The 72089-nt window shown below is 43.6% G+C and overlaps 1 protein-coding gene across 1 annotated transcript; it reads right to left on the minus strand.

Annotated features, from left to right (window-relative positions):
- Nucleotides 1–3941: 3941 nt before the first annotated feature.
- On the minus strand, nt 3942–59341 carry ca8 (carbonic anhydrase VIII). The gene is made up of 10 exons (XM_078217083.1): nt 59304–59341; nt 58320–58535; nt 57616–57807; nt 47385–47509; nt 40846–40941; nt 17760–17822; nt 11677–11725; nt 11449–11561; nt 7265–7431; nt 3942–4076 (listed from the first exon to the last, which is right to left on the minus strand). Exons 2-9 carry the CDS (start codon nt 58393–58395, stop codon nt 7297–7299), a joined length of 849 nt encoding a protein of 282 aa, XP_078073209.1. The 5' UTR covers nt 58396–58535; nt 59304–59341; the 3' UTR covers nt 3942–4076; nt 7265–7296.
- Between the last annotated feature and the right edge of the window lie 12748 nt (nt 59342–72089).

Consider the following 72089-nt stretch of genomic DNA (forward strand, 5'->3'; position numbering starts at 1 on the left):
GACAAAATATAAATACTGGAGTGTCACCGGAATCAGTGCTGGGGCCTCAACTAGTTATAATCTATGTTAATGACTTGGATGAAGGGACTGAGTATATTGTAGCCAAATTTACTTTCAACACAAAAAGCAAGTTGAGCGTCTGCAAAAGGATATAGGTAGATTAAGTGAGTAAGCAAAAATTTAACAGATTGAGTATAATGTGTGAAACTGCGACATTGTCTGCTTCAGCAGGAAGAACAGAAAAACAGCGTATTATTTAAATGGAAAGAGATTTTAGAAGGCTATGTTAGAGGGGGATCTAGGTACCCTCATACATTAATCACAAAAAGTTAGCATGCGCCATGTCCCAAATCGGAGAATTTCACCCACAGACAAGTTGGGTGAAGGGACAAGAACAAAGCAGATGGAATGCAATAGTGGTGAAATGTGAAGCTATCCACTTCGGTAGGAAAAATATAAAAGCAACATTTTTTTTTTGGAATGGCGAATGATTGGGAAATATTAATATTCCGAGGGATATGGGTGCCCTTGTACATGAATCAAAGCTAAATGCAAGTATAGCTCGCAATTAGAAAGGCAAATAGTGTGTCAGCTTTTGTTAATAAGGGATTAGAAAACAAGAGTAAAGAAATCTCACTGCAATTTAGACAGGGTATTGGTGAATCTACACCTGAGTATATGCAATTTTGCTCTCCTTACCCAAGGCTGGACATACTTGCCCCATATGGAATGTATTGAAGATTTACTCAACTGGTTATGAAGAACAGAGAATTAAGTAGATGTTCCCTGCGGTTTAGAAAATCGCGATCTAATTGAAACATATAGAATTCTAAAGGGGCTTCAGAGGAGAGATGCTGATAAAATGTTTCCTCTGGCTGAGACATAGAATAAGGGATCGGCATTAGGATGGAGAGGAGAAATTTCTTCACTATAACGGTTGTGAATCTTTGGAATTTTCTACCCAGAAAGCTGTGGATGTTCAATCATTGAATATATTTAAGACAGAGGTTGATAAAAGTTTTGATTACTAAAGGAATTGAGGGATATGGAGATGTGGGAAGGTGGAGTTGAGGCAGAAGATCAGCCATGATCTTATAGAAAGGCAGAACAAGCTCAAACGGTTAATTGGCCAACTTCAGCTGCCATCTCTTATCTTCTTGTGTGGTGTGAAGGAGAAGAAAGTAAAACATTATAACTTTCAAATATCCATTCCTGGATCAAAAGTTAGCTTTTAGCAACCCTAACCAAGGGTCAAGTTCAGGGAAGGAATCATAGAATCACAGAATTGTTACAGTATCAGGTCATCACAAGAGCAACTCATCTAATCCCACTCCCCTGTTTTTACCTCATAGCCCTGCAAATTTCTTTTCTTCGGTTAATTGTCTAATTCTCTTTCAAAAGCTATGATTGAATCCACCTCCAGTAACCACTCACTGTATAAATCCTTACATCAATTTCAATCCTTTTACCTACAGTTTCTCCCTTTCTACTCTGTCCAGATCCTTCATGATTTTTAAAAACGCTTTCAAATTTCCTCTTAATCTTCTCTTTTCCAAGGAGAACAGCCCCAACTTCTCCAGTCTATCCACGTAATTGAAGTTCCTCATGGGATTGAGCAAACCAGGGCAACATTTAGCCCAATGGCTACTCAAAGTCCAGATAGAAGGATGAGCCACCTGGTGAAGATCAGAATCCTCACACACCTGGGTGCTAAAATTAAATTATTATAAGAGGTGTTTATACTTGCCTTTCAGTTGTCTCAGCACTAGATGGAGCAGCTGTACCTCTAAGCTCTGGCTTGTAGATTCATTTATGTAGGTGACAACTTGTATTTATATCGTACCTTTAACTCAATAAAATGTCACAAGGTGCTTCACAAGAGCACTTGATGCAGAGGAGGAGATGTTAGGGCAGATGACCAAAAAAATGGTCAAATAAATAAATTTCAAGGATTGTCTTAAAAGAAGAAAGCAAAATAGAGCCAGAGAGATGGAAGGAGGGAACTCCAGAGTTCAGGACCAAAGTAATTGAAGGCACAGCCACCAATGGTGCTGTGGTTAAAGTCAGGGATACTCAAGGTGCCAGAAAGAGATGAGTGCAGGTAGCTCAAGGGTTGTAGGCTGGAGGTGATTGTAGAGGCAAGGAGGGGTTAAGCCATTGAGAAGTTTGACTACAAGGAATGGCACTGTACCTTTAACTAAAAACATGCAGATCAAAGGTAGTTACTGTCCCTTTAACTACTTACCCATTCCCACAGATAAGGATAGAACTAGGATTATTGTAGTTTGTCTAAAAGTAGGCCAGCATTAGCATTCCTAAATTATTCATATACATCAGTTCCTTTACAAGTTCGCAAGCTTCAAATGCTACCCACTTTGTTTCAAAAGAACATGGAAATTTTGTTTTTAATTCAAATATTTAGATTAACTCGTACATCGCTCAATTTGTTTGTTAACCAAGTGCACATTCATACGCGCACAAACAAAAGAACATAAATATGAACCAAGACTTCAACCACTAACTTTGTATCATAGAAATTATAGCGAAGTATGTTGGTGCCAGAGCCAATGCTTCAACTGGAGTTACTTTTTTTTCATGTTTCTATATAATTTTACATGCTTCCTTGTTGAATACTTATCCAATTTCCCTTCAAATGACACTAAAGTCTATACCTTAATGTATAGTTGTCATAAAGCATTATATTCACTGATAACCATCTTGGTGACTTTTAAAAAAAATATACTATGCTCCGATCATGTTTCCAATGATAATCCGGAATCTTTGACTCCTGGTTATGAATGAAAACATTTCACATCTATTTAAAAGCTTTCAGAATTTTGAAAACTTCAATATCCTGTTAATCTTCCCATTCCAATGAAAAACTAGCTTCCTAGTGGGTCACTAGGAATCACACCTGGAGTGAAACACCTTATCCGCACACAAATGCCAAAATCTAGTCTAGCTTCATAATATACCTTGGAGTTCCTGATCTGGTCCCTAACAATACTAATTCCTGCTTTCCAAAATTGGGTAACATTCCCCCTGGACTGAATTACCTATTTAGTAGGTGCTGGCAAAGGAACAAAAACAAAATGCAATTTACCCGCTCCATATAAAATCTTCATGCAGAATTTTCATAGCAATGGGCATAAATTTAGCATGAACAACTTAGCATAAAAGGGCATCAAAGTTACAAAGTCATACTGCTGCTCGAGTGTTCAATAAGGATGATTAATTTCAATTTATTTATACTATAAAAATATGAATTATACACAACAACTTGGATTTATATTGTGCCTTTAATTCAATAAAACATCCCAAGCTCTTTCACAGGACTATCTTAAAGCAAAATTGACCACCAAACTACATAGGTGTTATTTGGGCAGATGGCCAAAGGACTTTGAGGATCAAGAGAGAGAAAGGAGGAAGTTTGGAAGGGGAATTCCAGAGCTGACCCTTTCATAGTCAGAGGGTCCAATTCTGAAAAAGAACTAAGTGCGGCTACCGGCAGGAAGGCCAGTGTGGTATTCAACCAGCTTTAGGGGTTCATTCAAAATGGGAAGCATGCCAGCCAGCCTGACTTCACAAAGATTGGGGCATCATTTGTAAGGGGTGCCCCGATCTCACAGTCAGGGTACAGGTTTCCTATCCCCTTCCTCCCATGGAAACGTTGATCTCCCCCACTGACAAGGGGAACGCCTCAAACTCCTTACCACCCCCACCCCCCTACTGAGAAGGGCTACACTCTCAACTCCTTACCACCAAGGGGAGACCTCCCCCTAACCCCTGAATAAAAGGGTCACATGCACCCCCTCCACACACCACACAGACATGAGGGTGACCTGACAGTCAGAGGCCTGATCCCCCCCCCCCCCCCCCCCCCCGCCCGGCCCTGCCCCCCCCTAACAGTAGACACACACTGATGTGAGGTCATCAAAAGTTCCACCCCCTCCTCAGGCCATCTTCAGGCCCTGCCCCTTGGCAGTACCACCCTGCCAAGAAGCCAGCCTCTCCTATGGCTGAGGGCAACCTTCGGTGCAGGCATGCTATTCCAACATGAAGTTGAAGACGACCCCCTGGAATAATGGAAACATTATCATAGAATCATAGAAATCATAGAAACCCTACAGTGCAGAAAGAGGCCATTTGGCCCATCGAGTCTGCACCGACCACAATCCCACCCAGGCCCTACCCCCATATCCCTACATATTTACCCACTAATCCCTCTAACCTACACATCTCAGGATACTAAGGGGCAATTTTAGCATGGCCAATCAACCTAACCCACACATCTTTGGACTGTGGGAGGAAACCGGAGCACTTGGAGGAAACCCACGCAGACACGAGGAGAATGTGCAAACTCCACACAGACAGTGACCCAAGCTGGGAATCGAACCCAGGTCCCTGGAGCTGTGAAGCAGCAGTGCTAACCACTGTGCTACCATGCCACCATTATCACTGAACAAGTAAATAGAGCTACTTGCTCATATACATTACACCCACCATCAAAACATCCCTTAACTATAGTGACATCAGATTGTATCACCCATAGTTCATGGAGTTCATCCACTTAACAGTTTATTCAAAAAAGTGAGAGCTCTAAGCCCATTTTAAAAACTGCAGTTAAACTAACCACTGCTGACACCAGCAGGCACTTGAGGTCAAAGTGAGAGAGCCATGTGTGAAAAAAAATCTACCATTAGAAAGAGGAAGTGATTCAGGTTCACTCAACTGTGAAGGGAAAGAAAAACAAACAAAGCTGCTGTGAAACAGCCTGTATCTGTCAATCAGGAAGTTCTTAAGAGGTATTGAAACATGAAACAATGTAAACAAAGCATTTCAAAACCTTTCAGCTTTCTAGGAAGGCTCAGTGACTAGGAAAAAAACCTCCAGTGTTAAAAGAATAGGGCTGAGTGGACAGCTGTGCTGAAAAGAGGGGTCTGCTTACACCTGGGGCTTCTGAGAGGAAACAAGGGGATTCACCCTAGGTGAAAGTGACATTTCTTGTCAGTGAGAAGACTTCAAAAGGAGTCTGTTCTCACCTGGGACTTCTGAGAGGGAGCAACTCTGATCTGTAGAACAGAGCGCTGCTCTGATTTTGAAGATTTCCAGTTGTTCAGGCGGTATGGACATTAAGTAACCGGGAAACTTCAAAGTCTTCACAGTAGGTTCTTTATGCAGAGAGTGGTTGGGTGTGGAATGGACTGCCTGCAGTGATAGTGGAGTCAGACACTTTAGGAACATTTAAGCGGTTATTGGATAGGCACATGGAGCACACCAGGATGATAGGGAGTGGGATAGCTTGATCTTGGTTTCAGATAAAGCTCGGCACAACATCGTGGGCCGAAGGGCCTGTTCTGTGCTGTACTGTTCTATGTTCTATGTAGTACACAAAAGAGTGAAGATTTTTAAACAGAAAGCTACTCGAGATCACTTTTCCCAACACAAGAAGGGTGTGCAGCCATAAGACTCCAACCCAAGGGAGTCTCCCAAGGTCAATCCCTTTCCCCCACCCTGCCAGAGTCCATCCAACCCCCAGGTCCCTTGGAAGACCCTCCCTCTGCAGCCTGGCAGTGGCAGAGGGGCACACTACTCACCTCCTTGCCCACCCTCCCCCCTCTGGAGCCCAGGGCACCAGGTCCACACTTGTCAGGATCTGTACTATTTGGCACCCGCTAGACTCCCCACTGGTGCTTGGGGGACTGGGCAGGCAGCATCCCTGGAGCTGGAGAATCTAGCCCGTTAAACACATTCAAATTAGTAAAGATGCACAAGTAAGGTGTGTCTACCCACTCTGTGTGGGAACCTGATCAGGGCCAGCAGGATGGAATCACAACAGGTTTGACACCCAGCAAGAATCCAGTTTTGGTCCTCACGCCCCATTCAACGGGCCAGCAGCTATCCCGCCTGCAGCTGGCAGGAGTGGAGAATCACCCCCAAGATGTCATTTCTGACTTTGGTAAAAGCAATTTCAGTGCTGAGGCAGGGATGCAAACCTAACTGGTAGAATTCAAACATGGGCACAGATTGAGGGATAATTGGAGGACTTTGAAAAGAAAAGTTGATATGGGGGCAGTTTGCCAGGACAATGGGCTCAAGGATTGTTTTTTTGGAGGAGGTGAGTGATCTTGGCAGATAAAGGAACAGTGTCTGATAACAAAGTCGTCCAACACAGACCAGGTGGAGACGATGTGTGGTTAGCAGTTTAATGGGAACAGAGTAAGGGGAGCAGGCGGTGAGTCTCATGGACAAGATGAGCTCAATGACTGCGTGACGGGAGATTGAGAAATATGAAAGTTCCCTAGGGTCAGAGGGATTTGTAGAGGCAGTATAGCCAGGAATTCTAAAGGAAAGGAGGGAAGCAGCAAAGGTAGCTAATCACTACAATGCAGAAGGAGGCCATTTGGCCCATTGGGCCTGCACTGACAACCATCCCAACCAGGCCCTATCCCTGTAAACCCACGTGTTCATCCTGCTAATCCCCCTGACACAAAGGGGCAATTTAGCATGGCCAATCAACCTAACCTGCATATTTTTGGACTGTGGGAGGAAACCAGAGCACCTGGAGGAAACCCATGCAGACACAGGACGAACGTGCAAACTCCACAAAGTCACCCAAGGCCGAATTGAACCCAAGTCCCTAGTGCTGTGAGGCAGCAGTGCTAACCACATGACCACCTGGTCTTGGAGTTCTTTGTCACTCACCTCAAGAGCTCTTTGCATTTATTGTCAGAGGTAAGGGTGGAGGAGATTCAGGGGTAGGGTTAAGAAATCAATTGGCAGAAGAGAAAAGTAGCTGGAGGAATGATTTATCCATGGCACTATTCAAAGAAGAACAGAGGAGTTATCCGTGTCTCTATTTCTCTAGCCAATTAGTTAACTCTCATTCAACATCACAAAATATAGATTATCTCATCATTATCTGATTGTTGAAGCAAATTAGCAGCTGCACAATGTAGAAATTAACGCCCTATGTTACAACAGTAACTACACAGGATTGGCTGTGAAGCATTTAAGACACCTGGAGGTTGTGAAAAGTGGTGTATAAATGCAAGTCCACCATTTCTTTTTAGCCCGGGGGATCTTGGAATAAAGGTATTGTTGCTTAACTTAAAGGCAATCATAGCGTATCAAAGTGCAAATCTTTCAAAAATTTCAAATGAAGCTATAGCACAGCAGCTTTCCGCTTGACAGGTACATATCTTTAATGATCCACAATCAGTCTGTTTGTAAAGCAGAAATAAATATTTTGTTTTATGATTACCTTAAATTGATTTTGTTCACTGTTACTGTTTCCTATTGGAATGCAGCTCTGACAATTCGATCACTGAGAGGTTGAGTCGGCCTAAAATTGTCTCCTAAAATCCCATCGCATCCTTCAGGTAGTTCAGCTCCTTTTATGTGGGACCGTACCCTTCTGAACTCTTCGATCTAGGATGCAAAATGAAATTAGATATGAAGACACAACTTTTATAAATGAGTGGGTTGTTTTAGGTATTTTATTTGCTCATGGGATACGAGCTGGCAAGACCAGCATTCATTGTTCATCATCTATCTCTGCCCATAGTGGGCCAACTTCTTGAACTGCTGCAGTCCATGTGGCATAGATGCATGCACAGTGCTGTAGGGAGGGTATTCCTGGATTTTGACTTAATGACAATGAAGGAGTGACAGTACAGTTCCTAGGCACAATGTGTAAAGTGGAGGGGGACTTGCTTTTGATGGTGTTCCCATGTATCTGCCATCTTTGTCCTTCCACGGGGAGAAGTCAGGGACGTGGAAAGTGCTGTTGAAGGGGGCTTGGCAAAGTTGCTACAGTGCATCTTGTACATAGTACACACTGCTGCAACTGTGTAATGGTGGAGGAATCAATGTTTAACGGACAGGGTGTCGATCAATTGTGTTGAGCTTTGAGTGTTGTTGGATCTGCACCCATCCTTATACTTCATCTGTCAAAATTTTGCCTAGTCACTTAACCTATCTGTAGATTCTTTTATAGACCATTTGTTTCCTCCTCATAACTTGCTTCCTACCTTTGTATTGTGAGAAAACTTGGCTACAATTTACTCAGTCCCTTTATCCCTTCGTATCATAGAATTGTTACAGGGCAGAAGGAGGCCATTTGGCCCATCACATCTGCACCAGCTCTTCAAATGAATGTGCCATTCTTCTGCCTTTTTCACCCATACCCCTGCACATTATTTCTAGTAATCTAATGCCTTTTTGAACACCTCAATTGCCAGGCAGTGCATTTCAGACCCAAACCACCCGATGTGTGAAAATGTCACATTTGCTTCTTTCGCAAATCACTAAATCTGTGCCCTCTCGTCTTCAAACCTTTTATGAGCAGGAACAGTTTCTCCCCATCTACTCCGTCCAATCCCCTCTCTATTTGGAAATTTAGCATGAACATCCCAAGTCATTAATATAGATTGCAAAACATCAAGGCTCCAGCACTGATACCTGTGGCATTCCAGTAGTTACAGTTTGCAAACCTTTTATCCAGACTCTAGCCGGAATTTTACTGCCCCGCCTGCCATAGGAATCAGAATGGGCAAAAGGTGGACCATGGGAAGGTCTATTGACCTCAGGCAGGATTTTACAGTTTCAGGACAAGCGAGGCCATAAAATCCCACCCTCTTGTTTCCTGTTAGTTAGACAGTCCACCATCTGTGCTAACATGTTATCCATGAACTCTTTACCACATGGAGTCATCTTTTATGTGGAAACTTATCAAAAGACTTTTCAAATTCCAAGTATGTTACGGACACAATCCCCCCCCAGAAATTTCTGTGTGGTCTCTGGTTGGAAAAGCAGTGGGGCCAGGTGGTTCAGCATAATTCAAATCGCAATCCATCCATACTTCAGACAATTTTCTGGGGATTGGGGTGATTCACGTCATGAAGGGAATTTGTGGGACCAAAAGATACCAGCAAAACCAGCTTCTCAGGAGATCAGTGTGCCTTTTTTAAAGGGCGCCCCGATTTCAATGTAAAGTTGAAGGAGGCTGATAGTGATTCCTGCCGGCTTCACGTGCACCAGTGGGTGGGAGATTTGAAGGGGACTGGAGAATTATTCTGAACATGTTAATCATGGTATAAATATGCTAATCTGGTTCACAACCTCACTGGGTGTAAATCAAATGTAGGGCGAGATTCTCCGATCTCGTCCATGGCCACCCTGCTGCAAGTGATAATGGAGAATTTGACATTCCAGCCAAAATTCCATTCACTTTCAGTGACATTGGAGAATCCCAGCTGCGAACAAGGATGGTGATTTTTGGCATTTCAATAAGTGCCACTGCAGCAACACTCCAGGACAGAGCAGTTGGTAGCTCCACTACTAGACCTGATGTCCAATTTCTCCAACATCACTGTGGTTTCAGGACAACTACTCACCATCACCCAAAACTGGAAAACCATTTTTTCTAAAATGTACTCTGGCTTGGAACAAATGTTAGTCAGAAGACAAAACATCTACAGTTGCAACCAAAACCAAATCTCATCTCACAATTAAGATAACAGGCTTATGCTTCCTTAGGTGCTCTCGGATGGAAACACCAGAAGGCAATGATGGCCACACTGGAACCTTTCATGGCAAGGCTTTCGGGAACATGCATTCCCTAAACAGCAGACAGCAAGGCAAGAAAGGCCTAAAAAAGTTAAATGCCATCCCTTAAAAAGGGGAAAATAGCCCTCCTCCCCACGATAGGCTGCTGACAAGCATTTTGAAAAGTTTTCAGAATACCAGCAGTAAAGGGAAGACCTGTTGCTGACAAACAATATGCTGATGACCTGAATTTTTCCAAGCAAACTGAGGTCATGTCCGGATTCATTCTGAAAGAGATCAGGCACAGTATTGTACCAATAAAAACAAGTTTTTAATAATTGGAAATCCATATCTCCCTCAACTTAATCTCTTAATTTTCTCTTGGTCATGCCACCGAGTTCCATTCTACTGCTGCTATACCAATGTTGCTGGAAAAGAAAACTTTGTTGTTTACTCCTTAACCAACTTCATTAAAACATATAGGCCCGGACTTTCCCAGCAGTGTACAGGATGTACCCATCAATTGTGATTTGAACTGCCTATTTGCCTATTTATACTGGAGCCACTGAGAAACTTCTAGTCCTTGCTCCAGTTTGAATCCAGCAACAAGTAGAGTCAAGAGACTGAACAGCTAAAGCAGAGTCAAGACCCCTTTCTCATCACGAATATGCCTCTTATGGTCCGTCTTCAGTTCATTGACTTGCACTTCTTTAAAATTATCCTGTCACCACACTGCACAGCCTCCCCTACAACACTGCTCACCCCACTTAATTTATTCAAGACAATGCTCACCTCGCCCTCAGCCCCAACAACAGCCATCTCCCCACCCACCTGACACTGGTCCCAAACCCTTCCCCCAAGGCAATGCTCACCCCCTTTCTTGCCCACATGACAATGCACACCCCTTGACAATGCTTACCCCTCTCTCACCCCCAACAATGCTTTTCCCTTCCTTCACACCACTCCCGTCAAAACAATGCTTGCTCACATCCCAGTTCAACATCTGCTCCTTACTCCGAACGGGTTAAACCGCACCCCCCCCCCCCCCCCCATTGGAAGAACTGGAACCAGGGATTCCACAAGATGAATCAGGAGAGGGGATACTGAGTACGGAGCAATCCTGGGGCATGGTGCTGAGCAGTTTTGGAGGAGGTGTTGGGCTGTACATGCACAGGAGTTTCTCAGGGTGTCGAGGCACATCAATGTCTGAAGTGGATTCATTTGCCACTCCCTATAATCGGAATATTTAGGTCAATAACCACTTGTTATCTCAATGCTGTTTGTGTAACTTCACCATGTGCAGAATTGGTTGTTATGCTTCCAATATCACAAATTGACAACCAAGTATTTCCTTGGGGGCAAAGCATTTGGGATATCCTGCAGTTGGTACGGGCACTATCTGAATGATAGCCCTTTCTTTCAGCTGTTACATTTATCCAGATTTGAATGCTGTGCAGTTGCATAATGTTACATAGTTAAGCAAACTGTACTGAATTAGTTATCAAATTAACCTGGACAAAATCATAATAAATAGTCACATGGCTATTTTTCACTCCTATTGCTAATTATGTGTTTAAAATGTTTAGGTTAAACAGTTTTTCCTTTTAACCAAACAACAGTGCCGTTCAACTTCAAACAGTGGCATTTAACAACTAGATCAAAGTGGAAAATGCATGTAACTATTTATTCTCATATTGATTCACACCTCTGGTTACCTGACTCCTGTTAATCTGTTTCAAAAAAAAAGTGATAAAAGCCAACTATCATTTCATCTTTGACCTTTCCTTAAGATTCTTTTGCCAGTATGGATTCAAAGGCTGTCACCTTTACTTAAAAGGCATTAAAAAACTTTCAAATTTCTCATGTACAGAGGCAAGCTTTATGAAGTTCATCACGTACCTGCAACTGAGAGATTGTTAAAGGGTATCGGAATAATATCCAGGTCACATTTTCACAGCATGGAGGAATGGTCAGAGAGCCTTCATATACCCAGTAATCTCGAAGAAGTGGATCTAAAACAGTGAAAACGCGATGAAATTAAAAACATGCAAGGAGATATAGATATTCTATTGAACTACTTCATGCCTTGAATGACACCTACAATATGCAGGAGGAGGAAATACTTACCAGGAAGGAGGGTATTAGGATTGAAACATGGCATGGTCTTCAATTTTCCCTAAACAAAACAAAAATACCATTGTAAAAAGAAAATCTTTAGATCAGTGAAGAAAAATTACACAGTAATTATATCATGTCACAATTTTGACCTATTCTTCTCAAGCCAACTAAACTGGCATTCTAACATTGGTATTCAAAGTTTCAGATTCGCGATTAACATTTGGAACTTATTCCTTTTCCCTCTGAATCTCACAATGAGCGGAATGGCTTTCCATTCCCGATGGCACATCCAGAAGTGCATGCCACTTCCACTCTTGTGTTGACATCTTGTACAGACATATAAAAGGATTGACAGCAGGCATTTGAAACACATGCAATTGTGTGGCACAGCCAGTTTTCCATTGGAGGATCCCACCATCAGGAGAGTTCAGCAGATGCAGGTGGGCTATAAAATAGCCACTTGGACAAGCAGGAAAACTCTGCAATAAGGCCCCAACATTCCTGTCTGTCTCCTTGAGGAGAACAGTGACCATGACACCACACAACCCTGCCACAGCAACCTCTGCAAGACGTGCCGGATCAGACACGGATGCCATCATCTCACGTGAGAACACCATCTACCAGGTACACGGTACATACTCTTGCAACTCGGCCAATATTGTCTACTGGATACGCTGCAGGAAAGGATGTCCCGAGGCATGGTACATTGGGGAGACCATGCAGACGCTACGACAACGGATGAATGAACACCGCTCGACAATCACCAGGCAAGAGTGTTCCCTTCCTGTTGGGGAACACTTCAGCGGTCATGGGCATTTGGCCTCTGATCTTCGGGTAAGCGTTCTCCAAGGCAGCCTTCACGACACACGACAACGCAGAGTCACTGATCAGAAACTGATAGCCAAGTTCCGCACACGAGGACGGCCTCAACCGGGATCTTGGGTTCATGTCACACTACATGACTTGCCTGGGCTTGCAAAATCTCACTAACTGTCCCAGCTGGAGACAATACACATCTCTTTAACCTGTACTTAACCCTCTCTCCACTCACATTGTCTGTACCTTTAAGACTTGATTACCTGTAAAGACTCACATTCCAATCATTATTTTGTAAATTGAGTTTGTGTCTTTATATGCCCGATTTGTGAACAGAACTTCCACTTACCTGATGAAGGAGCAGCGCCCCGAAAGCTAGTGGCTTTTGCTACCAAATAAACCTGTTGGACTTTAACCTGGTGTTGTGAGACTTCTTACTGTGTTTACCCCAGTCCAACGCCGACGTCTCCACATCATGTCTCCTTCTTGTCAGAGGTCCGAGCCATTTTTTCCAGTGTACCACTTTATTCCTCTCAGAACATCTCAAACTTCTCCCGACCCATCATTAATCTTTATTGTCCTGGGATTAATTCATCACAAGGAATCCCTTGCGTATCATTTTTGGAGATGTCAGAGCAAAGACATAGACTCAACATTACTCAGCAATGACTTCTTGCAGATTTCCCTTTGGGCCATCAGGAAATGGTTGTTGGTTCTCTTCGAGAAATGTCAACAGGTGGCCCTCCCACCTGACTAAGGTGGCCTGGAAGGAAATTGCAGAGGAGGTTGGCAACCATGGGGATCCAAAGATCACAGGTGCAGTGCAGTGCCAGGAGTGACCTCCTTGGATCTAGAATGTCATGGGATTCTCTCTCATGTGGGCATCAGGTTCAGTGCTTGTGTGAATGTGCAGCTAGGTTAGGTGAACGAATGCATGACCAGCCTCTGGACCAAATGGCACTCAAGGCCAAGCATATGACTGCTTAATCCAATTGGATACCAGCTAACACATCAATAGGTCAATGTGGGATAGGGATGTGCAGAGAAAGGGTCAGGTGGAATTTGCCAAGTCCCTAAATCTCCACTTTCTCCTGCAGATCCATAACCAGAAGGAAAGGATGAAGACATGCAGAGAAGTTCCCAGTCTCAAGGGTCCTCACCCCTGCAGAGCAGGAACCCATCTAGGTTGTGGGAGAAAGGAGCAGCTGATCCATAGCTGCTGGTGAGGCATCCATCCTCTCCCATCATCTTACGACCCAACTATTCATGCCAGTACATCAGCTGATTGTAGGGTTGCCAGGTCGAAGACTGTTCCCACTAACCCTGCCCTCAAACCTAGTACAAAAGGAGCCAAGAAACATTTTTTACTATACTGCTCAGACACATGGAACTGCCTTTGAATGAGTTCTGCACCAGGGCATGTTTTACTTCAGTGATGAATGATTGCTAAGAGGTGTTTGAAATTTATGGCAAAAGTCAGGGGGTCAATTTTTACACAAGAGCGACTATTACTTGAGTATACATGATATATTGTTTACACTTTATTCATGTGTACATTATCATTTTTCTAATGATGCTGGCATGCCCCATAGTTGACACTCAATGGTGGTTACAGGAGAACGTTAGACATCTCTTGTGTAAGAGACTATGGAGTGGTGTTAGCTATCATTCTTCATTTAATGTCCATTCATGTGCCAATTTAGATGGTCGCCAGTCTACGAGATAGAGGAACAGGCAGGCTCTGCAAATACTCATTATACGCAGTGTGGGCTGTGCAGATACACCATGTGTAGTGTCAAGGAGATTGGCTGAGATGATGTTCCACATTATGTGAAGTCAAGGGGTTGTAACATTGGAATGTATTGAGATCTCGGTCACGATAGGCTTTTTGACTGGCCAGTTACTTGCTATTCAATGTAATAGAGGATGCAAGGGTAGAGGTAGCACTGGGAGATGTAGTGGAAGCTGGCAGGGGTTGGTAGACATTCCAAGCAGATCAACCTGTCTTTGCAATGGAGCAATGGGTCCAGCAAGTAAACTATGTGAAGGTCATACATTTCATCCATATAGCTGCTGATTTTCTACTCCTTCAACTGTCCACACCCAAAAGTCCATCCATCCTTCACAGGCCTCATCCCATTTCAATCTGCAATTCTGGCAACTACAAGTAAATCTTTGGACATGCCACAGTTGCGCTTTGAATGACCCTCAATTTGCAACCCGTCACCATACAGCCTTCCCCATCACCTTTGACCCTCCCAAAATCACTGTGCACATACCTACTGTAACCCTTTAAGCTCCGCCCATCACCCTGGACCCCCATCATCGTGAACTTGTGCATGTCATCGCACCCCTGAGTATATCACACTCCCCATCGAGTTTCCATTAGATCAAGCATATTTAACTCACTCTGCCTGTCAAGTCTTCCATTCAGTCTTCATTAAATTCTGCCCATTGAAATACATTATTTTCACCATTTTATTTCACTCCTACATTTTTGTACTGTTGCCGGATTCTGATAGCCAGTGTATTTTTTCTAGTCAGTTTTCACCTCTTCCTTCCTGGATGATGTCAATTCAATGCTGGAGTGCACACGCTGGCACCCAATTGGAATCACTACATTCTGCAATCTCTCCTTTCCTTCTCTACGTATGGTATGCTTTGTCTGTATAACGCGCAAGAAACAATACTTCTCAGTGTATGCTAATACACGTGACAATAATAAATCAAATCCAAAATATGATTGTCTAATTTGGAATGTTACTGGTTATAATTTACGGTCATTCACATTTACTTTATTTTCTTTCCCCCTCACAGTAAGATCACAGGGCTAGAGAAAGAGGATGGATAATTAAGTTAATTGCTACCCAATGGCACTGCTGGCAAGTGTACATTTGTGGAGATCAAGGTAAAAGCTTTGTTGTGACATTTGCTCTGATCAAATGTTCAATCAACCCAGTGTTTTAACCAGAAGGATTATTCTCTTCACTGCAGTTCAAGTGAGCAAAGGATGTAAAATTAAATTCTGCCAGTTTCCCACTGGGCATAAATAGTGTACTTTTTCCAATTGGCCTTTTATCACTGCATATCTTCTTCTTTCATATAAAATCAATATTAAATTCTCTAGCTTTTGAAGGCTTATTTCTGGAGGACATTTCCCTAATTGGCCCGATATTTTTCCATTTACTTGCTTCTCCCAGGAGATTACATAGCTTTGAATGAGAAGTGTATATCTGATGCATGGTAGTTGTGTGGGACAGGCTGGATGGATCAGAGAGTCCTGTCTGTTATTGTCATGTCATGTATTCGTATGCAAATAACATCTTAAAGCTGAACTGCTGGAATTGAGATTGCTGCAATCAAAATTTTACATTCAGAGCTCTGATAAGAATGTTTTGGAGGAGAAAGAAGAGGATAAACAAAAGAGTTACATCATGGACAAACTGTTCCCTGACCTTAGTCACTAAATTATTTAAAATCCCAGGCACAGCTATCAGGGATGGTCAGAAAAAAAAATAGTTTCTCAGCCCAAGGCTCTTCAGAAAGAAAGTGACAAAACAAGCTAACCAGCAGATAATCTCAATCAAAATATAGCTTTGCCAGGAGAGTCCCCAACTTCTACACCACCATCTAAATTACTGCAGGGAATATCTATTTCAGACATGTATACCAATTCATCCAATGATGTTTTGTCCAGCTGGTAAACACCTTAAACAATTTTTACCCTGAAGCACAAAAGTGTGATGATGGGCATTGTAATCTTCTGTTTTGTAGGAATCCCTGCAGTGATTATATGTGGTCAATATACAATAACAAAATAATTCCAGAGTTTCCACATGTCCAGTTGGTTGTTAATCAGGAGCACAATCAGATTAATACTTGCCTCCCATACAACAAGCACAATACTTTAGTTTTCTGGCAACTTTCTACACCCAGTTTATTTAAAGACATGTTTGGAGGATGCTTCCCAGAAGACCATTGCTCCTTCTACAGCTCGTTAATAACAAGGTCCCATGACTCTCAATGAAGAGCAGGGAAATTTTCCTCAGTGTCCTGGTAAACGTTTTTCCCTGCAAGCAATTGTAAAATAGAGGAAAGGATTGTCTGGTGGTTATCATGTTGCTGTTTGCTAGATATTGCTTTGTGCAAATTGGCTGCTACATTTCCTGTAATACGATAGTAACGGCACCTCAAAAGTACTTAAGTAGAAACAAATTATTGTGGATGCTGGAATCTGAAACAATAACAGAAAATACTGGAAAATCTCAGCAGGTCTGACAGCATCTGTGAAGAGAGAATAGAGCCAGCATTTAGTACCTGGACAACTTTGAAGAATCATCCAGATTCAAAACGTTGCAAAATCTTACGGTTATGAGAGGAGCTTTATAAAATGTAAAAGAAAGACCTATAATCACTTTTCGCAATCACCAGATATCCCAAGGCACTAATGAAGTACTTCTGAAGTGTATCTACTGTTGTAATATCAGAAACACAGCAGCTAATTTACACATAGCAAGCTCCACAACAGCAATGTGATAATAACCAGATAACCTGAGTTTATTTAGCTGTTGACTGAGGGATACATATTCGCCAGGATAACGGAGATTATTCCCCTGATCTTATTCAAAATAGCCATGGGATCTTGAACATCCACCTGACAAGAGCAGATGGGGCCTCAGCTTAACTTCTTATCGGAAAGATGGCACCTCCAACAATGCTACACTCTCTCAGTATTGTGCTGGTGAGTCAGCCTTGATTTTTATACTCAAGTCCTGAAGTAGGACTTAAACTCAACACCTGCGACTCAAGGAGGTGAAGTGCCAGCAGCTGAGCTAATGCTAACATTGAAATTATGAATTGAGCTTATAACAGATTTGGCTACATCATATCTGCTGATCTATGGGGGAGCAGATGGCTCAAAAGAGAGCTTATTATGTACATTAGCATCCTAGACATTCATTTAAGCAATGTGAACAATTAAGATAAGATATTTCCTCTGTTATGGCTGGGGGTGGGGTGGAGCCACTATACTACACAGATGTGGCAAGCCTTCTAATGTGAATCAAATGAAGCTGGATTTGCTTGAAAAAAAGAATGTGGTCAATCTCTTTTTTGTTATTTTTACACCACCAAATTCTGCTATCCTCTTCTCAGCCTATGAATACAAAAACATGGAAAGCCAGTTTGTGTTACCTTCTTTTGACATATTCACATCATACAGATGTTGAGTGGCTTTCAGTGAGGCAACTATTTTTTTTTTATAGAGAAAAGCTTACCTTGTACTGGATTTCCTGAAGGATTTCAGTGACAGCCTTTAGACCCAAGTGCTCCTTTCCGATCTGTGAAACGCAAAAATAAGTGTTTATTTACCACTGCCATTTTGTCTTCCAGGGCTATTAAAATCAGAAATCAGTCACACAGCAACAAAGGAGTAACCTTATAATTAAACATTGATTTGGTGAATAACATTTGAACATGTTACAAAACGGATTTGAATCTTTTCTATAGTAAGGCAGCAGAACAGGAGGTCACTGAACAAATCTGAAATAAGTTTTCTAAAGTTGACACACAGCTCCTTTTTAAAACATTATATTTTAAGATCGATAGTACTGGGGGGGCAGATTCAGATTCTTAACATGAATCACACACGTTTTAAACTTCTTTCATACGAAAGATAAATTTAGATGTTTGGTAGAATTGCTGATAAAAAGACGTGCTGTTGAAGCTTTTCATCTTAAAACAGATACAAGAATACCAAATTTCAAAGGGGACAGCAATTTATATTGCATGAGAAAAGGGTGCTGATTAGTTGGCATGTGGACTCTGGTCAAGGCATTGCCGTGAAGAATACACCATGGAATATTCAACCCCAAGCTTTTGTTTAAATTCAAAAGAGGAAAATCAACTCTGATTGGTCAAGGTTTTGCCATGGGGTATGCACCAGGGAATGACTGTCCATGTTTTCCTTTAGTTGAAAAAGGCAAAATATCTGGACATATTTTTGTTTGCATTGGACAGGGCCCTGCCTATAAATACATGTAGCTTCTAAAAAGCCCAAGTGTCACATTGGGAACTCAACTGATAATCTCAAATTGGCTGTTAGTGTAATTGTACTATATTCAGGATTGTGCATGGAGAATAGCAGTTCTCTAGAGCAGTGGGTTCCAATTGCTGTGCCGCAGACATGAGAAGGGTATAAGTTTGCCACCGCTGGCACTCCTATGCACATACTCTTGCACTGAGCTACTCAACAAGCTCCAACCATTTCTCTCAGCAACCACTCTGCTCCTGCTGTGGATGCCACTCAAATGCTGCAAAAATCAGTTTTCTTCCCAACAACCGCTACCCCGCCCCACATAATAGTTCCTGGCTCCACTAATTTTTTTTATTTCCAATTCTTCAACTGATTTTCCAGTGACAAATATTTAATTCTCATCAGCCTATGGTTCCTACTTTTGGCTGCCCGCTGATCAATGTAATTGGTTGAGCTGTGAATATGTTATGCACTTTTCTGAACAATTTTGCAGGCAAATGAGGTAATAACTATGATTTTTTTCAAAGTGTTATTTTACGTTTCTACCAAATAGGTTGATCATAGCATTAATTTGCTTTCATAAAAAAATCTGGCAGAGAAGTTGACGGCTCAATTGAATCAATAATCAATGTGGGGCAAAAAACCTTACTGTACCAGCCCTAAGTAGGAATGTGCAAAAGTGGAATCAATTCCATTTCAGTGATAATTGCAGAACATAGAACAGTGTGAGGTGTATGATGTCAACCTATTCCATGTCTGTTACAAGCCAAGTGTATTTTAATAAATGAAGGGTGTTGTGGATGTTGCACGAAGTGGAGTACAGATTGTTTTTTACTATGATGATGATGATATGGAAGAGAGAGAGTTAGTTCCTCATTTCACTTCCTTTTGATACAGGAACTGCATGTAGGCCATTAGTGACTTTGAGGTGAACTTAGCCTGTGTGTTGCAGTCATACACACACGTACATGTGTGTGCACTCACCTGTGCATGTGCAGATATTGAGAATGCTTTTGCATTTTTACACACACATATATAAAAATGTGTTGGTTTATGTGGGTGTTTTATATATTTGAGGTGTATGTGTGGGGATATTGTGAATGCACTTGTGTGCATGTATATCTGTACATACACATGCAAAGAGAGAAATGTTGTATTATAAACAAAAGAACTATTTTGCATTTCCATAGCAGCTTTCACCACCGTAAGATATTTGAAAGCATCTCAGACAACTAGTACTTCTGCAGTTGGCACTGCAGCATAAGAGTCACGAGCATAGGCTACTATATTACTCATAACCAATGTAAAGGGCTGCCTTGCTTTCGTGCATGTTTGGTGAAATCATTATATTACCTTCTGTTCCTCAGTCTTGTTTTGGAGAAAGTGCTGCTCAAATTCATAAATGTGCCACCTCTTGTCATACCTATTCATCAAACTAAAGGTATATGTTTATTCTCCTGAATCATGCGGCTAGATGTAACCCATGATGATTGACTAGTCAACCTATCAGCATCCATTGCTCCAAGGCCTTGCTCCAAAATCAGTTCAGCTGAAAAAAAGTGTACTGTGGAATTATTTGTCTCATTGAAGTGTGCCGTATTACTGAAAAGGTTGGGAACCACTGCCCAACAGCGTATTCCCCATGGCAGGGGTTCCCAAACTGGGGTCTGCAGACCCCCAGGGATTCGTGAAGGGTCTCCAAGGTGTCTGTAATTCTAGTAACTGTCATGTGACTAGCAAACGCCAGTTCCAACGTTCAAAATTTTAAAGTAATTAAACAAAACAAATAGGCTAATTGGAGCAAGGCCTTGGAGCAATGGATGCTGATGATTGACTAGTCAATCATCATGGGTTAGATATAGCCGCATGATTCAGGAGAATAAACATATACCTTTAGTTTGATGAATAGGTATGACAAGAGGTGGCACATTTATGAATTTGAGCAGCACTTTCTCCAAAACAAGACTGAGGAACAGAAAGTAATATAATAATTTCACCAAACATGCACAAAAGCAAGGCAGCCCTTTATATTCCTCATCCTTCATGCCCAGCCCTGTGAGGCTCCATTCTTTACCTCTTGCACATTCACTATTTCCCCTCTCCACTTCCAATGACTTGCTAGTCATAGGTCAGAGATGATGTGGAGATGCCGGCATTGGACTTGGGTGGGTACAGTAAAGAGTCTCACAACACCAGGTTCAAGTCCAACAGGTTTATTTGGTATCACGAGCTTTCGGAGCGCTATTCCTTCATCAGGTGAGTGGCCACTCACCTGATGAAGGAACCGCGCTCCGAAAATTCATGATACCAAATAAACCTGTTGGACTTGAACCTGGTGTTGTGAGACTTAATAGGTCAGAGAAAAATTCATTCCACCTCCTTTCTGCCTACGCTCAACTTCAACAACTGCTACTATCCTCAACAATTTTCTCCCTTGGCCACATTTGGTGATCATGCACACCAAAATCCATTCTTGTCAGCATGTACACATAGGGGGCAATCGTGAGCCCACACTCATTATCCATGCACATGCCAGAGGGGGCTCAAGATCCAGAAGTCGCAGATCTCGCCAGCAAGATCCTGATCCCCCCCCCCCCCCAGCTCCCCTTTGCTGGAGACATCATCAAGTTCACGCCCATTATGGGCCTTTACATGTATTTCAATAAATTTTAATATCATTAGCACGTCCCTTGCCAGATATCGACCCCTGCCATATATTGACACCGCACTGACGTGACATCAGCGAGGTTTACAACAGGTTCACCTAGACATGAACCTGTCCTTCGGGTCTCCCCAGGAGCTTAAAGGAAAGTATAGTACGAGGGAGAGAGGGACATAGCCAGGCAGAGAAGTGCTGACTCAGATCAGGGCGGGGGTGGTGGGGGGGGCAGTGGGGTTGTAGGAAGGGGAGCCCGAGACCTCCATGGCGAGCTGGGGTGGTGTGGGTTTATTCCTGTTCTGATCAGGACGCCCTTTAAAGATGGCATCCCGATCTCAGTGCAGCCAGGCTGTGTTTAAGCCCCGCTCCCCTGCATGACGGCATGAAACATGCCCCCTTTGGGTAGAGTGTCCCAAGACCTGGAGAGAAAACCGATGTTTCTCTGGAGAGAAACACTCCGGTTTTCTCGTCGGAAACAACACACTACCATTTTTTGGTAAGATTCCTCTCATAGACTCATGAAGATTTGAAGTCCAAAAATCCAACTCCTAACCCTTAGCTCACTGTCTTTCTCATTTAAAAGGCAGAAAACTTAGACATTGGCACTAAACAGGCCAATGACAAAAACCTCGACAGCAATACACCTTTACTCATCCTTACTCTGCCTAGCACAATGGTCACATGCTCACATGCTCCATGGTTAATACAGGGCATCAACATCATGCATGAGAACTCCACATCCATTGCAAACTTTACCATGCCAGCTAACACATTTTGGAACTTATCTCAATTAATTAGTGCTGCACAGAAGTCTCTTTTTAAATGAAGATCATTTCTCTGCCCTGTTTAGCACTAGACTATCACGGCGGTAAGCACTGCTGCCTCACAGCTCCAGGGACCTGGGTTCAATTCCAGCCTTGGGTGACTGTGTGAAGTTTGTATGTTCTCCCCATGTCTGCTTCGATTTGCTCCGAGTGCTCCGGTTTCTTCACACTCTCCAAAAGATTTGAAGGTTAGGTGAACTGGTCATGCTAAATTCCCCCCCTTTGTCAGGGGGATTAGCAGGGTATATACATGGGGTTACGGGGATAGGCCATGGGTGAGATTGTTGTTGGTGCAGGCTCGGTGGGCTGAATGGCCTCTTTCTGCACTGTAGGGGTTCCATGATGAACAGCTGACCACAAAAATTAGCATTGCAAGTGAAACAAGGGATTCCACTGGAGGATTCACCAAGGTGAGCAGAATCAGGTGACAAGGAAGACCAAAAGCAGAGTTAACTGAAGAGCCAGCTCTCAACTTGCAGTCCAGGTGGAGGAGTTCTCAAAGAGGTATTACTACCAACACCAGGACATACTAATTAGTATGTTATATGCTTTCGTAGGCAGTTTCCATTACAAGTGTAAACATAGGAATTTGTAAATGGAAAAAACTAGCCAAAAGTGAGAACAAAAATGAATGGAAAATGTTTTGTATGCAGGAATAGCGTACAGATGCAAGCTCTTTAACCGACTACAAAGATAGACATGGGCAAGATTTTCTGGTCCCACCCACCCAGAGATTGGAAATTCTTGCTCAAGATCAACCGACCTTTCAATGGTCTGTCAAATTTTCCAGCCCGCCTGCAACTGTTTCTGAGGGGGCGGGACTGGAAAATTTACCCCATAGCCTACTTTTAATTGCTCTATGTTCACTTAGTTGCATGCCAATGAGTAGAACAGTTTCAACACCTTTCAACCACCATCAGCATTCATTACAGCATAAATTCCCCTCCCATTGTGTCCCACTTGTAAAAACTTCCAACTTCATACTGCACATTTCCATTTCCTCATTACCCCTTTCAGAATGCCAAATAGAGAATAGAGACTATTTCACTTAGAACCTTTGATATCAGCAAAGAGGAAACTTCGATTCCAAAAACATGTGCTGGGAACACAATAAAGATACAGTGGTAAATTATATATGATAGAGAAACTATTTTCTTTAGGGTTTTCCGCATTTGCCCATGTCTTTTGATCACTAGCAGCTGTAATGTATCCTTCACTTCTTGTCCATTCCTTATAAGGAAGCCTACTTACTGAGCCAACATTATTTGACACTCCAATAATCTAGCGCAAATCCACTCAGTTAAAAAAAAAAATCACAATTGCTCTTTTATGCAAGTATTTCTTTAATAAATTGGATTGAAACACCATTTTCATGACCACTGGACAGCTCAAAAGCAATTTACAGCCAATGAGGCCCTTTGATGAGCAGTCACTGTTGTAATTTAGGAAACAAGGCAGCTAATTTGCAGTCAAAAACAGCACGTGATAATCTGTTTTGTCAGGAGATAAATATTGGCTGGGCTAACGCCCCCACTCTTCTTCCAAATAATGCCATGGGAATCTTTCATATCTACCCAAGAAAGAAGGTGGGGCCTTGGTTTAACATTTCATCCAAAAGACAGCACCTCCAACAGTGCAATGCTCCCTCAGTACTGCACTGGAGTATCAATCTTGATTTTCACGCTCAAACTCTGGAGTGGAACTTGAACACCCTTAATTCAGAAGCAAGTGCACTGCCAAAAGAGCTACAGTTGATACGCAATAGCTTACTCAGACCACTGCGCTCTCAGTTACTCCTCCTTCACTACCAAAAATAATTTGTGTCCGTTATTTTCAATAGCGCCTGGAATGGCCAATTCCTTGATTCATATACCCACCAGTGAAAAACACAACAATTCGAAAGAATAAGCCATTCGGCATCTCCATCTTGCTCTGCCATTCAATAAGATCACGACTGATCAGAATGCAGCCTCACCCACCCGACGACCTCCCAAACTCTCAACTCCTTTGTCAATCAAAAATCTAACTCAGCCTTGAACAGGAGAAGACCCTTCAGCCCCTATTCTCCTATTCAAAATGATCAGATTGTGGCTTCAATTCTACTTTCCTTCCTATCCCTATACCTTTAGACTCCCTTGACAAACAAGAAACTAAATTAGGCTTAAAAAACTTTCAATCACCCTACCTCCACCACACTTTGTGGAAGTTTTCCACAGAGTCACGATCCGCAGGGAAAAACGCCTCCTCACCGCAGTCTTGAAAGGGAAACATATTTTTAGATTCTGTCCCCGGGTTCTAGTTTTTCCCCACAAGGGGAACATCCGTCCTGTCAAGCCCCTGCATGTGCGTGTGTAAGCGGCAGAGTCAGCCAGCCTAGCACCCACCCACAGGCTGGTAGGTTAGGTTGCCAAGCCAGATGGTCCACGCTTCACTCATTACATACAAACATAAAAACATAGAAGAGGCAGCCGTTTAGCCCTTCAAGCCTGCTCCACTGTTCATTACGATCATGGCTGATCATCCAACTCAATAGCCTAATCCTGCTTTTCCACATAACCTTTGATCCCATTCGCCCCAAATGCACAAACGAGCAATGTCATATCTCGTGGCAAGGGCAGTCTGCAGTTCATCTGTCGTACCATTGCGTTGTAGTTCCGGGCACCATATTTAAACAGCACATTCACTTTCTGCAGCCCAGGATGTGATGGACCCAAAAGGAGACAATCGCTGTGCTGAAGTTTAGCAACAAATGCCTGGCAGCACTGCCTTGCAGTCAAGCTAAGAAGTCTCACTACACCAGGTTAAAGTCCAACAGGTTAATTTGGCAGCACAAGCTTTCGGAGCACTGCCCCTTTATCAGATGAGTAGGAGTTGTGTTGACAAACAGGGCATCTATAGACACAAACTCAATTTACAAGATAATGGTTGGAATGCGAGTCTTTACAGGTGATCAAGTCTTAAATGTACAGACAATGAGAGTGGAGAGAGGGTTAAGCACAAATTAAAGAGGCGTGTATTGTCTCCAGCCAGGACAGTTAGTGAGATTTTGCAAGCCCAGGCAAGTCATGAGGGGTTACAGATAGTGTGACATGAACCCAAGATCCTGGTTGAGGCTGTACATGTGTGCGGAACTTGGCTATCAGTTTCTGCTCAGCGATTCTGCGTTGTCGTGTGTCGTGAAGGCCACCTTGGAGAACGCTTACCCAAAAATCAGAGGCCGAATGCCCGTTACTTCTGAGGTTTTCCCCAACTGGAAGGGAACACTCTTGCCTGGTGATTGTCGAGCGGTGTTCATTCATCCATTGTCGTAGCGTCTGCATGGTCTCCCCAATGTACCATGCCCCAGGACATCCTTTCCTGCAGCGTATCAGGTAGACAACATTGGCCGAGTTGCAAGAGTAGGTACCGTGTACCTGGTAGATGGTGTTCTCGTGCGAGATGATGGCATCCGCGTCGATGATCTGACATGTCTTGCAGAGGTTGCTGTGGCAGGGTTGTGGGGTGTCGTGGTCACTGTTCTCCTGAAGACTGGGCAGTTTGCTGCGGACAATGGTTTGAGGTTGTGCAGTTGTTTGAAGGCAAGAAGTGGGGGTGTGGGGATGGCTTGGGCGAGACGTTCATCTTCATCAATGACATGTTGAAGGCTCCGGAGAAGATGTCGTATCTTCTCCGCTCTGGGGAAGTACTGGACAACGAAGGGTACTCTGTCCGCCGTGTTGCGTGTTTGTCTTTTGAGGAGTTCGTTGCGGTTTTTCGCTGTGGCACGTCGGAACTGTCAATCGATGAGTCGAGCGCCATATCCTGTTCTTATGAGGGTGTCTTTCAGCGTCTGTTGCGATTCTCCTCATCTGAGCAGATCCTGTGGTGTACGGAGGGCTTGTCCATCGGGGATGGCTTCTTTAACGTGTTTAGGGTGGAAGCTGGAGAAGTGGAGCATCGTGAGGTTATCCATGGGCTTGCGGTACAGTGAAATGCTGAGGTGACCGTCCTTGATAAAGATGCGTGTGCCCAAGAACGCAACCGATTCCGGAGGGTAGTCCATGGTGAGTCTGATGCTGGGATGGAACTTGTTGATGTCATCATATAGTTGTTTCAGTGATTGTTCGCCATGAGTCCAAAGGAAGAAAATGTCATCGATGTGTCTAGTTGTATAGCGTCGGTTGAAGGTCCTGTGCAGTGAAGAGGTCTTGTTCAAACCTGTGCATAAAGATGTTGGCATATTGAGGTGCGAATTTGGTCCACATGGTTGTTCCGTGCGTCAGGATGAAGAACTGGTTGTGGAAGGTGAAGACATTGTGGTCCAGGATTAAGCAGATGAGTTGTAGAATTGCATCTGGAGATTGGCAGTTGTCCGCGTTGAGTACTGAGGCAGTTGCAGCAATGCCATCGTCATTGGGGATGCTGATATAGAGTGCCGAGACATCCATTGTGACGAGGAGTGCTCCTGGTTCAACTGCTCCATGTGTGCTGAGTTTCTGTAGGAAGTCCGTAGTGTCGCGACAGAAGCTGGGGATTCTTTGTACAATGGGTTTCAGGATGCCCTCGACGGAGCAAGAGAAGTTCTCACACAGGGTCCCATTGCCTGATACGATGGGACGGCCGGGTATGTTGGCCTTGTATATCTTCGGGAGGCCGTGGAGATCTCCAACGCAGGGAGTACGTGGGAAGAGAGCATGGAGGGTGCTCTGAAGGTCCGGGTCAAAGGTTTTGACCAGTCTGTTGAGTTGATGGGTGTGTTCTTTGGTCGGATCTGCAGGTAACTGTCTGTAGTGTTCCTCATTGTTCAATTGTCGGTACACTTCTTTGCAGTCATCCTTTCTGTTCAGTATGACAGTGGCCCTTCCTTTGTCTGCTGGTTTGATTACAATGTTACGGTTGGTCTTGAGAGCGCGGATGGCGTTGCGTTGTGCTTGGGTGACTTGGCCCTCCAAGCCTGCACCAACCATGCTGCCTGACTTAACCAAAACCCCCTACCCTTCCGGGGACTATATCCCTCTCTTCCCATCCTATTCATGTATTTGTCAAGGACCAGGGGAGGTCCTTTGCCCTCGCATTGGGAGCCAGAGATCCCATTGTTTGGGAGGAAGCCACCAATGTGGTCAGTGCTTGCAGACCTCAGAAGAAGACCACGCTCTAAGGCAGGATGATTAATTATCTCATCCACTCCACCAGGGTATGTTAATCTTCTCCTCACTCTCAACGCCATCAGGTATTCACAGGGGTACAGTTTACAAGGATATTTCACACCACAGTACAAGGGACATCACTGATTCTCTCAAATATTTTTACATCTTCATTTCTTGTCACATCCTGCACAAGTCACGTCTTAAGCTGTTATAGATTCAATCAGCCCACACAAAGCTCCCCCACCACAATCGCATTAGGACCTTCTGTTACATTTCCTAGGTCATCAATTGACACTCAGCTTACCTTTGTTCTGCCACTTACACATTCTAATCTATTAATGAAATGCTATTAGTACGCTTCTCAGCCTTTATCACCACCCTTTGTTTTTTTGTCTATGAAATCTTTATCAAACCACCCCCCTCCCATACTGCCTTCACCCTTACAGTATAAATCTCGTCCCATTTTCTTTGTCTTCAGTTCTAACAATGGGTCACCCAGACTCAAAATGTTAACTCTATTTTCTCCCCAGAGATGCTGGCAGGCCTGCTGAAATTTTCCAGCATTTTGTGTTTGCGTTTCAGATTCCAGCTTGCTTTTGCACACAAAAGGCATGCACGCTTATCACCTCCTTTGACAGCCGTTCTGTTCGCAATCTATCATCTATCTTTATGCAGGACAAGATCGCCCACAACACCAAGTAGAGATCCCAGGCAAGAGGGAGGATACTGAAAAGCTCAGGCCATTCACCTGAGGAATCACCTGCTATACCCCTGGTATAGCAGGTGGCAAAGCTAGCTGGCAAAGACCACTCCTGTGCTGAAGGCAAGATCAGCATCTCCCAACAAGCCATTCGTTTTCGCGCACCCTTCAAAAAAATGGAAGCTCTTCAAATATAAGTGATTATCCAGCCAATCAGTAATTATCTCTTCTCTCCACCAGCAAGAAACCAGCCAGCCTATCAGCCCCAGACCACATCAGATGAGGATCCTGAGGACCCACTAGACGTCAGCCATCACCGAATTCATCTGCGCCCTCCACCAGCTCAGAAACACATCTCAGTGGAGCCTAGTTTTACAACAAGCTTAGGGTCACCATCTGGTGAGTACAGCACAGTAGGCAGAAGCAGGAACAGCCAAGGTCACTGGCACTCGAGGACTGCTGGAGGCCAGGTTCCTGCTGAGTCTGACAAGCCTACGCAATCAGCACACACAAAGCTCCCCCACCACAACCGCATTAGGGCCATCTGTTACATTTACATTCCCAGGCAGGGGTATAGCAGGCAGGGTTGTCAGAGGCCATTACCAGATTAGAATTGATGGAGGAGTCTGATGTTGTGACACAAACATGCTGTCAGATAGGAGGTCACTGATTGACCTTGGTAGGAATAACAGCAAAATGGACCATTATTTAAATAGTAAAAAAATCACAGTATGGTGCTGTGCAGAGGGACCTGGGTGGCCTTGTGCAGGAATCTCAAGGAGTTAGTTTGCAGGTGCAGCAGGTCATTAAGAAGGCAAATGGAATTTTGTTCTTTATTGCTAGAGGGATGGAGTTTAAAAACAACGTGGTTATGTTGCAGCTGTGTAAGGTGCTGGTGAGGCCACACCTGGAGTACTGTGTACAGTTTTGGTCTCCTTACTTGAGAAAGGATATACTGGCACTGGAGGGGGTGCAGAGGAGATTCACTAGGTTGATTCCGGAGTTGACAGGGTTGGCTTATGAGGAGAGACTGAGTAGACTGGGACTATACTCATTGGAATTCAGAAGAATGAGGGGAGATCTTATAGAAACATATAAGATTATGAAGGGAGTAGATAAGATAAAAGCAGGGAAGTTGTTTCCACTGGCGGGTGAAACTAGAACTAGGGGCATAGCCTCAAAATAAAGAGGAAGCAAGTTTAGGACCGAGTTGAGAAGGAACTTCTTCACACAAAGGGTTGTGAATCTGTGGAATTCCCTGTTCAGTGGAGCAGTTGAGGCTACCTCATTGAATGTTTTTAAGGCAAGGATAGATAAATTTTTGAACAGTAAAGGAATTAAGGGTTATGGTGAGCGGGTGGGCAATGGAGTTGAGTCCACAAAAAGATCAGCCATGATCTTATTGAATGGCGGAGCAGGCTCAAGGGCCCAGATGGCCTACTCCTGCTCCTAGTTCTTATGTTGGGAGCCATCTACCATGGAGACCCTGACCCAGCAGAATAGAAACATCGAATAGGAAGCAGGAGTAGGCCATTCGACCCTGTTCCGTCATTCATTTTGATCATGGCTGATCATCGAATTCAATATCCTGATCCCCCCCCTTCCCCCACCCATACCTCTTGACCCTTTTTGCCCCTGGACTGATGTCTAATTTCTTCTTGAAATCAGACATCATTTTAGCCTCAACTACATTCTGTGGTAGTCAATTCCACACATTTACCACCCTCTGAAGAAATTTCTCCTCACCTCAGTTCTAAAACATTTTCCCTTTTTCCTCAAGCTATGGCTCCCAGTTTTGGACTCCCCCACCATTGGGAATATTCTTTCTGAATCTACCCTATTCAGTTCCTGCCAGACAAGTGCTCTGACCTGCACACATTGCTATAAACATGAGTGGGATCTATCAGTGGCCATGTGAGGGGAGAACGTGACACCTCAATCTCCTTCCAGGAGCCCCTTCTCCTCAAGGACTCAGAAGAGGATCATTAACCGATAGGCTCAGGAAATCCATCCAGGACTTCCTAGCCGCCCCAAGTCCTCTTTACCTGTAGCCCCAGCACCTCAAGCCGAGGAGTGTGCACCTGCCCCACAGCAGGTGACCCAAAGTAGTCCAAGGTCTTCGCATCTTAGCCCTCCAGAAGATGCCCGCCAAGGTCATCGCAGACAACGGGGCATAACAGCAATCAGGCTACCTCCACCTCTGCTGGGGACGTTGGGGATGCATTCAGACGTAGCAGTTGTGTAAGAAAAATAAATAAATACTGGAGAACACAATGGTAGCATAGGTGTTCAGTCACTTGCACATCTGTAAATAGTTAGCTTTTCGAAAACTCTCATCCAGTGAATGCTTCTTCTTTGATGCAATACTCCCAAGGTCATACAAACATAACAGATGTCACCCGCTCCTCATTTATCTCCCATCATGTTGTTCAGGCCTATAGTGTTTAGCAGTGAGCTGCCTTTATGTCCACTGCAGCAACATGAACAAACCCAATTGCTCCATCAACATTGCTCTACTTAACATGCGTAAGAGGATCATATCTTATGATTTCAGGAGTATAGATTGCGCAGTTTTGTTTATTTTCCCGATGCTTTTGACACCAAGGATTGGTCTATATGGATCTTAAGGTTATAATGGTGACCTGGATTGGAGTCAATCTAACTTGGTGCACTATTCAGTGACCTCCATGTAATGTCTGTCAGACTTGGTGTGGGCTACATTTCAAGTAATAGTCGGGGTCCTAAGCCCTTCTTGGTGGCTTGTAGCATGACATAGTAACCACATGTGCAACTAGACATCACCTCTATAACAGTTCGCACTCCACCCTCATTATGCAGAACGATGGGCCTAACTAGCACCTGGTGACTCTCAAAATGTCTATCAGATGACCATGACTTTGCAAGATTAGAGGGGGGGGTGTGTGTGTGTGTGTGTGTGTGTATCTAGCCTCATGATACTGGCCTATTAAATGGGACGATGCTGACTTACACCAGAAGATCTGGCTAGCAATGGTTTGTTAGAATCCCTGAGTCAGCTCTCCAAAAAGGGCATTGATGTGGTTCTGATTATGACAGTTCTAACGTCCCAGGCTTCATGTACATCTTAAAATGCTGGAATGAAATGAGGCCTCAAATGGGAATCAAGTGAAGGTCCAGCACATATGGTGTGAATTTTATCAATGAAGTTACTAAGTAATGTTTAAATGCTGCGTTAAGATTGATGTGGTCACCTCACTCACAGATGCCAAGGCAATGCTGGACACGTACTTGGGAAGTTCCAGATGAAGGCTGAGTCATGAGTGTTTGGTCAATAATCAGATGATGTTGCTGCTAAAGCTTCAGACCTGCCTCACAGGTTTGCATCCAGGACTGAGGATACATCCGAAAGAACAATCTCATGCTGGGGGCTATGAGGCCAAAACATTATTCTTGCATGACGGATGGCCTGTGGACAGATGCCACAGCTGGATTCAGATTATCCTCCCAAGGTGCCGTGCAACACTCCAAGCATACTCTGAGTGCACTGAGGTGCGTAGCACTGCTCCTGCCTCTTGAAGGAGGCCATAGCCAGGAAATGTTGGCACAATGCTTGAAAAGACTTGGTGACTTATTTTACAGAAAACACTGGTGAATTCCAGAATCACCACATGCTCCTTTAGCCTCATTCTTGGAAGGCTAGGCAGTCTTTGTCATGCAAAATTGTGACTAATCATTAGAAGATTGATGTTCTAGCAAACAAAAGGTGGATAGCAAAAGGTGTTATTGTTGAACCTGCATGGAGGGCACAGAAGAAAGAGATTCATAGAAGATCATCTTCACTGCTCCCAAAAGTCCTCAGACATGTCTGCTACATCTGGCCCAGGCTATGGCCTCTTCCTGTGGGGCGTCAACATCCTCATCAAGCTCAACCCTTTTGACATCCTCCTCAGATGTGCAGCTTCTTCATCTGGCAACTTATTTCCTCTTGGAGCACCAGGTTGTGTGGAGCACAGCAAACCAGAGTGATGCAAGACACCCTCTGGGAAGGCTACTGGAGAGCACCACCTGACCAGTTCAGAGATCAGAAACACATCTTCAATGTGCCGATGGTCTGCTCAAATCAAGTAGTATGTTGCAGAATAAGCTGCATTGTACCTCTCCTCTGAAGCACTTTGGTTGCCAAACAGGCATTTTTTGGGGGTGGCCTTAATCACCCATGAACCAGCCCAGAACCCTCTGCAAGTGATTCAAAAGATGCAAGTCATACGAGCTGCCAGGGTATCTTGCACAGACCTGCATAATCTGCTTTTGGTGATCACAGGGCAGCTGCATATTGAGAGCGAGTGGAAGCCTTTTCTATTGATGGATTGTCATGGCATACTTATGCAGCTGGAGATTGTTGCAAATCTCACTGTTCTGACAGTCTGGCTCGCTTATGTCCAGTTCACCCTGCAGGAATTGTGTGCCTTGCTGAATAGTGCAGTGACCTATCAGATGCATTTATGAACAATGGATTGTGATATTCAGCAGAGGTCCCCAGTGAATGGTCACCTTTAGAGCCACTGGCAGATGGCCTACCAGGTTGTGCAGCGACAGATACTGCAAAAATTTGGCAGATGTGAGCCGCAACATCTCAACGAGCAAAGGAGTCTATAACGCTGTCTCTCGCTCACCTTCAAGTATGAGAGGAGCTTTCAGTACACTAAGTCACGTAGAATACTTCCATGGAATGGGTCTTTCCTCCTCAGCTTCTGGATTTTCATGGGACCATGTTCTTTGGAGCAATGCTCTTCCCCTTTGCTCTTCCTGGCAGCGATGGGTCCTTCTCCTCCTCAGTTACATGGGAGTCATGACAAAAGTCAACCATTCTGCACTCTCTCATCAGTGGAAAAACTGATCAGATACACGAATGAACAATATCCTGCAATAATCACCTTCCATTACCAAACTGGGGAGTCAGTGCGAAGCTCTTGCAACTTAAGCACAACCTGAAGGATCACTGGAAGCATAGTGGACCCCCCACTCCCACAGCCATTTCCCCAGCACTTTAAAAATTAATGGAATGTGGGTGTCTTGGCTAAACCAGTATTTATTGTCCATTTCTAGTTGCCCTTAAGATGAGCTACCTTCTCAAACTGCTGCATTCCAGGGCATAGGTAGAACCACAGTGCTGTTAGGGAGGGTGTTCCAGGATTTCGATCCAGCAACATAGTTCCAAGTCAGGGTGGTGAGTGACTTGCAGGAGGAATCTCCAGGCTGTGGTGTTCCCAGGCATCTGCTGTTCTTGTGCTTCTAGATGGTAGTGGTTATGGGTTTGAAAGGTGCTGCCTAAGGAACCTTAGTGAGTTCTTGCAGTGCATCTTGTAGATGGTACACGGCTGACACTACATCAGTGGTGGAGGATTGAATGTTTGTGGAAAGGGTAGCAATCAAGCGGGTTGTTTGTCCTGGATAGTGTCAAACTTTTTGAAGCTGGACTCATCCAGATAAGTGTAGAGTATTCCATTACACCCCTGACTTGTAACTTGTAGACAGGCTTTAGGGAGTCAGGAGGAGATTTACTGGCTGCAGAATTCCTGGCCTTAGCATTTATATAGCTAGTCCAGTTCAATTTCTGGTCAATGGTAAACCTAGGATGTTGAAATTGGGGGATTCAGCAATTCTAATGCCATTGAATTTCAAGAGGTGGTGGATCCTTTCTTGTTGGTGATGGTCATTGCCTGGCACTTGTATGGTACAAATGTTACTTGTCACTTCATCAGCTCAAGCCTGAATATTGTCTAAGTCTTGCTGCATTTGGACATGGACTGCTTCAGTATATGAGGAGTCACGAAACAAACATCCCCACTTCTGACTTTATGATGAAAGGAAGGTCATTCATAAAGAAGCTGAAGATGGTTGGACTTAGGACATTACCCTGAAGAACTCCTGCAGTGATGTCCTGGAGCTGAGATGATTGACCTCCAATCACCACAATCATCTTTGTGCCAGCTGTGATTCAAACCATAAGGTTTGAGAGGTTTGTAGGGGAAATCTTAACAGAGGACGTTGGTGATTTACATCACTCATGTAAACCAATACTGAAATCATAAAGCTGGAATTACATGTGTTTATAGATTTTGAACAGTGAATCCAATGGCATTCAGCCTCAAGCCTACTCTACTATTCAATAGGATCATAGCTGATCTGACACTCCTCACATTCACTTCCCTGCCCTTTCCCCATGACCCTTGATTCCCTTATTGATCAAAAATCTATCTCAACATTAAATATCCACAAGGACTCAGCACCCCCCACAGCTCTCCATGGCAAGGAGTTCCAAAGCCTCTCAACCCTCAGAAGAAATTCCTCCTTATCTCATCATAAATTGGTGCCCCTTTATTCTGAGACAATGCCCTCTGGTCCTATACAGTCCCATGAGAGGAAATATCCTCGCAACACTTACCCCGTCAAACCCCTGAAGAATCCTATGTGTTTCAATAAATTCACCTCTCATTCCCATTGACTCCAGTTTTGCTAGGGCTTCTTGATGTGATAATCAAATACTACCTTGCCTTGATATCAAGGGCAGTCACTCACCTCAGGCGTTGAGCTCTTTTGTCCATGTGTGCACCAAGGCTGTAATGAGCTCAGGAACTGAGTGACCCTGGTAGAACACAAATTGTGTCAGTAAGCAAGTTATTGCTAAGTAAGTGCAACTTCCTAACACTATTGATGACCCCTTCCATCACTTTACTGATGATCGGGAGTAGTGATAGATGTGGCAGTAATTGGCCGGATTAGATTTGCCCTATTTCTTGTGTACAGGACGTACCTGGACAACTTTCCACATTGCCAGGTGGATACCAGTATTGCAGCTGTACTGGAGCAGCTTGTCGAGGGGCGCAACAAGTTCTGGAGCGCAAGTCTTCAATATTGTTGCTAGAATATTGTCAGGGCCCATAGCCTTTGCAGTTACCAATGCCTTCAGCCATTTCTTGCCATCATGTGGAGTGACCCGAAATGACTGAAGACTGACATCTGTGATGCTGGGGACCTCCAGAGGAGGCCAAGATAGATCATTCACTCAGCCCTTCTGACTGAAGATTGCGGAAGTTTCAGTCTTATCTTTTGCACTGTGTGCTGGGCTCCTCCATTATTAAGGATATTTGTGGAATCTCCTCCGCCAGCGAGTTAATTGTCCACCACCATTCACGACTGGATGTGTCAGCACTGCAGAGCTTAGGTCTGATCCATTGATTGTGGATTGCTTAGTTCTATTACTATGCATGCCAAACAGCAAAAGCAGCAAGTAGTCCTGTGTTTTGTAGCTTCTTCAGGTTGACACCTCATTTTCAGGTATGCCTGGTGTTGTTCCTGGCATGCCCTCCTGCACTCTTCATTAAAGCAAGGTTGTTCCCCTGGATTGGTGGTAATGTAGAGTGGGGAATATGCCAGGTTATGCGGTTAGATTGTGGTTATATATACAATGCTGCAGCAGCTGATGGCCCACAGCCTCATGGATGCCCAGTTTTGAGCTGCTAAATCTGTTTAAAGTCTATCCCATTTAGCATGCTAGTAATGCCAAACAACATGGAGGGTATCCTCAACGTGGACATGGGACTTAATCTCCACAGAGACTGTGCGGTGGTCATTCTTACCAATACTATCGTGGATAGATGCATTCGCGACAGGTTGGTTATTGAGTGAGCTTTTCCCTCTTGTTGCAGTCCTAGTCTAGCTTAGGATCTGGCCAGCTCAGTCTGTGGTGGTACGAGCCATTCTTGGTGACGGACATAGTTCCTATGCACTTGCAATCCTCTGTGCTTCCTCCAAGTGGTGTTCAACATGGAGGAGTATGGATTCATGATACTTGGTAATCAGCAGGAGATTTCCTTGCCCATGTTTAACCTGGTGCCATGAGACTTTACTGTGTCCAGAGTTACTGTTCAGGATTCCTCAGGCAACTCCGTCCCAACTGTATACCAGTATGCCGCTACTTCTGCTGGGTCTGTCCTGGCAGTGACACAGGACATCACCATCACCATTCCTGGGTGTGTCTGGGACATTATCTGTATGATTCCATAAACATGACTATGTCAGGTTATTGCTTGATCGTCTGAAATAGCTCTTCCAATTTTGGCACAAACTGAGATGTTAGGAGAACTTTGCAGGGTCAACACAGCCGAGTTTGCTAGTGTCTGGATCAATGCCAGGTAATCAGTCTGGTTTCATTCCTTTCTGTTCCATTTGTACCAGTAGGAGAGTGGCTTGTTAGGCTATTTAAGAGTCTGGAGTCATATGTAGGCCTCATTACTCTTAGACATTAGGACATTTAGTTCCGAAACCATAAAATCCCGCCCACATTGTCCGCCCCTCGCCTGCTCCGATTCCCACGCCAGGTGGGGTAAAGTTCCGGCCTTAATTTCGAACCCAGATCCCCAGATCATTACTCTGAGTCTCTGAATAACTAGTCAAGTGATAATACCACCATTATGTCACTACCTCTCCTTGACAGCACATTCACAAAGGGGAAAAAGATTTGCTGCAATCTCCAGCCTCCCACAGGTGCAGGGTGCCATCAACTGCGTAGTGTGGCATTAAAAGCTCCCTGGTAACAGTCACAATGATGACTACATCCTGGAACTACCAGCCTCAGTCAGGGCATTATCAGGCTGCTTTCTTTGGAGCAGACTCTAACTCAGCCTTGCATTAATGTAACGATTATAATTGTTGAGCTATGATGTGCAAGGCCTTGGAGCATTTTGCATATGTACTTCAGCCATGGCCTCTTTACAGTTGGATCCTTCCGACCTTCAAATGTTTGAGGTAGCAATGGTCATTCAAAGCTAATGAACACGCGCCCCAAGGCCTAATGGTCTCGCAAATTATGGAACCTAAATTCTTCAAGTGGCATTTGAATCTTTCAAACATGTCTCAGCTGTCCCCTCCCAGCATCTGCCCCAGCAACTGGCCCTTCCACCCCCAAGATTATTTTTCAACTGTACCATTCCATTGGCTGTACCAAGCCACCAACTCCCAAGACCCACAAGGGAGAGAGATTGACCACACTCTGCAAACTCTGCTGTACAACTGACACAGCACAGACAGGCCCCTCCCCAAACTAGGACCAAGACGTTCACATCAGGATTAGTCATGGAGCATTGTGTGCATTGTCCCAGATCACCTTTCTACACAGTCTCTATCCACCTGTTCCCCACCACACTCCAATACCCAGTCAAGTGTGTGTATCCCAGCCCCTTCCCTCTGTCTAGTCTCACTCCCCGTCACAGTCAAGTGTGTGCCTTCTACCACCCCCACTTCCCACTGGTCTTAGCAGAGTCGGAGGAACCGCAACAGCAATACAGCGAGAGGTAGACACATGTTGCATGCACAAACCTCAAGTCGCAAATGAGGTGTGGCTTGCCAGGTGCATGTCAGTTATATCCAGCCTGGATTCACACTGGTGTTATCAGCTGCAGACGTGGGAGCGCAATTCTATCGAGCTGAGGTTTTAAATGAACATTCATGAGATGCAGAGGCAGGAAAATGCAGTTCAGGCAACCCAACCCATGAAAGTCAGAAGAAAATTGCAATCTGCTTTTACATTGGCACAAAACAGATTTTTGGCCACACCCCTAATTTCTCAATCCCACTCTCCACGATGCCCAACAGCCGGCCCAAGCCATGTAGGAAGAGCTGAAAGAGTGCTCAGGTAATAAGGTTGTGTTTCAATGCTCAGTAAGTTGGGTGTTTGGTTGAAGTTAGTGGTCTCCAATCAATGAAGTGACCATCACTGAAAAACACGGTTTAGAGAGATTTTTGAGGTTCAATCATCAAAATAATAGTCATTGTGTAACATGGGTGCCAAATCATGTAAATTGGGGTGCTCTCTCGATTTCCAATGCAATTTAGGGGATGTGAACTGAAGGGGGCTAGGAGCCATACTGATAATTCTACTCACTGAAAGGGTTTAAGAATTCAGTTTTGCTGAAAATCATACAAGCTGCGAGCAAGAACCCGAGGACACAAACTGTAAGCTGTTAGTCCTCAGGTAGTATCACTGCAGGTGCTAAGTCTCAAAGATCATACAAACAACGTGAGCTTGCTCTAACAACCAAAGGGTCTACAGGTAACGTAGGGAGGCAATGCTATGTACAGCTTTAACACATGAGTTTGTCTATTGAACCTCGGGAGAATTCATTAAGCACCAGAACCTGTGGACAGGAAGGATAATTGATATCCACATGTTAACAAATTGTAGCTGGCCGTAAATCAGATGAGATAGCATGTACAAGCCTTTACCCTGATTGGATATTACAATGAGGTAAACGTGCACATGTTATAATTGGTTCGTTGAACTCCTCATTCATGAAGTAAACCTCATCGATAGTTGTGAGTGGATATAGATAACTTCTAAACAAATGTAAATCTGATTGGTATATGCTTGTTACTTGTAATTGAACCTGAGAGTATATCTTTTTTTCAAAAGTTAAAAGTTTTATTTATTAGTGTCACAAGTAGGCTTACATTAACACTGCAATGAAATCCCCTAGTCGCCATACTCCACCGCCTGTTCGGATATGCTGAGGGAGAATTTAGCATGGCCAATGCATCTAACCAGCACATCTTTCGGACTGTGGAAGGAAACTAGAGCACCCAGAGGAAACCCACGCAAACACGGGGAGAACGTGCAAACTACACACAGTGACCCAAGCTGGGAATCGAACCTGGGAGTATATCTGTGAGATGCTGTATTCAAGGCTCTGTTGTGTCACCAGCTGGCATACTGGACCCCTTGCTATAGCTTGTAATAAAGATCGATTTAGAAACTGCAAAATTCTTCATCTAGTTACTTGAAGGGGACAAAGTCCAAAACCAGCTGCACAGCTAATTTTGTCCCACAATATGGATTTTTTTTCTACACTTTTGTATCCAAAAGTGGAGGGCAGAGCACACTCCTTCTCCTCAGCGTTTTGGGGAAATTTGAAAGAAAGGTTTGAGTAGGATCCCAAAATTTATGCACATAAAGTCACTGAGTACAGGTTTGTGGCCTGGTCAAATAAATTGCAACTCAGTGTGGTGGCAGAGGCAGCTTAACAGTTCAGGAGGCCCTGTGTTCATGTTAATTGTTTGCCCCCATCCCACACCCCAAAGCCTCTTTTATCCTCCCTCCAAGTCTGCAACCCCCCCCCCCCCCTCCCAACCACTCCCCTCCCCCCCACTCCTCGCTCTCCCATTCGCTTCAGGTTTTAAGGCAGTCTTCTGCTTCACTGGTTATCTCCTCATGGCAAAGACTTGATCAGGGTGTCTCAACTCGCTGTTGCTGACCTGCACTGGTCACGTCGCAAACCTGCTCACCTCGCCTACTCTGCTTGGTGGTTTTCGGCACCTTGCTGTTACTGACCTGCCCTGGGTCGAATCGCAAACCTACTGACCTTTTCACAAAAATGGCAAAACCTCAGCAGCTTCTGCCTCTCCCTCCTCACCTAGTTACCTCTTTGTTCCTTGCACACAATTGTCTCAAGTTAACTGTTTGTACAGTTTGGCCCAGTGTTTTCCTGCTCTTTCAGACTCACTAATCAGAGTCTGATTTCACCCCTGCAATGCCTGCTCAGGCTCAGATTGGATACCCAGTGCACTGGTTGGTACGTGTGCCTAGGCACACAGTGTGTTTCAGTGTAGAGCCACCTCTTGTGGGTGGGATCACCGAATGAGGATTTGTTATTTGGTCTCTGGGTTGTTGGGTGGCAATTTATAGTTCATGGAAGTGGTTATGGTCCATATTTCAGTGCGAGTGGGGTTGAGGGAGAAAAGGAGGAGGAGTGCATGTTCCTGAAAATTATGCTAAGTTTGATGTACAAGAAACAGTCTCAGCTGGTTACGTTGTATTTTCCACTATGCTTAAAATTTTATTTCTTATTCCCTTAGAAAATGCTCAGGATTTATTTTGGGGTTTGCTGGTACATTCTTCTCCAATTTTTGTTTATCCACTGTTGCATTCTTACCACCTGGTGTATACTGACAGATGTATTTTTGTTTAGTGTTAGCTCATGGTATTTTATTGTAAAACTCAGTCTTTTAACTTTATTAAATTTTACTTTTAATTATGCATCCAATTCCTCTTTTCAATTATTGATGATCACTTCTGAAATTAGTCCAATTTCACTTTTTTCCTCCAAATATTTATACTTCTTTTTCGCCAACTACAGAATCTAATCCCCACAGCTTCAAGTCCGAATACCATGTAAATCACATGAACCTCTGATATGAGATTTGGCCTAAATAAAATTCATTTTGGTGATTGGAACCAGGGATGCCCAAATTTTAACAATTGTGTAGCAGAAAAAACAACTTTAAATTGGTTTTGTAAGGTATCCAAATCTTGTATTGCCATTATCACATTCATTCTGTACAGAAATGGAGTTAAATGTGGTCCCTCCTATGGTGCAGTCCATTCTGTTGACGGTACCCAACAAACTTGAATTAACACCAGTAAGGATGGACATCTGCTGCAGTACAAAACGTAGCTGGTGCAAAAACAGAGCCTTTGAAAAAAAAACATCCTGGCAGTCCACTGTGCAGCCAACTACATGTTAATTGTTTAACATTTGAAAATTCTCATCCTTGTTTTCAAACATCCCTACATCTGTAGCCTCCTTCGAAATACCTGTGATCCTCTAATTCTGGCCTCTGGAGCAACATGCCCTCTAATTTTTTTTTTGGATGCACAAGGGCAACTTGTTTAAGAACGCAGTCCCTTTAAACCTTTTTGTACGGCTGCACACCCATGCTAATTTAAAGGACCAATTTGTACACTACCTGCACTGGAGTACTTGCCAACAGACTGATGAAATTATGGTACTTTGCCATTTCACCCCAAATATTTTTTTTAAAAATTGTTTCCCACCTTTTGAAGCGTTTTCCAACTGAAGCTGTTGTTATCAGGTGAACTGCCACTAAATTTCTGTAATAAGTAACCATGAGCAGCCAAGTAATCTGTTTTCTAATACTATCTGGGCAAGGGTAAATAATATGCTTGTCTATAATTGAATAGTTACCTGGACAAACAAGGCAATGATTGCTATCCCATTTTTCTTCCCCAAAGCTTCATCAATACTTTTGAACAAAGTAGAATTCCAATGGATAAGATGGAGCTGAAAATATAAGTATTGCAGAAATAAGAATTTTTTTTTAAAAAGACCACTTCAATGTCGCTTTGCTGTTTGAACCTAGAATGCTTAAAACAAAGCATTTGCACAAGTATTGTCTAATGAATCTTACAATAAAGCATAATTTTAAATCTTGCATTTGAATTAAAAATCTGTAGAGAACAAAATCACCTAATTGTATCACAATTACAGCAGTCAGATTCACCCTCCCAAGCACACCAGTGTTGACCCCACTATATTTGTGACAGACAGTGACAAGCTTCAGCCCCTCAAAAGATTAGCCATTAACAAATAATTTAGTTGCAAGTAATACTTAAGTTCTTTTGGGATGGGGCCAGGAAAAAGTGGGAGAGAGGTCCGCTGCAGGGCATAGGTCCACCTGATTTCAGAGGCAACAGTGGAAATAATGTAGACCTTCGCAAAGCAATTAAAGCAAGCCTTATTTGAGACTAAGCAATGAAATCCATAGTGCAAGATATGTCCAGGGCAATCAGTGCCAACCCCATTTTCAGAAATTTAGTGTCAGAAGACATTTAATGACACTTCGATATCAGGAAATACAAGAAACATGAGCCATAACTTCCAAATGCACTACACTGAAGATATTAACTAACTTAGTCACAGGACGGGATTTTCTGGTCGTGCTTGCCTCAAAACCGGAAAATCCCACCCGAGGTCAACAGACCTGTGTCACTGTCCCCACTCGCTATGATTCCCATGGCGGGCGGGACGGGAAAATTCCCCCATTGCATTCAATGTTCCAAGAGCTAATCATTAGTGTCTACAAGGTGGCATAGGTCATGTGCATCATGTGCACATAGCCTTGTACACATAGTTCACATAACATCGTTTGAAAGCATCTGATAGTAACCAGAGGACATTTTCACACTTTGCCTACGGCTGATTGTATAATAATCATCGAATCCCTACAGTGCAGAAAGAGGCCATTTGGCCCATCAAGCCTGCATTGACAACAATCCCACCCAGCACATACCCAAGTAACCCCACGCATTTACCATGCTAATCTCCCTGACATTAAGGATCAATTTCGCATGGACAATCAACCTAACCCACACATCTTTGGACTGTGGAAGGAAAGGGAGCACCCAGAGGAAACCCATGCAGACACGGGGAGAAAGTGCAAACTCCACACAGACAGTCACCCAAGGCTGGAATTGAACCCAGGTCCCTGGTGCTGCGAGGTGGCAGTGCTAACCACTGTGCTGCCTCTCCAACATGGTTGATTCCTAAATGCTTTCTGGAATATTTTAGGCACAGTAGTATGGCCCTTAAATTATCTCCTAAATTAATTCCATCTTTTTCAGAATTTCATGTCACAAACCTCTGAACAAAGTTTCCACCTTTGCCACAGCATCAAAACATCTCTCTCACAAACTCTGTGACTATGAAAAAGGTAAACTTCCCCTCCTTGTCCTGCTCAGCTAATCTACAGCCTTTGACATAGTTGACCATGTTATCTTCCTCCAACACCTCTCCACTGACGTCCAGCTGGGTGGAACTGCTCTCACCCAGTTTCATTCTTTTCTAATCGCAGCCATAGAATCACCTGCATTGGCTTCTCTTCCTCATTGCAATTTAGCCCCTCCAGCGGCTGCCATTTAATAGGATCATGGCTGATCGCATCTCGGCCTCAACTCCACTTTCCTGCTTGTTCACCATAGTCCTTCAAAGCCTTACTAATTAATATGTCGACCTCGCTCTTAAATTTACTCGAAGTCCCGGCATCCACCACACTCTGGGGTAGTGAATTCCACAGATTCAGATCCTTTGAGAGAAATAATTTCTCCCCGTCTGTTTTACATCTGCTACCCTTTATCCTAAAGCAATGATCTCTTGTTCTAGATTTTCCTACAATCCACGTCTACTTTGTCAACCACCCTTGAAAACCTCAATTAGATCTCCTCTCATTCTTTTAAACTCAGAGTATAGGCTTAAACTGCCCAATCTCTCTTCGTAACAAAAATCCCTCATCTCTGGAAATCAACCTAGTGAACCGCCTCCAATGCAACTACATCCCTCCTCCATTATCTCTGGAGTCCCCCAAGTAGCTATTGTTGACCCCCTCCTATTCCGCATCTACATCTGAAGGCACAGCATTAGTTTTCACATGTATTCTGATGACAGAACTCCACCTAACCATCACTCAACTCCTCCACTGTTGCTAAATTCAGACCACTTATCAAACAAATCATGTTGAATGAAAACAAATTTTTTCCATTTAACATTGGTAGACTGAAGCTATTGTTTTCAGGCTGCAATCCAAATTCCATTCGCGAGCTACCAACTGCATCCCTCTCCTTGGTAATAGTGTGACATCAAGCCAATTTGTTTGCAACTTTGGTGTTATAGTTGAGCCAGAGATGAACTTCCAACCACAGACCAACAGCATCACCACAATCAACAATTTCCAACTTCCTAGCATTACCAAATTTTGCCCTAGTCTCAGCTCATCTGCTGCTAAAACCCTCATTTGTGCCTTAGTTACCTCTAAATTTGAATAATCCAACACACTCTTGGCTGATCTCCTAAACTCTAGTCTCCCCGAGCTTCAGGTCATCCAAAACTCAGCCGATGTCTTAACTCACAGCAAATCTCATCATATATAGAAGGGCATCACATCATATATAGAAAAGGCGGGAGGCCATTCAGCCCATCGAGTCTGCACCAACTCTGACAGAGCATCGTACCCAGGCCCTATCGAAGGCAGCATGGTGGCACAGTGGTTAGCATTGCTGCATCAGTGCCAGGGACCTGGGTTCAATTCCAGTCTTGGGTGATTGTCTGCATGTTCTCCCCATGTCAGAGTGGGTTTCCTCCCACACTCCAACGATGTGCAGGTTAGGTGGATTGGCCATGCTAAATTGCCCCTCAAGTGTCCCAAGATTTGTAGGTTAGATGGATTAGCCATGGGAAATGTATGGGTTACAGAGATCAGGACTAGGTATGTTCTGTCAGAGAGTTTATGCAGATTTTGTGGGCTGAATGGCTTCTTCTGCACACAAAGAACAAAGAAAATTACAGCACAGGAACAGTCAGGATTCTATGATAACACAGCGTATTTACCCTGCTAGTCCCCACAACCTACACATCTTGGGACACTAGGGGGCAATTCAGCATGGCCAATCCATCTAATCTGTACATATTTGGAGTGTGGGAAGAAACCCACACAAACAGGGAGACCACTCCACAGAGTCACCCAAGGCAGGAATGGAACCTAGGGTCCAGCATGCAAGGCATTAGTCCGAACCACAGTGCCACCCCCATTTTGTCCCATCACCCCTTTTCAAATCCCTCCATGACCTTGCCCCTCCCTTCAGCTCATAACCTTTTGATATGTGCACACTTAATAATACTGGCTTTGTATATTCGCTATTATAGTTGTTCCACCATTGGTGGCAATACCTTCAGTTATCCAAGCCCCAAGCTCTGGGACTCCCTCTCTACATCACTTTCTTCCTTTAAGACTCTCCTTAAAACCTACCTCTGACCAGATTTTTGGTCATCTGATTTAAGATGTGATATTTTGCTTTATATTGCTCCTGTGAGGTATGGTACTCCTATCAGAGGGAATTTTGTGGCATGGGACTTCATAATACACTTGGATTATCACTCAAGGTTGATTAGATCTTCCCCTTCTGAATCCATATTGTATAGATTATTCTCGCGTTTACTCCTAATAATTAATTCTATTATTTTACATGGCATAGAGTTGACTAATGCCACTGTAATTGCCTTTGTCTATTTTATTAAGCTTTTAGATACAATCACTTTCATGTCTTTCTTATCTACTGATATGCCACAATATCCAATTATTTCATCATAACGATTGACAGTGCCTCCGATGTTCTTTCTAGTCCTCAGTAAGTACTATCTATCCTTGGGGATATCTATCCAAATATCCTTGGGGATATTTGTTTTGATCTCATTTTGCCTGTTTAAAACTTACATTGACGTCACTGGATTCATCTGGCTTTGAAAAAGGTCAGGTTACTCACATTTTCCATTGTGAATTTTTGTCCTCAAATTCAAGCCTGCATGCATTTTGTATTGGTTTCGCCTTGACTATTTTAAAAAAATAATCAGGCCTTGCCACAGATTCTCTTCCTTTTTCCATGTTTTACTTTGACCATTGTTAATCCTGATAAAAATATCTCTCCAATTTCTCCTAATTTTTAAAAATGCATTGCAAGTGGCTTAATCAGAATTTTGGTTTTGGCCCTCTTGCTTCCTATTATTTATTCACTTTTCTTGAGATAGGTCAGGGATTCCTGGCAGGGGCTTTCCAGTAGCAGATGTGGCTTATCATTGGCTGCTGGTGAAGTCAATGGCTATTTGCATTATTCACCAGTCATGCCACCAGGGAACCTGCCGTGGGGGGGGATTTTTTAAAAAAAGTTTACTTATTAGTGTCACAAGTATGTTTACATTAGCACAGCAATGAAGTTACTGTGAAAATCCTCTAGTCGCCACACTCCAGCACCTGTTTGGGTACACCGAGGGAGAATTTAGCTTGGCCAATGCAGCTAACCAGCACATCTTCCGGACTGTGGAAGAAACCAGAGCACCCGGAGAAATCCCACACAGACAGGGGCAAACTCCGCACAGACAGTGACCCAAGCCAGGAATTGTACCCAGGTCCCTGGCGCTGTGAGGCAGCAGTGCTAACCACTGTGCCATGCCACCCCACCTTCAGTGAGACTGGAAAATCCTGCTGACGAGAAGGGCTGGAAAATCCCAGCCATAGACTCTGGCTGAACTCCCAGTGGCAAAGTATTTCATGCTCCAACAAGTCTCTTAACTCCAAACTTCTATCCTCAATTCCAATGGCATTTAAATTAATGACCTTCTCACTTTCCAACACAAAATAAATTATTTCTCCATTTGCCTTCAAAAATGTAAAAATATTAGCTCTATCACTTTTTATAGCCACTCTGCTGCAATGAGCTATTTGGCTTTAATGTCCTTTCTATGTCCGAGTGCTCTGCTCCAATCACTAATTTATACAAATTTATTACTTCAATGCTCTTTTACTCTATGCCCCAATTTATAAAACTGAGAAGTGTTAGAATTTATTACGGTTGAAATCTTTTGCTATTTTTGTAATCTTCAGTCTTGTTCCAAAAAAATATAGAAGACAGGCTCTTATGAAAGGTTAAATCAACATATTCTTAATTGCTTTTGGGATATTTCAGATCTGCCAGGTCAGTATGCCTTCATGAAAATAGAACAGTGTTTTTTCTTGCTGCACTTAGGAATGTCCTAGCCAGGTGTTGTGCCAAATGACACAAACTGCAACAATAGAGGGCAGTCATGTTTTTTCATGGTGGTCAGGTACTTGCATTTGATGCAACGCAATGAGGACAAGATGTCATTTTCAGAGATTCTCCCACAGGCCCTGCAGCTGCTCAATTAAACCACTTCAGACACCTTGCATTCTGCATCCCCAGCTAACACACAAGCCAGGACCATATAATGGAATACTGAATAATCCACTCACTCAGGCATCTTTCCAAATTTTTAAGCAAAAACTTCAACTAGTGGTACAGTGTCAAAGTCTGGACGCACATCAAATAAACTAGTCCAGGGGAAGCATGACTATCCTTACCATTCATTAGGCAGATGATTCACAAAGCGTAATACTTATTTTAGCGAGTTTCACAAACCCAGTGATCTTGTCACCCAATTCCAATATTCCAGCTGCACCACTCATTGACCCCATTTTTTAAAGAAGTATGATGTGATGTCCCCACCTTGCAAATTATTTCTGTGAACAGATGGCTCTTGTTTAAAACGGGAACACAAGTAAGTGACTTACGAGAATGAGTTATCGTGGTCCATGGGGCCACTCCAGAAGAAACTATTACTTCTAGCTGTCAAATAAATCAAGTGCAAATTCAAGGCTCACAGTCAACATAAATTTCTTCCAAAAAAAAACCTTTAAAAGAAAAATATTTACTTTCTCCCAGCCTTTTAAATTGTGATACTGAAATAAGGACCCCATAGTTCCTTTCAACTCACCTCCTACCCAACACCCACCCATCCAAGAGCAGAAGAACACACGAGAGTCTAGTGGATAAACAGGCAAAAGTAATGAATTAATGCCCAAGGATTTAAGAACATTTGGCCTGGGGGGGTGGGGACAAGCAGGATGGGAGAAGAAGAGACAACCCAAAGGATTCTACAGAGTTACCCAGGATTCAGCATCTACTTCCTCAAGACAAGCTGAGAAATGTATGTTCAGCTCTGGTAACAAAGTTATATTATTGACTCCACAATGTATGAAAAAAATATATTTAATACTTATTTTCAACTGAGAAAAAATACAATACAAATTACCAAAGGGGTGTTCTCAAACTTCAAGCTTTCCACTAACTATTCACAAATGTCTGCTTTGGTCTGACACTCACCTCCATGGGAAAGGCTTTAAAATTAACAGTATGTTCAGAGCCACGCTGGTTCTCTTTACCCCAATGAAATCGAACTTCATGCAATTCATATTCATGATTGTCAAGCAATGGGCCACCAGTTAAAACTGCAACAGATCAAGACGCTTTGCTGTAAATTTAAAATTCAAATTGTCTACGGATATTAGATTTTACACACAATATGTCACTGCATTTTCATTTACAGTGAAGCCATCCTTAGTGACTACAAGATACTTCAGGATTATTTGAACCAAATACATCAAAGAGCAATAGAAACTGTATATAAACACTCAAATAAGCTACATTTTCAGGTCATAACATGACCTAGAAAGTAGGCTAGGACAATAGAGTTAAAAATAGTACATTAATTAAGTGCTTTAAAATCAAAATGTGACAAAATTAGACCAGGTAATTAAGTACAGAATTTAAACTGTAAATTATACAGCACTTTTCTCATTAAGCATATAGAATTTTTGGAAAGCCAGAACAAATTCTCTTCTGGTTTATCATGCCCTACTTGAATAAGTTTTGTTCTTCCTCTTGACAACACAAAAATGAGAAACCTTGTGCAGTAACTCAATCTGGATAGCAAGATAAGATGGGAGAGATATTTTATGAACCAATTGGAAAATAACTTGATTTCTCATCTGCTGTTTTCCACAATTAGTTTTCTCCTGATTGGATTCCAGATAGCATCAGCAACTCAACCCAAAGTGCTTCAGTAAGTATGGCATTATAAAAAGATGCTCCTTCAGTAAGTATGCCATTGTAAAAAGAGAATCCTTTTGAATGAGACTTTAAACCAAGGCCTATATACCAGCTGAGATGAATTAAAGAAACCACAGCATTATTCAAAGTAAGGCGGGGGGGTTGGGGGGGTGTCCTGGTCAACAACTGGTCCATCAACTAACAATACCAGAAAGTATAACCCAATCCGCTACCTTAAGGATGTTTTTGAGCCTGTTATGTGCAAACTGATTGCAATGTTTGCCTCCATAGCAACAGTGGTTACTCTACACCCTGTAAAAAGGTATAAACAATAAGATTGTGTTCTGTAAATATTAGCTGGGAGACTTTGGATTTAAGGAATTATTCCATTCTCGTTCTGCATAGGGACCATTTGCTAGTGTAGGGAACTGATAGTAGGGTTATTGCTTTTCACCACCTTAATCTGAATGGAGGCATCAGGAAAGTTAATGTAAAAGGTAGAAAGATTTGAGAGAATGTTTAGGCCTTGGGATGATAAAAACAAATTCAATGTGGATAGAGATGTAGTGGAGGAAATTGGTCCAGGTATAGCAATTGTCATTTAATATATAATGTTAGCCATGAGATTTAAGCCAATGCCAAGCACATGTGCTCAATAAGTAAGGATAGGCAACAACACCTCCTCCACAATGATCCTCAATACCGGTGCCCTCTACGATACTCCTTATACACCCATGACCGTGCTGACAGTTTGCTGACGACACCACCGTAGTGGGTCGGATCTCAAACAATGACAAGACGAAGTACAGGAATGAAATAGAGAATCTGGTGAACTGGTGCAGCAACAATAATCTCTCCCTCAATGTCAACAAAATGAAGGAGATTGTCATTGGCTTCAGGAAGCGTAAAGGAGAACATGCCCCTGTTTACATCAATGGGGATGAAGTAGAAAGGGTCGAAAGCTTCAGGTTTTGAGGTGTCCAGATCATCAACAACCTGTCCTGGTCCCCCCATACCGACACTATAGTTAAGAAAGCCCACCAACGCCTCTACTTTCTCAGAAGACAAAGGAAAATTGGCATGTCAGCTCCGACTCTCACCAACTTTTACAGATGCACCATAGAAAGCATTCTTTCTGGTTGTATCACAGCTTGGTATGGCTCCTGCTCTGCCCAAGACCGCAAGAAACTACAAAAGGTCGTGAATGTAGCCCAATCCATCAAGCAAACCAGCCTCCCATCCATTGAATCTGTCTACACTTCCCGCTGCCTTGGCAAAGCAGCCAGCATAATTAAGAACCCCCACGCACCCCGGACATTCTCCCTTCCACCTTCTTCCATCGGGAAAAAGATACAAAAGTCTGAGGTCACGGACCAACTGACATGAGAACAGCTTCTTCCCTGCTGCTGTCAGACTTTTGAATGGACTTTCCTTGCATTAAGTTGATCTTTCTCTACACCCTAGCTATGACTGTAACACTACATTCTGCACTCTCTCGTTTCCTTCTCTTTGAACGGTATGCTTTGTCTGTCTAGCGTGCAAGAAACAAAACTTTTCACTATGTTAATACATGTGACAATAATAAAAATCAAAAGAGGTGGTTTAGTGCTGTAGTACATAAATTGCTGAAGGCTCATTACTGGTGCTGTGCAAGTAATCCAAAGTACATGTATATGCTGGAGTCTGGCCAGGATAATTAAATACAAAACAGCACTATATTGTCTTTGATACAAGGTCTTGATTTGTATGGTTTATCTAGATTCAGTCCAGTCACATGGTAGGTTTGTATTGTGGCCAGATAAAGGTTCAGTGAACAATTACAACAATATCCAAGGCCTTTAGTTATCACAACATATTTACAAGAGCTGGAGATCTTTACTTTAACATAAAATGCAGACATCAAGGGAGAGGTTGTTTACCCAAGCTGGAGAATCTAGGGCACGAGGGCACAGTCTTAGATTGACTATTCAGCATTGATAGTGAGAAACCTCTCGACTCAAATGGTTGTGAATATTTGGAATTCTCTATCCTGGAGGATTGTGGATGCTCCATTGTTGCATATATTTAAAGTCGAGGTAGACAGATTTTTGATCTCTCAGGGATATTGGGGAATGGATGGGAAAAGGTGACGCTGAGGCGGAAGATCAGTTGTGAATGTATTGAACAGCAGAACAGGCTCAAGACACCACATGGTCTACTCTTGCTCCTATTTCTTGAGATTTAAATGGAGTTTTCAAAATAATGCAAGAATTAGATTAGATTTGGACCATGTGGATTAGATAGTTTAAAGGGGACCATGGAGTACAAGTTATAAGCATAGAATCAAGTTAATTGTTGTTAGGAGGTATTTCCTGGAGTTTAGCTGATTAGTTGAAGGGGGTAGGCAGCAAAGGAATATGATTAGGGTCATGTAGTGCAAGAAATGTAAAAAATGCACAATGAGACCAGCTGATATTTGCTTGTCCTTCATCTTTGTGTATTCACATGTTTGCAAAGTGCTATATAATGCAAGTTTTTTTTCCTTTCTTGAATTATTTATCACCAGGTGCTATGACACAAAAGTGGATTCTCTAATTTTTTACTATTTTTAGTGGCTTCATTTTGCAAACAGCTGATAATTCTTCTTTTAACATGTTGGTTGGAATCAAATATGTATTCTTGTGGGTTAATGAATCTATTTAGCAAATTGGAAAATTAAAATAGAAAGGTGGTACCAAAACCATACTTAACTTTTAAAATTAATTCATCTGAAGTGGGCATCACTAGCTAGGCCAGCATTTATTGCCCAACACTAGTTCCCTCAAGGTGCTGTGAGCTGCCTCTTGAACCACTGAAGTTCCTGAGGTGTAGATATGCCCACAATACTGTTAGGGAGAGAGTTCCAGGATCTTGATCCAGCAGCAATGAAGGAACAGCGATATATTTTCAAGTCAGGATGGTCAGTGATTTGGAGAGGAACTTCCAGGTGGTGGTATTCCCAGGTACCTGCTATCCTTATCTTTTTAGATGGTACCCATGCACTGGATCAACTGATATTGACCTCAATGCCTTTGGGTTAGTTTGTCCTTGTGCATTACTTAGGCGTGCAATATAAAAGTATTAGGGGCCACATAATTTTTATATATAGTCTTATTTAATTTGCCTGGATCTCAAGTTGTTGATTCTAAACACTCCTGGCATTGTGGTGTAGGTTATTTATCAGTGAGACAAGATAAAAGAGGGATAGCCCTTTCAACACAAAAAGCAAGAAATTCAAGTAGAATCACCTTAATCTGTCTAGGTTTCGAAGGGGTGATGGTTAAGGCCAAGGCTCATGTTGGACATTCAAACAGAAAATAGGGTTCCTACTCATTTGATGATCTTACCAAAAGTAAAATGTTATGAAGTTGGAAGTGGGAAAAAGAATTTGGCTTGGAAAGCATACACATTAGGTGATGGGGAGGTTTGCAGCACTCAATCCCAATAAATTTCTACCGTATACAGATATCACTGTTCAGAGAGAGGGACACATGAAAGATATTGTGCACCTTGCTAAATAAACCTGCCCATGCCAAAGATTTGACGAATGGACAGTACCTCACCTTAAAGCAGGGAAACTTGCCATATAACAGGCATAAAGGTACACAATGTCATTTCCCAACAGCTGCAAATCTCAAATCAACCACCATTAAAACAAAATGGCAACATCACCAATGATAAATTCAGAACAGAAAATTCTTCAAGCCAGATCAGACTGACCCATCCACTCTCTTCCCACCAACCTCTCCCTATAGAGCTGCCAAAAGTTTCAGATTTTCTGATTGGCAAGAAGCACCAAAGAAATTCAGCTGCAGCTGCTAGCTAAGCGTGTTAGGGAACTGGAGAAGGAGCTTGATGACCTCCATCTAATTCGGAAGAATGAGACGTATATAGACAATAGCTTTAGGGAGATAGTTACACCTAAGCAGCAGAGCACAGGAAATTGGGTTACTGTAAGGAGAGGAAATGGCAGTGTGAAAGGACAGGCAGAGCAGGGTTCCCCTGTGGACATACCCCTCCACAACAGGTATACTGAATTGGATACTGTTGTGGCAGATGCTTTACCTGGGACAAGCTGCGACAGCCGGAACTCTGATACGGAGTCTGGTTCTACAGCGCAAAAGGGTGGGATGAAGAAGAGGAGAGCAGTACTGATAGGGGACTCGATGGTCAGAGGTACGGACCGGAGGTTCTGTGGTCGGGACAGAGACTCCCGCATGGTTTGTTGCCTCCCAGGTGCCAAGGTCAGCGATGTCTCTGATCGCATGCACAGCGTTCTAAAGAGGGAAGGTGATCAGCCAGATGTCGTGGTACATGTCGGTACCAATGACGTGGGAAGGAAGAGTGAGGAGGTCCTAAAGAGTGAGTACAAAGAGCTTGGAAGGAAGTTAAAAAGCAGGACCCCGAGGGTAGTAATCTCAGGGTTGCTACCTGAGCCACATGCCAGTGAGGGCAGGAGTAGGATGCTTGGGCGGATAAACACGTGGCTGAGGAACTGGTGCAGGGGGCAGGGTTTCCAATTCTTGGATCATTGGGACCTCTTCTGGGGCAGGTGGGACCTGTACAAGAGAGACGGGTTACACCTAAACTACAGGGGGACCAATATACTTGCAGGGAGATTTGCTAGTGTTATTGGGGAGCGTTTAAACTAGATTTGCAGGGGGGTGGGAACCAGAGTGCCAGAGCAGATAGTGGAGCAGGGGTAAAAAGACAGGTTAGTTCAAGCAAAATCACAAATGGAAGGGTAGAGTGTGGTGGAAATAATTTTTTGAGGTGTGTCTATTTCAATGCCAGGAGTATTGTAGGGAAGGCAGATGAGCTGAAGGCGTGGATAGACACGTGGAAATATGACATTATAGCCATTAGTGAAACTTGGCTACAGGAGGGGCAGGACTGGCAGCTCAATGTTCCAGGGTTCCAATGTTTCAGGCGGGATAGAGGCAGAGGGATAAAAGGTGGGGGGGTGGCATTGTTGGTCAGGGAAAATGTTACAGCGGTACTCAGGCAGGATAGATTAGGGAGCTTGTCTACAGAGGCCCTATGGGTGGAGCTGAGAAACAGGAAAGGTATGACCACATTAATGGGCTTGTATTATAGACCACCCAATAGTCAGCGAGAATTGGAGGAGCAAATCAGCGGAGAGATAGATGACAACTGCAAGAAACACAAAGTTGTGATAGTAGGGGATTTTAATTTTCCACATATAGATTGGGACTCGCATACTGTTAAAGGTTTAGACGGCGTAGCGTTTGTCAAATGTGTTCAGGAGAATTTTCTACATCAGTATATAGAGGTGCCAACTAGAGAGGATGCGATATTGGATCTCCTATTGGGAAATGAGTTAGGGCAGGTGATGGATGTGAGTGTGAGGGAACACTTTGGATCCAGTGATCATAATGCCATTAGTTTCAACCTGATCGTGGATAAGGATAGATCTGGTCCTCGGGTTGAAGTTCTGAACTGGAAAAAGGCCAAATTTGATGAAATGAGAAGGGATCTGGGAAGTGTGGATTGGCACAGGCTGTTCTCTGGTAAGGATGTAAATGGAAAGTGGGAGGCCTTCAAAGGAGAAATTTTGAGAGTGCAGAGTTTGTATGTTCCTGTCAGGATTAAAGGCAAAGTAAATAGGAATAAGGAACCTTGGTTCTCGAGGGAGATTGTAACACTGATTAAGAGGAACAGAGAGTTGTATGAAATGTACAGGCAGCAAGGAACACATCAGATGCTCGAGGAGTATAAAAAGTGCAAGAAGCTACTTAAGAGGGAAATCAGGAGGGCTAAAAGACGACATGAGGTTGCTTTGGCAGACAGAGTGAAGGAAAATCCAAAGAGCTTCTATAGGTATGTTAGGAGCAAAAGGATAGTGAGGGATAAAATTGGTCCTCTTGAAGACCAGAGTGGTACACTGTGTATGGAACCAAAAGAGATGGGGGAGATACTAAATGGGTTTTTTGCATCCGTATTTACTGAGGAAACGGGCATGGAGTCTACGGAAATAGGGCAAACTGGTAGGGAGGCCATTGAACCGTTACAGATTAAAGGGGAGGAGGTGCTCGCTGTCTTGAGGCAAATCAGAGTGAATAAATCCCCAGGACCGGACAGGGTATTCCCACGGACCTTGAGGGAAGCTAGTGTTGAACTTACAGGGGCCCTGGCAGACATATTTAAAATGTCAGTATTCACGGGGGAGGTGCCGGATGATTGGAGGGTGGCTCATGTTGTGCCGTTGTTTAAAAAAGGTTCCAAAAGAAATCCGGGAAATTATCGGCCAGTAAGTTTGACGTCAGTGGTGGGCAAGTTATTGGAAGGTGTGATAAGGGATAGGATCTACAAATATTTGGATAGACAGGGACTTATTAGGGAGAGTCAACATGGCTTTGTGCATGGTAGGTCATGTTTGACCAATCTATTAGAGTTTTTCGAGGAGGTTACCAGGAAAGTGGATAAAGGGAAGGCGGTGGATGTTGTCTACCTGGATTTCAGCAAGGCCTTTGACAAGGTCCCTCATGGGAGGTTAGTTAGGAAGGTTCAGTCGCTGGGTATACATGGGGAGGTAGTAAATTGGATAAGACACTGGCTCAATGGAAGAAGCCAGAGAGTGGTTGTGGAGGATTGCTTCTCTGACTGGAGGCCTGTGACTAGTGGTGTGCCGCAGGGATCGGTGTTGGGTCCATTGTTGTTTGTCATCTATATCAATGATCTAGATGATAATGTGGTCAATTGGATCAGCAAGTTTGCTGATGATACAAAGATTGGAGGTGTAGTGGACAGTGAGGAAGGTTTTCAAAGCTTGCAGAGGGATTTGGACCAACTAGAAAAATGGGCTGAAAAATGGCAAATGGAATTTAACGCAGACAAGTGTAAGATATTGCACTTTGGAAGGACAAACCAAAGAAGAACGTACAGGGTAAATGGTAGGACTCTGAAGAGTGCAGTTGAACAGAGGGATCTGGGAATACAGGTACAGAGTTCCCTAAAAGTAACGTCACAGGTGGATAGGGTCGTAAAGAGTGCCTTTGGTACATTGGCCTTTATAAATCGGAGTATCGAGTATAAAAGTTGGAGTGTTATGGTAAGGTTATATAAGGCATTGGTGAGGCCAAATTTGGAGTATTGTGTACAGTTTTGGTCACCTAGTTACAGGAAGGATGTAAATAAGATTGAAAGAGTGCAGAGAAGGTTCACAAGGATGTTGCCGGGACTTGAGAAGCTGAGTTACAGAGAGAGATTGAATAGGTTGGGACTTTATTCCCTGGAGCGTAGAAGATTGAGGGGAGATTTGATAGAGGTGTATAAGATTTTGATGGGTATAGATAGAGTGAATGCAAGCAGGCTTTTTCCGCTAAGGCTAGGGGAGAAAAAAACCAGAGGGCATGGGTTAAGGGTGAAAGGAGAAAAGTTTAAAGGGAATATTAGGGGGGGCTTCTTCACGCAGAGAGTGGTGGGAGTGTGGAATGAGCTGCCGGATAAAGTGGTAAATGCGGGGTGTCACTTTTAACATTTAAGAAAAACTTGGACGGGTTCATGGATGAGAGGGGTGTGGAGGGATATGGTCCAAGTGCAGGTCAGTGGGACTAGGCATAAAATGGTTCGGCACAGACAAGAAGGGCCAAAAGGCCTGTTTCTGAGCTGTAATTTTCTATGGTTCTATGGTTCTAAATTGTGGGCACTAGTTAATGATGCTGCCTCAGGAATTTGGATGAAAAGTACAGGGCAGACTGGAATGTGGAAATTCCAACTTGTCACAATTTCAGCAATACAACAACTTATGGAAAATTTCTAGGCCCTTTTTTTTAAAAAAAAAGATTGGTAACTACTGGACTTTTACATTTCTTTTATTACATAAAAAGTGTCATCACTACTGAAATGATGCTGAGCAGGTACAGTACATTGGAAGAACCAATGGCTATGATGAATGCACCCAGAAATGGCAACTGGTACTGAGAAACTCAACAGACTTTGGCAATAAGGGGTAATCACAAATAGAAGGTGCAAAGCAGGAATTGAAGAACTGAGTGGAGAGGCTAGTGTACCCAATTCACATGCTTCGGATTTTCCAATCACTAAATTTTAATACACCAAAAATTGAGGACTGACCGCTGATCTGTTGCCCCAAGTGAGTGAGGCTAGGAACCAGTTTGTAAATTTTGTATGCATATAGCGTTAAAGGTGGGTTCAATTAACACTGGAAACCTGTGATTCTTTTTGTTTTCTCTTGGACCTTAGCAACTGTCAGAGATTATCCTATTTATTTTCAGTTTCCATTCGTAGGAGCTTACTATTTAGAGTGAGTTTGTTTTTTTTTCCCCTGTATTAGAATCCTAGAAACCCTACAGTGCAGAAGGAGGTCATTCGGCCCATCGAGTCTGCACTGGCCACAATCCCACCCAGACCCTATCCCCATATCCCTATATATTTACCGGTTAATCCCTCAAACCTACGCATCTCAGGACTCTAAGGGGCAATTTTTAGCATGACCAATCAACCTAACCCGCGCATCTTTGGACTGTGGGAGGAAACCGGAGCACCTGGAGGAAACCCACGCAGACACGAAGAGAATGTGCAAACTCCACACAGACAGTGACCCAAGCCGGGAATCGAACCCAGATCCCTGGAGCTGTGAAGCAGCAGTGCTAACCACTGTGCTACCGTGCTGCCCATATTATGTTGTTCCATATATTTTAATAGGGACTGAAAAGCCACAAGATGTTCCGTAACACACGCCTATATATCTTTAAAAACCGTTTCATTGTCCAGCTGCTTCTGAAAACTGATTAATTTGACAAAATAAAAAAGAAATTGGATAGGTTGTGCGTGCTGAGTTAGTGCCATCTTACAACAGGGCAGCTTTAAGTTAAGAGTCAAATCTGTGTCCATTCAGATCAATTCTAGTACAAAAGACCAGATTTGGACTCAAATCCACATGCAAGACCCTCTCCAAAAGACATACATGAATGAGAGTGAAATTCCCATCAAAAAACTGGGGAGTCCTGTAAACATGCCTCTGCGCTTCATTTGTGGTAAAGAGTAAATATTGTTCATGACCTGACTGCAAATAGCACACAAAAGGAAGTTTGTTTGTTATTTCATAACCATTATGAGCAGAGTGTGGTGGACTACAGTTGCGCCTTTGTCCTGTCTGGACCACCGTTGTTGTGTTTGTCATGCCTGGACACATCCCCTGCCAGCTCCTCCCCTTGTCACCGAGTATAAAGGTGGCTGTTTCCTCCCCCTTGTTCAGTTCAGTTATCTGTTAGGATATGCTCCTAGTTCTGTAATGAATAAAAGCCTACAGTTGTATTGGCACACAAGTAGTCTTTTGCCTAATTGATAGCGCTTCACAGAGGCTTCTGAACATTGGCACTACAAACAACTGCTGAATTATTCAATCTACGCAGGAATAAACAATGCATTAGTGTGAGATGCATATATGCAAAAGCAAACATTTCATAATCCACTGCACAACTTGCACATTTGTTTTACATACCCGATTTGGACTTCAGCAGTATCTGAATGGCATGACCATCATTAAGAACTTCAGAATCCCGACAAACCACATAATTTGGTGACAAACGCACTTCCAGTAATGAAGGGTCATATTTCGCCTCCCTGGAGTTCAAATTGATAGGAGACTGATACTCTCCATTAGCTTCAGGAAACAACAGTCCCCATTCCACGCCTAAAATAGAGCAATTAAATTTGTTGGCGTCCGTTTTGAGCTCCGCACTGTATACATGAGACCATAAATCTTACTTTAAGAATGTCAAAACAAACAACATGAAAAATTAGAATCAAAAATGAAGTATAATTTCTGCAGGTTGAATTTGGAGCAGCAGGTGCTTGCAAGTTCCCATGTTACAAATAATCATTTCTTACATTAGTCGAGTATCTCAGATAGTTTTGGACTTCTGAATAAGTAAGCCAAACTTCTCAGGAGTTTACCAAATACCCATGTAGAGACCAGCTGCCAAACTCAAATTGATTTTTAAGGACTATTTGCAAATTAGTTTTTTTTAAAAATTAAGACAGACGTATCTGTTTGCAATAAAGCCCTCGCCAAGGAAACAAACCCCAGGATTTTTTTTTAAAAATCGTATAACTTGTGAAAAGTTTCATTTTTATCCGGAAAAATGAATATCAATCTTGCCAAAATATGTACACATGCTTTTTTAAAAATGTTCAAAAGCTCACCTTCTTCGTATCCCCATTCCAACCCTTCCTTGTACCCATAAAGGTGGCTTTCCTCAATCAAGGTGCTGTCAGCCATTGAGAAGAGTGTGGCGGGAATGAAGCGCGGCTGCTGGCCAGCTGATCGCGTGCAGCTCCTTCACCGGTTGACAGGCACCACGCGCAGGATGCAATCCAGGCTGCACTTTGCAGACTGGCTCCAAGGTTCCGTGTTGTGCCCTAGCCAAAACATCATTGTTATATAAACGGACGGCCCCCAATCTGGATTTCAAACAAAAACTTACACAAATAACCAACTCAGCGGAAACAGCAATCCGACTAGTTGCAAAACAAACAGGGCCACACGTTATCTGTCACCTTGGAGAAGCAGAAATGTCAGGCTTCCAATTTCTGTAACTAAATGCACTGACGCGCGTCTAGAAAATGTTTCCCAGCATTGAGCAATTTAATGGGAAATAAAACTTTGAAGCTGCAACCATCCCACACACACGTAAAATAACAGGCACAGGTAGTGTTCTTTACTTCTCACGTTTTTCAGCGTTCATTCAAAAGAAAGGTGATCTGGCCGACCCTTCCAGCAGGTTAGTGGGTTCAACTCGAGAGTTGTTACAGAGCGACATTACGTTGGGAGAACAGAGTGAACAGATTCTAGGATGTTAGCATGATACAAAAATAAACGCTGAATTGTGGTCGCTGATCGACCCATTTAGTTGGCAGATTCAGAATGCAGTAGTAAATTTGCCCATCGCGCAACTTAAGTTCGATAATCTTAAAGTGAAGATTTTTTTTAAAAAAAGATGTATTCAGAACTCATTACTCTTCTCAACTCCAAAGTATAAATTATGCCCACCACAAGTTTTTTTTTAAGTAAACCAGCATGTATTTATTAAGAATTGTTGAATAATTATCCTTTACGGATTTCTAGCCCAATTACAGAGAAACATTGTAAAGTTAATCGGCACTCGGAACCATTCACCTCGATCTTACCTTCAGAAGACTTCCTCCACGCTGCAAAATGTTCGATCAATAGTTCCGCGGCAGGAAGTCTAACAGTCACATTATCAAACTGAAGTCTATACCTCCCAGTGTTTTTAAAAGATTACCGCAATACTTGTAAAGTACCTGAGATTTAACTGTAAATTAGCGCGCAGTAAAACAGCAGGCATGTTACAGTTGTTAATCATTCATCCGCTGTCATACTATGTGATACCTTGCACTGAATTTACACAGCATCATAAACTCTGAAATTTACAGCGCTGAACGTGCAGGCACTTTCTGATTTGACTACACTATAAGTAATCCACGCCAGTGGGTGGTTCCACTCAGGAATTGCTGCTTCCAACAACTAAAGCTTAAAGAGCTCGCAGAATCCAAGTGTGCCAGAATGGCATGAAATTTAATGGAATTACCCTACTTACCGGCCCAAGTCAACTCGACAATGTGAATTATTTAACTTGTGCACCTTTTATTGACGGTCTGCAAACACTTGGCCTTTCTGGTGTCAACTCCGACTACATCTATGCGCAAACTCATTGATTTCCACAGTTCAGAGGGAGTTCCATTGTGAGGAGTGTGCAATCTAGCTGTGTTGCCTCACGTGTTATTCATTAAATGTCTCCACCAATAACCAGTTAATGTGTATGTAAATATTTGATGCTCAACTATACTCCAGTACCACCTCTCAGTCACAGACATACACATATCTTAATTTCGTGCATCAAAAGTTTTGCTGCCACTAATTTGTTTGTGTAATCTTCAGTGGCAAAGCACATAGCCAAAGAATTGACTACTTTTTGACAAACTTCTGACCATTGGCTGATAATAATTGACTGAATTATATTATGTGTTTATTAAATGGTATTTTACTGATGCTTAGGCAGTTGAATTCCACAACTAAGCCATTACTCTGTAAAAAATGGAAATGAGTGGCCGTTATTTTGTTCCTTTAGCTATTTATTCATTTTTTATCTGTTGCCATTTAAACACTGAGAATGCACAACAAGATGGCATGTAAAGTGCATCAATCGGAGTTGGTAATACTGGGAAGGGGAATGGGGCAGAGCAACACTTGGCAGCAATCTGCTGGATGAACCTGGGTTTCATTTACACTGGATTTTAGTAAAACTGTTTAGGAAAAATGGAGTTTGACAGCATTGCAGCAAAGTTGCTAGTGTTTTTGGCAGCATAAGTGAGTCATTAAATCTCATATTGGTGTGATGGAAGAGCCTTGAACTTGTCGAACTTTGGAAGGCAAACCTCAGGTTCGGGACAGCTAGCTGCTGAATATGAGGTTTGACTCACTTGTAGCTTTCTGGGGCAGGATTTTTCATGAGTTGAAACACTGATGGTATGATCAAATTGAAGGTCCCCACCCTGCCTGTATGTGGAACAGTCATCAGGCAGTGATTTTTCCCTAAACTGGCTGGTAGATTCTCAAAGTTGGAGAGCCAATGGAAGACCCTCCAGCACAAAGGGAAGTTCAGTCGGCCATTTCAGATATGAGAAAAAGAGGGCATCTCAAGATGGAAGTGTCCTCTCACAACTTGTATAGCTTTTGAATTAAAAATTGGTCACAGCTGCCAGGCCACCATCATGGTGGGTAAACCCCTCCCGGCAGCCTGTGGCTGCAGCTATGTCTAAGTAGTTGGGCCTCAAAGTCTGCCTGGAACACTGGGCCGTTAGCCGGTCTGCTGCCATGACACCACCACCAGGCAACTGACCTGTTTCCTATGTCATGTGGAGCTAGTAGGCTCCTCCCACCCATCTTCATGCTTGTCCTCATAAAGAGCAAAGGTTCTGTCCCGGTGTCTGTCAACAATGAACAAACATACAGGGAACATGCCTGACAGCAATGGGTGTTAGCCAGCACATTTTTGAGTCTTTTTAAAGGGATCAATGTGAATATAGAATTTGGTATTTTCTGATTGTTTTCTGCATGTGTTTCTCTCTTTTCACACACGCCACCTATAAGAAAATATTAACTTTCTACCTGTCAACAAAACACAAGTAATAATTAGAGCTTTTTACCTACACTACCCTGTCACACTCATGACCCATTCACTTTGGTCAGTGATGATTGTGGTTGCAGTGCTTGCACCCAGCAGATCCCAGGCAATGTTTGGGAATCTAAAGCTGGAAGGTAGGAAGCCTTTTACAATGCGGCAGCTAGATCACCACTGTCTCAACTGAAATAAAAAAGTTAAAGGGGTACAAGTAAAGGAAAGTTAGAAATTTATTAAATGCAACAAGTAGTTAGGATCTGGAATGCGCTGCCTGAAAGTAAGGTGAAGGCAGCTTTCAAAAAGGATTTGGTTAAGCATCCGAAGAGAAAATCATCCGCAGGGCTCCAGGGAAATGAGACTAGATGAATTGCTCTTGCAGTGAGATGGCACAGATATGAGAGACCAAATTGCCTCCGACTGTGCTGTGGGCAGGCTATGATTCCATGGGAATGGGACACAGAATTAAAAGACAGATCATAGAATCCATACAGTGCAGAAGGAAGCCATTTGGCCCATTGAGTCTGCATCAACTCTCCAACAGAGCATCTCACCCAAGCCGGCCCCCCTGCCCTATCCCCGTAACCCCATCTATTTACCCCATTAATCCCCCTAACCTACACTTCTTCAGACACTAAGGGACAGTTTAGCATGACCAATCTACTTGACCTGCACATCTTTGAACTGTGGAAGGAAACTGGAGCATCCAGAGGAAACCCACACAGACATGGGGAGAACATGCAAATTCCACACAGTCATCCAAGGTTGGAATCGAACCTGGGTCCCTGGCGCAGTGAGACAGCAATGCTAACCACTGTGCCACCGTGTCGCCCAGATGACCTTAAGTTCAAGCTGACACTTGCAAACCAAACAGAGGTGTTTGCACTGTTCTCATATTCCCTTATTTTTCATTATGATTTCATGTCTTGGAGCATTGCACAAGCTGGTTGGGACAACAACACTTTCCATATGATCCACATACCAATCATTTGATATATGTTAAATTCCATTGTGCAACTCCCAAAGCTCTGTCAGCACAGCAACACTATAAAACCAGCAACTTATGGCAGAATGCCAAACATTATTGCCACTCCCTGGAATCAGTCTCCAAAGCTGTGCACAATCCAAATCTCCCTGGGAAGCTAGCTCACTATCAGAGTGTATATCCACCAGGATAGATTTTCTGAATAGGAGTTGGCTACCACCAGTAGATCTTGGTTGACCAGGATCTGGGAAATTAGGAAACCGATATTTCCACCCAGTCCTCATTGCAAACATGCCTGAATGAGATTTCTATTAAGTTGGTTAGAAATTAAAGGCCTTTCCGGTTAATTCTTCAGGGTTTCTGACACATTCCTAGCAAAATAACATTCAAGGAGTGAAAGCAGCTCCAAGAAATTTCTTGGCTGAGGTTTCTGATGTTTGATATATTTACACCAATGAAAATCAGGAATAATAGAAAAAAGCTTCAAGTTTTATTTTAAGAGGATTAAAGTAGGCAATTTGTCATTTCTTTAAAAAATATTTGAAATTATTGCGAAATCTTTCACAGCTGATGTAAAGAACATTCATTTATTACTATTTTTGCAGTTAATATTTCATCTATTGTTTTTGTATTTTCTATCAGACCACACAGGAATGTTTGTCTGATGGCATTTCGGGGAGGTTCATTGAGAATACTTAAAAGCTAACCCATCCAGCAGGAAACTGATTGTATCAGATCGTTCGCTCATTTTATGGCCTGTCTTTTGAAGTCAATGAAAAATGTTAAAAACAACTTGTAATCAGATAGTATGTTTAAATTATAAAATGGGCGAAGGTGCAGGAGGATTATCAAACAAATTTGATACATAGCCCCAAAAGGCAATATTAGGGCAACAGACCTATGGGTATAGAGGGATATGGGCCAAACGTGGGCAATTGGGACTAGCTTAGTGGTTACAAAAAAGGGTGGCATGGACACGTTGGGCCCAAGGGCCTGTTTCCATGCTGTAAACCTCTATGACTCTATGACCAAATGCTTGATCAAAGAGGTAGCTTTCAATGAGTATTTTAAAGGAAGAAAGAGAGGAAGGAGAGATGGAGATGTTAAGGAGGGCATCAGCAGCTGAAGGCATGGCCACAAACAGCGGCGATACTAAAATTGGAGATACTCAAGAGTCCAGAAATGGATAATTGCATATATCTCAGAGGGATCCAGGGCAGGTGGAGATTCTAGAGTTAGGTAGTGATGAGACCATGAAGGGATTTGTTATCCTTATTGTGCACATATGAATACTGATGCTGTGGCCAGGATTTTCCGGCCCTTCCCGCCGGTGGGATCTTCTGGCCCCACCAAAAGTGACTCCCTGCTGTGGATTCCCTGGTGGCGCTTCCGGCAGGCAACACAAATGTCCATTAACTTCGGCGGGACTGGAAGATCCACTGGTGGCCAATAGCAAGCCACCTCCATTGCCAGAAAACCCACCGCGTGGGGGCAGGAAAATCCCAGCCTGTGTTTTTCGAATGATGTCGCTGAGGGGAAGCATGTAGATGAGAAATAGGAGGGGCCAAGACTAGATGCTTGGGGACACCAGAATTAACAATGTTGGAAGACTGGTAATTGTCTAGCTATAACTAGGTAGATAAATATGGAACCATGTGAGTGCAGTCCCCACAGCGGGATGACTGTGGAGAGATGTTGAATGAGGATTGTGTGTTCATTATGTCAAAGGCTGCAAGCAGATTGAGAAGAATAAGGCAGGATCATTGACAGTTGACACAGACACACAGAATGTCATTTCTGACTTTGATGAGAAATCTGATGGGAAAGGATTCAATCATGGAGTTCTGGAAAGGTGGGCATGGATTTAGAAGCAACAGCACCTTCAGCGATTTTGAAGAGGAAAGGGAAGTTGGAGGTTTGATGTAAGTTACAAGGGTGGTGGTATCGAGGGTTTTTTTTTTGAGGAGGGTAATGACAGCAGATTTAAAGGAGAGAGGGACAGCACCTGAGGACAGAGAACCATTAAGAATATCAGCCAACAGTCAGGACCAGGACCAGGGAGGGATATTGGATGGTCAGTAGTTTGGAGGAAATCGGGTCAACAGAGCAAGAGGTAAGTCTCATGGGCAAGATAAGCTTGGAGAGGGTATTAGGGGAGATAGGAGAGAAACTAGTGAATCATTCGAGTTCAAGGTAGGGCAACTGAGAAGCCATTGAGGAAGATTGGCGTAATGGGCTTGGGGGAGGGAGGGAAGCAGGAGAAGTAACTAATCAGGTGGATTTGCTCTTAGTGGCAAAGAAGTCCATGAGTTCCTTGCACTGGTTGTTGGAGGTGAGCATGGAGGAGACAGGGAAGTGGAGTTTGTAGAAGATTGTTAGCAGAAGGGAAAAAGATCAGGCATTATTTTTGCATCCCAGGCTGATCCTGCAAGAGTGAGCTGTTTTGGCAGACAAGCCCAATAATACTTTATATCGTTCAATCAGATTATGAGGGAATGCTAAACCAATTGTTCATCATATCTATTCAGGTTTATGCCCCTTGGACTTAAGAGAGTGTAACCAAGGGGCTCACTCAAGGAATGGCCAGGATGAAAGAGGGCATTGGCTTTAACATAGACAAAGGCACGATCAAAGGTGGAAGTGAGGGTGTGGCTGAGTAAATAAAAACAGAAAATGCTGCTAATACTCAAGCACGTCAGGCAGCATCTGTGAAGTGAGCACCAGAGATAGCTTTCAAGTGGTGACCTTTTATCAGGTTGATATTGGTAGCCACAGAAAAGTGGTGAACAGAGGGCCAAAGTTAAACCTTGGATTTTGTAGCTCTGAGTAAATGAGGAGAGATTTTTTTTTCTCCAAAGGTGAGCTCAGAATGAAGGTGGTTTGGGAAGCTGAAGAGACGATGGTTGCAAAGCGATAGAAGGAAGTGATCGGAGGTGGCATTATGTGTAATTGACACAATGAGAGCAGCAAGACCAGGTGAGCTGGCAAGGTCTGGAGGTGGCCATAAATATGTGTTGGGGAGTTTATATGGAAAGGGAGATTAGGAAGAATGAGAGAGCAGTCAATTCAGAGGACAGAGAGCTCAATGAATTCAGATGCAGGTTGAAATCATTAAAGATGAGAAATCACTTGGTGCAGATGCTGAGGGAGGAAATTAGTGAAGTTATCTCAGTCTCTTTCCATCATTACACCTCTAATTCTGTTATCGTCTTTATGAATTTCTTCTGCACTTTCTGCATCGTCTTAGCATGCTTCATGAAGTCTCCATTAAATAGACACAATATCCTAGATTTTCACCGTCTCGAGAGCCCTGTAAAAATGGTGGCCAGGATCTTATTCCAGGATTCCCAACCCCATTCCCAGGGTTTCTAATTTTCACCAGGGCCTTAAAAGGGTCAAAACCCACACCCTGTACTCCCAACCAGGCCAGCACTAGTGCAGGGATAAGCATGCGCTAGTCCTCTGCAATTTTCAGAGTCAGACTAGGTTTTCAATGTGCCATGGTTCATGGAATCTCAGAGGAGTCATGAACCATTATCTGCATGAAGGAACCTTTTACAATGTAAGTCCTCCTCATACCCCTCCCCTCCCCCCCAAGCCAAAATATGCTCCCCACCTCCCCATCCCTGTGGCAGCTTCTTCCTTCTCTGGTCAGTCTTCCGAATGGTCACAACTGCCTCCCTCGTCGAGTCTTCGCTGCAGTGTGCCTCTGAGTGTGTCCCTTTATCCCCAGCCTGCTTGCCTTTCCAGAAACGTCTCTGGCTTCCGGCCAATGAGGTCCCAAGAGGGGGTTCCAATACCCAGTGGGTTTCTTGATGTCTGCCTGACAGGATACCAGGGTCCGCTCCCCAGGTGTCCATCTCCATGTTGTTGAACTTGTTATCAGATAAGGTATCTACAGGAACTCTTGGTGACAGAAAGTCTGGCCCGATCTGGGCTTCTAACAATAGACCGATGCATTTCAATGAGGTGCCATGATCTCCTGCAAGTAGAGTGTAACGACCTTTGATGGGTGGTTGATGGGTCAGGCCCAGACACATTTGTGTAGTGTACAATTGGCCTGCCTGAGGTTTGACTGTGTTTAATTTCAATATGCCCAATTCTTTAATTTAGGATATCCAATTTTATCAGCCTTAAAACTAGGCCCTGTTTATATCAACATTCCCTCCTCTTGATCCAATGAGTGTCAGCGAACCGGATCACACAATTCTCACCAAACCATCTCAACAAGCAAGTACCCCGAATCTGGGGTTGACAGTATCATCCCTAACCCACAATAGTACTAACAAATTTAAACGAAGTAAAATAATTTTTAGAAAAAGCAATCGGGTATATACAAAACAAAGCAATAACAGTACAAAATGAAATAAAATAATTTAAAAAAACAAGAAACAACACGTCAATTGGGTATATATAAAACAAAGCAATAAACAGTACAAAATGACAAGTGACCAAGATGGGAGAGTATCAAGGCTCTTGATTGTAGAGCCTCTCCCGATGTCGGATGGCCCTTGCCGAAATTCCTTAGGACGATAGGGAAGCCGGAGCAGTCTGATTGTTGTTGGAAGAAAACGTGGTTGGAAAACTTCCAAGTTGCTTCTGTAAATCAACCATATACTGGTAACACTGAGCATAGTAGGTCAACTGGGCATCAACATAGTCATGCAGGCAACGGAGGTGATGAGCATGTGTACTGCTAATTCTTTCAAGCAAAAGTCTTGTGATCTCTGCCTGGCGATCAAATTCACTTTGTGTAATTCGCATTTCCTGTTCTGCTGCTGAACGGACCTCTGAGACCTTTGCCTTCTTCAGTCTTGCTTTTGCTGCATCTAAATCAAGTCTTTTATTCTGCAAGAGTTTACGTTCTTCAGATATTGTTCCGTAGTCCCCTTCCAGAAAGTTTCTAAGGGGTGCCAAAAGGTTGACCTCTGACGAGTGTACTTCCATCGGGCGTGGGGTGAACCACATATATCCGGGGTATCGTAGGCTGATCTTCTGGTCTTTGGTTGATGTGGTGTCTGTGATTCGGTCTGAGTCAAGGAGTCCCAGATAACAGGGAAGTATCATCATAGAAATCATAGAAACCCTACAGTGCAGAAGGAGGCCATTCGGCCCATCGAGTCTGCACCGACCACAATCCCACCCAGGCCCTACCCCGTATATTTACCCACTAATCCCTCTAACCTACGCATCTCAGGACTCTAAGGAGCAATTTTTAACCTGGCCAATCAACCTAACCCACACATCTTTGGACTGTGGGAGGAAACCGGAGCACCCGGAGGAAACCCACGCAGACACGAGGAGAATGTGCAAACTCCACACAGACAGTGACCCGAGCCGGGAATCGAACCCAGGACCCTGGAGCTGTGAAGCAGCAGTGCTAACCACTGTGCTACCGTGCTGCCCGAAGTATGTTGTTCATTCTGGGGAAGATCAAGGTAGCACCTGTTAATTCTTATTAATATCTGATTCTCTTTTCCTTTTCTTTACTAGAATGTCGTATGACTCCTCTTTTTTTTAAAACAAAAACAAAGAAATAAGTAAAGGAATAATAAAGGCCCAATAGTGTCATACGAAGGGTAGTGGGGTAAGGAGTTTGCAGAGCGTGAAAATAAAATGTTGGGTATGTGGCATGTGTCCTTGTTGTTGGAGGACTATGGCACAGTATAACAATAGATTCTTCATCTCACAACCAAACTGTGGTGTGTCGGAAGATTATGACGCAGTATAATGTGGGCGGATAAGAAACCCTTTTCAATTGGGTGATGCGTGGAGTGGACGGATAAAACTATTTACAATTTGGACTGTGATGTCCTGATTCTTTCTTAGTGGAGGGAACCTATATGGGCGGGCTTTGGCTGCCAGATACCCACTGCATTACCACCTCTGGTAGTGAGCGCCGGGTCAAACGGTTCTGGGAGTCCTGGTACCAGGGGCGCCACAGGGCGTAAAGTTTGCGGGTTCCCCATCCTTTCCGTCGGGGTCCCCTGGGCCGGGGTTTGACTGATTCCCCTGGCTCCTTCCCCCCTTTTGTTTTGGCAAAAATGGCCCCTTGGGGTCTTTTATTGCCGGAACCTGGCATTCATGGGACTCCCCGCCGTAGGTTAGGTTGTCTGCCAGGAATGTAGGGGTTATAGCTGCTTGTCGGGCTGGTCCTTCAAGGGGCATGGGTCAGGGTCCATCATCGGGGAACCGCTGAGATGGCCGTGCGGGGTAGTTGGGTGGGGCCCTACAGTCCCGGGCAAAATGGTTGGGTTGCCCACAGTTATAACACTGTTCCTGTGGGGGTGCATATCTGGGGTTGGTTTTATCTTGTTCCCTGTACCTGGGGTTGGGAATATATCGGGGCTCTGTGCGGGGCTGCGGTTTTCTGTATCGATGATTGGCACGGGTATATGGGGGTGAGTTTCCCAGTCCCCTGTTTCCACCACCCCCTTCATTACGCCAAACCGGGGCCAGGTCTGTGTGGATTGGGTTCATCTTTCCGTGTTTTGTGGGCTTGGGGGTGTCTGTTTGTCTGACTTCCCGTTCCCACACACGAGTCATTTTGCGGATGGCCCAGGCTTCTGTATGTGTATTATCATCGGGATCAAAATTCTCACAGGCTTTCCGACTCCCCTCGGTGGCGTGTGCTATCAGGGTCCGGATCCATGTGGGCCGGTGGTGTGCATTTAATTGGACTCGATTTAATTGGCCAAAAACCGCAACAAATTGGTTCCATAGTTGGCCAGCATAGGCTGTCGGGTGCTCCCCTCTCTTTTGTTGGCAGTTGTTTGAGCCTTGTACCGGGTCATCCCTATTGTAGCCTATGGTGGCCAGAACGGCCGCCTTCATTTCTGGTAGGGTTCCCCCGGCCACGTTCTGGGGTTCGGGTAGGGCGGAACGGATGGTAGGACTTAAACATAACAAAATAAGTTTAACCTCTTCTGCCTCGTCGACGCCGTTTAAAACACGATATTGGGTAACCTGGTTAAAGAGAGCATGTGGATCCCTGGAGGGTTCAAATACTCCAACCACTTTAGCTATGTCAGTGAGCTGTGTCATGGTGTATGGAGAGTTACATAAGTTACATTGTGGTTCTGTCCGTCCTGTTGTTGGGTGGTGACCGGATTCATCGGTACAGGAACCGGATTAGTGACTGGGCTTTTTGGGATGGTAAAAGGACTAGGAGCTGAGACTGAGTTTCCCCAGGTGGGGGCTGGATTAAGTGGTGCCGTTGGTTCCACTACCGGGGAGGGAGGTGGGGGACCCCAGTCGGCAGTTACGCTAGCTGTTGTATAATGGCAGGCATCGTCTTCTAAATCCCCCCACTCTACCCCTGGGTCACTATCCCCTGTTTCAGTCATGTATGCACACATTACCCCCCTTTTTATGGTTAGTTGTGCTTTTAAATCTTCAATCTCGCGTAGGCATTTGGAGTGGTCTGTTACGCGGGCTGTATTTACTTTTCCTGCTTGGTGCAAAACTTTTACTGCAGCCTGTAGGTCGCTGCATTTATGTTTAACTTCCTCTCCCTGTTGCAGCGCAGCCTCTCTCTCACGGACAGCACGCTGTGCCTTTTGGTAGGCTTTATCACATTGAGCCTGGAATTGGCTCATGTGTATCATGTTAATCTGGTTCCTTTCTTCTCTTGTGCTTACCTCCGCTTCCAATTGTTGTATGCGCGCGGTCTTCCATCGGGCGCACTTAAATGTGAGGATGGTTAGGTACACTATCATAAGTAGGATTCCTATTGCGGCCAGTTGTGACAGAATGCGGACCCATGGGTGGATTTGGACATTTGAACCCCAATCCCAGAGGTCCTCCCATGCAGCATGACTGGCCATGATTATTTCCTTTTAGGATTCGTCACTTGAGTATAGGTAAGGGATCGGGGTAGGGGTCCGGTTTTCACTAAATTCCCTCCCGTAGATTTTACCCAAATTCCCTAGACTGTTCTAGTTCTAACAACACAGTTTGTCCACCTTGTGTTACAGACACCGGGTTTATGGCCCAATTTACTGGTTGAATCTGTATTAGTCCTTCACTCACTTAAGACTGGCCGTCACGTGGGGCATCTGCCCTCTTAATTCAGGCTCAGATGGAGTGTTGGAGAATACCGGGTTGAAGGTTCGACTTCGGAGCAACGAATTACTTCTTATCGAAGTCCCATCTGGGTCGCCACTGTTGTACCTGTTAATTCTCAGATACTTTCAACCAGTTTACTTACTCCAAGGTTTTACCCCGGTGCCCTTATTTGCAAGGTGGACAAAGGACAAACACAAGTAAAAGTTCAACAAGTTTATTAACAATAACACTATTAACCCTTAAATTACCCACATAAAACAAGAGGATACCCCAGATTCAAGTACACTACCCGTAAAGATGGTTTGGTTAAACTGCAGGCCCGATTCTCTGAGTCCCTCTAGTCTGTCGTCACAAAGGTGAATCTCGATGGCAGCTTCTTCCTTCTCTGGTCAGTCTTCCGAATGGTCACAACTGCCTCCCTCGTCGAGTCTTCGCTGCAGTGTGCCTCTGAGTGTGTCCCTTTATCCCCAGCCTGCTTGCCTTTCCAGAAACTTCTCTGGCTTCCGGCCAATGAGGTCCCAAGAGGGGGTTCCAATACCCAGTGGGTTTCTTGATGTCTGCTTGACAGGACACCAGGGTCCGCCCCCCAGGTGTCCATCTCCATGTTGTTGAACTTGTTATCAGATAAGGTATCTACAGGAACTCTTGGTGACAGAAAGTCTAGCCCGATCTGGGCTTCTAACAATAGACCGATGCATTTCAATGAGGTGCCATGATCTCCTGCAAGTAGAGTGTAACGACCTTTGATGGGTGGTTGATGGGTCAGGCCCAGACACATTTGTGTAGTGTACAATTGGCCTGCCTGAGGTTTGACTGTGTTTGATTTCAATATGCCCAATTCTTTAATTTAGGATATCCAATTTTATCAGCCTTAAAACTAGGCCCTGTTTATATCACCACACCCTGAAGCTCCAAGAAGGCATCCTGAGGCAGGTGACTCTGTGCTGCAGACCCTTGGGGCAGTAGTGTACTGCTTGTGCTTGTGAGTTGGCTTTTGAATTATACTCGGTAATACAGGGGAACAGAATCTCAGGAGGTGAGAGCGAAACCCTGCAAGGTGGGCCAGTGTTGAAGCCCTCCAGGTTGGAGCAATTTTGAATCGAATTCCAAGACAAGATCTTTGAAAGTGAAGGCTGGCCACAGAGACAGTGGGCAAGATTTTATGGCCTCACTCATTGCAAAACCATAAAATCCCACCCGAGGTCAACAGGCCTGTCCATGGTCCGCCCCTCGCCCACTCTGATTCCCAAAGTGGGCAGGATGGTAAAATTCCAGCCACTGTGTCTGCAAGGACACCTCTACTTGACACCTCAATATTCCATACCTGGAAAAATACATCCTTTGTCCAAAATCCAGGACAAGAAGTTGGAGGTATGTCACATGATCTCTCCCAAAGTGCCAGAACCTGTAATATTACTGTGTGGAACTGGACTCAGGCCAGTCCATCATTTTACTACCAAACAGGTCACAGCAGAAAGAGTTCAGTTCATGTAAATTGCCTGGTCCTCATCAGCGGTGTACTATTGGAACATTGGAACTCTTGTATCAGTGCCTGTAAGACTCATTCATCTCTACATGCCTTCTTTAATCGGGAAATTCATCACTTCTGGAACATGGGTCACCCTGAAACAGTTTCAGTCTCCTAACCTCTGAAGGAATGCAGCATTGGACCTTTTATTCTAGACCCTGGACTCGTGAAACCATAACTCATATTTTTATCAT

Source organism: Mustelus asterias, chromosome 7, assembly GCF_964213995.1.
Source record: "Mustelus asterias chromosome 7, sMusAst1.hap1.1, whole genome shotgun sequence".
In the NCBI taxonomy this organism is placed as follows: Eukaryota; Metazoa; Chordata; class Chondrichthyes; order Carcharhiniformes; family Triakidae; genus Mustelus; species Mustelus asterias.

Bases quoted from the DNA above. Each gene is read 5' to 3' on its own strand.
- ca8 (XM_078217083.1), bottom strand. From the start codon at position 58,395: ATGGCTGACAGCACCTTGATTGAGGAAAGCCACCTTTATGGGTACAAG. The intron at 17,823-40,845 runs GTAACTATTCAA...TGCGTTTCACAG, and splicing joins TCATTGCCTTGTTTGTCCAG to ATCGGAAAGGAGCACTTGGG. The intron at 7,432-11,448 runs GTACGTGATGAA...TTTGCATCCTAG, and splicing joins TAACAATCTCTCAGTTGCAG to ATCGAAGAGTTCAGAAGGGT.